This window comes from Temnothorax curvispinosus, unplaced genomic scaffold, assembly GCF_003070985.1.
Source record: "Temnothorax curvispinosus isolate PA1 unplaced genomic scaffold, ASM307098v1 QBEX01018224.1, whole genome shotgun sequence".
Taxonomy (NCBI): Eukaryota; Metazoa; Arthropoda; class Insecta; order Hymenoptera; family Formicidae; genus Temnothorax; species Temnothorax curvispinosus.
The window spans coordinates 497,528-569,616 of NW_020228004.1; the positions used below are offsets into that span (position 1 = coordinate 497,528).

At 35.8% G+C, this 72,089-nt stretch overlaps 6 protein-coding genes across 12 annotated transcripts; 4 read left to right on the forward strand and 2 right to left on the reverse strand.

Annotated features, from left to right (window-relative positions):
• Positions 1–988: 988 nt before the first annotated feature.
• Positions 989–3,012, forward strand: LOC112468206 (leucine-rich repeat-containing protein 7-like). The gene is made up of 5 exons (XM_025037294.1): positions 989–1,103; positions 1,446–1,764; positions 1,879–2,106; positions 2,220–2,506; positions 2,627–3,012. Exons 2-5 carry the CDS (start codon positions 1,471–1,473, stop codon positions 2,892–2,894), a joined length of 1,077 nt encoding a protein of 358 aa, XP_024893062.1. The 5' UTR covers positions 989–1,103; positions 1,446–1,470; the 3' UTR covers positions 2,895–3,012.
• Positions 3,013–10,846: 7,834 nt separating this feature from the next.
• Positions 10,847–17,415, forward strand: LOC112468210 (F-box/LRR-repeat protein 4-like). Its single transcript, XM_025037298.1, has 7 exons — positions 10,847–11,097; positions 12,403–12,529; positions 12,621–13,170; positions 13,254–13,413; positions 13,499–13,886; positions 13,974–14,301; positions 17,286–17,415. Exons 1-7 carry the CDS (start codon positions 10,882–10,884, stop codon positions 17,413–17,415), a joined length of 1,899 nt encoding a protein of 632 aa, XP_024893066.1. The 5' UTR covers positions 10,847–10,881.
• A 1,849-nt stretch (positions 17,416–19,264) lies between these two features.
• On the reverse strand, positions 19,265–22,351 carry LOC112468211 (leukotriene A-4 hydrolase-like). The gene is made up of 7 exons (XM_025037299.1): positions 22,300–22,351; positions 21,533–21,653; positions 21,339–21,450; positions 21,201–21,269; positions 19,981–20,092; positions 19,515–19,711; positions 19,265–19,419 (listed from the first exon to the last, which is right to left on the reverse strand). Exons 1-7 carry the CDS (start codon positions 22,349–22,351, stop codon positions 19,282–19,284), a joined length of 801 nt encoding a protein of 266 aa, XP_024893067.1. The 3' UTR covers positions 19,265–19,281.
• A 2,618-nt stretch (positions 22,352–24,969) lies between these two features.
• On the forward strand, positions 24,970–28,774 carry LOC112468201 (cyclin-dependent kinase 7). The gene is made up of 5 exons (XM_025037273.1): positions 24,970–25,182; positions 25,419–25,478; positions 25,561–25,669; positions 25,808–26,253; positions 26,337–28,774. The coding sequence occupies exons 1-5, from the start codon at positions 25,129–25,131 to the stop codon at positions 26,682–26,684; spliced, it is 1,017 nt and encodes a 338-aa protein (XP_024893041.1). The 5' UTR covers positions 24,970–25,128; the 3' UTR covers positions 26,685–28,774.
• Positions 28,775–31,203: 2,429 nt separating this feature from the next.
• LOC112468190 (phospholipid-transporting ATPase ID) lies at positions 31,204–56,870 on the reverse strand. Of its 7 annotated transcripts, none has more exons than XM_025037251.1 (16): positions 54,329–55,021; positions 44,460–45,039; positions 40,694–41,228; positions 39,365–39,423; positions 39,015–39,227; positions 38,615–38,820; positions 38,378–38,533; positions 37,545–38,187; positions 36,780–36,959; positions 35,427–36,168; positions 35,155–35,332; positions 33,968–34,116; positions 33,553–33,905; positions 32,926–33,151; positions 32,579–32,814; positions 31,204–32,493 (listed from the first exon to the last, which is right to left on the reverse strand). In XM_025037251.1, exons 2-16 carry the CDS (start codon positions 44,604–44,606, stop codon positions 32,074–32,076), a joined length of 4,443 nt encoding a protein of 1,480 aa, XP_024893019.1. In that variant the 5' UTR covers positions 44,607–45,039; positions 54,329–55,021; the 3' UTR covers positions 31,204–32,073. The 7 variants fall into 7 exon arrangements, with proteins under 7 accessions (XP_024893019.1, XP_024893018.1, XP_024893017.1 ...); XM_025037250.1 differs by having other exon boundaries at positions 33,968–34,119; XM_025037249.1 differs by having other exon boundaries at positions 35,140–35,332.
• On the forward strand, positions 47,353–50,755 carry LOC112468191. The gene is made up of 2 exons (XM_025037256.1): positions 47,353–47,997; positions 50,483–50,755. The coding sequence occupies exons 1-2, from the start codon at positions 47,836–47,838 to the stop codon at positions 50,702–50,704; spliced, it is 384 nt and encodes a 127-aa protein (XP_024893024.1). The 5' UTR covers positions 47,353–47,835; the 3' UTR covers positions 50,705–50,755.
• Positions 56,871–72,089: the final 15,219 nt, after the last annotated feature.

The window sequence follows — 72,089 nt, forward strand, 5'->3', positions numbered from 1 at the left end:
ACTCTAGTAGACAAATTATTTACATCCACATTTAATTATTAAAAATTAATAGTATTCATCTAAATTTAGAGTTATATTGCAATTTTATACAATAATGTATTACAAGTATTAATACAAAAATATTAGGATAAGACATTTTAAGATTTTAAATATTATATGATTAATTTTTATTACAATAATTACAACATCTTCCTTATTTATTCGTTCTTTATCAAGTATTGAGTTAAAATTTATAAATAAATTTCGTTACATATACTACCGCGTCTACGCTATATACTGATCACTTCTTCTGAGAAATCAAATCATATTACCTATACGGTATCTAATTATTTTATCTGCTACAGATATTATAGTTAAGAAGAGCGTACGTATCATTTATTAATCAATATATAGTTTGTATAGAAAAAGTCTAAATTTCAGCAAGGTCTCATCTATTATAATTATTTTCGGTAAAAACAGAGAACAGCCTATACATTAAAATAAGATAAGAATTGCGAATTTCGTCATATTATATGCATTTTGGATGGTTTTGTCCGCAACTTGCCATTAGCTAGGTATCGGAAATGTGTAAGTAATTTAGTTGTATAATGTATTTTTTTATGATTTCTGTACGTTACTTATATTATATTGTTTGACGCGTTAATTGTATGTTACATACAAATTGTACGATAAAAAAATTTCGAAAAGAAAAGGAAACAGATACATTTGAAGAAAAAAGGACCGCCGATTTTAATTGGCGGGGGTAGACCCGGTAGACGCGGGTAGTAGAGAGTCTCTACAGATTGGTTTGTTTTTATTGAATCAAACTTTAATTGATTTCTGAAATTAAAAATATACAGTTTGTATAGGAAAATTTTAAATTTAACCAAGGTTTCTATCGTAATTATATTCGGTCAAAAAAAAGGTATATTTTCAACTTTAAACGTTGACCTCGACATTGCTTTAGATTTGAATCTAACGTCAATATACGAAACAAGTAAACAGCAATGAAATTACACGTCAGTAAATGTCGAGACTCTAGTAAGGGAACACTACCTTCGGTAACTTCCGCATCAAAGAGAAAATAATTCACCCTTTTTCGCAAACGCGGTGGAGCAAGCAAGGTAATAAAACGCAGAATAATGCGCAACAGATTCTTTTTCTTCTTTTAATTATAATCTGTCAAGTTTAAGAAACAATTTGGCTGTAACATTTTGTGATAATTTCTATAGTCCTTGAAAAACTTCCAATTTTGCTTCCAATTATATAAAGAAACAATCAAATAAACGTCTTTTTCAGATCAATCACCATAAAACGAGAGAATTCACGAATTCACGAATTCACGAAACGTTTATTTCTTAATAATAACAAAATTACAATAAAATTTATGCGATCACATTGCGATAACCATAAGTGTATAAATCATCTAACGCTATTCATTTTAAGAACTTTCTAAATCCGGATAGCTCTTTTCCACGCTTGAATCAAACGATGTTTACGAAAATAAGGAAACGTTTACGAAAATTCTTCAGTCGGAACAATAATAACGCTCCATCCTCTCTTACCTTCGATGATCCTACAGTATGGTACCAGCTAACATACGTGAACTTATCAAACTGCAGTGGAATCACCACTTTGCCAAAAGAGTTGGGCGCCTCACCCCACCTTGAAAAGCTCGTTCTGTCGAACAATGGTTTTGGAGCGTCCGTCGAATTTAAATGGCACTGGCTGCAACAAACGGCCATTCAGAATAATCTACGTTTTCTAGACTTGAGCAAGAATTCAGTAAGTTGTATTTTATCTTTACACGGGAATAAATGGATCACGGATTCTGTCGTCGGAGAAATGAATTTAATTGACCATTGTCATTGGTAATCACAATTTTGTCATTGATTACAGTTGACCGAACTACCGGCGTGCATCGGGAAATTAAGTGCTTTGACAGAGCTGATAGTTTGCCATAACTCGCTCAGATTTTTGCCGCGGGATTTGGGCACCTTACCTCACCTTGAGAAGCTCGTTCTGTCGAACAATGGTTTTGGAGCGTCCCACGAATTTGAATGGCACTGGCTGCAACAAACGGCCATTCAGAATAATCTACGTTTTCTAGATCTGAGCAAGAATTCAGTAAGTTGTATTATATCTTTACACGGGAATAAATGGATCGCGGATTTTGTTGTCGGAGAAATAAATTTAATTGACCATTGTCATTGGTGATCACAATTTGTCATTGATTACAGTTGATGATTGTACTACCGGCGTGCATCGGGAAGTTAAGTGCTTTGACAGAGCTGATAGTTTGCCACAACTCGCTGAGATATTTGCCGCAGAGCATCGGAAATCTACGAAACTTGCAAGTTTTGAGATCATCGAATAACAAATTGTTCTATTTACCGGGAAGTATGATGAACATGCAACTGGAAACTTTGGACGTTTCGACGAATGACTTTCTTACACTTGATGGTACTCTTATTTTCAAGGAGTTGACGCTTCGTATCTTGGCAGCTAAAGTGGTCTTGAAGAACAGGTTTGTTGGCTTCACATCCATTCTTCTTTCTGCCCACGTTGTGGGCATGGCACACGCATGTCGCCGCTCGAAATAAGATACACGATTCGAGCCGAAATAATAGCTCTGACGTTTCTGTAGATCAACATACCGAAAAGAAAGAGACAACATACCACCTGAGTTGTTCAAGCAGTTCGAGTATCTTGAGACTGAAACGAATTATTGCCTTTATTGCAAAAGGCCTTGTTTAGACTCTTATATAACGGAGTTCATGAGGCTTAACCCGCTCTGTATTGCCAATACGACGATATTGGACACAGAAGAAAACGAAATCTTGTCTTTTCAATGTTACTTCTGTTCGCCCGATTGCCGTGAAAAATCGAGAATTTTAAATATTTGGTTGGAATAGAAGATAAACTTTGGAACTTGAACAGTTATATGCAAGTTTAAGAGTAATATTCAACATTTGATTCGTGATAAAATAACTCTGAGGTACGTCTTCTAATCTCTTAATATCACAATTAACATCCGGCCATTTAGAATAGTTTACAATAATTTTTATAATATTAATTTATAATAATAAGCTTCATTTGTGCGCAGTCGCAATGTATTGTATGTATAATACTTACATATAATACTTATATAATTTGTAAATTAACAAAAGAAAATGGGCTCACCGAAATCCTGACAATCTCGTTATGCAAGACTAAACATAATCAAAATGATTGCACAATTTTATCATATTTGCATATTTTTTTATTTTGACATTTACTTTATGTATCCTGCAGTAAGAAAAGTAGTTTGCATGCCAGCAGATTCGAGCAAAATATTATGCCACTTTGCCACAATGTTTTGCTCGAGCAAAATTGTGGCTGCTTAATTGGCCGATTGACAACTGCATCTGCATTAAGCTCATATTTTACCGCATAGCAGAATTTATCGAGGAATTCTCATAATAGATTTCTAGCAGAAACTGAGTAGATCATTTTGTAACAATTTAAATGGAATATTTTATTTAAATAATTACGAAATCGCAGAATCTCGTTTTTTGCTGGCAATTATGTATGTTCCGTTAATATAAATTCTGTTGCACTTATTTTGCTGATAAAATTTGTAGCAAACATTTCGTTAAATCTGTTTTATTTTTTATTTTTTAAATTTTAACTGTTTACGCTATTTTATTGTACTTACCATACATATTTCGCGATACAAATTTTATATAAATTTATATAAATTAATTTTAAGTATATATATACAAATCTACTATTATACCGATAAGACATTTTTTTTACATAAACTGATAATTAATACAATTGGTACAATCTTTTACTTTTGAGAGAAAATATTGTTATCTCTTTGATAATTTTATTATTGTATATTAACATAAATATATTTATATACAATTTATATAAAATTTGTAAACAATTAATATAAATATAATAAGATACAATAAATATATTGTATAAATATATTTGTATACAATTTGCATTATTAATATATTTTAATTGTACTTAATTATAGACGTAGGCCAAGTACAGATAAAAATAGTCTAAAGTTAGTAATCTAAAATAAATGCTCAATAATAAATTAAAAAATTTCCATTTCTTTAGAGATGACTAAAATAAAACTCTTCTTGCAGTAAATTAATTACTGTAGTAGACCACAAGACAAATTGTTTACATGCCAATTAACAACTAAAAATTGTTAGTATTTATCATCTGTATTTAGAGTCTGTATTTATCTGTATTACAATTTTACACAATGATGTATTAAAAAAGTATTGATAAAATATTAGGACAAAACATTAAGATATATTCTAAATATTATGTGATAAATTTTTATTATACAATAATTACAATAAATTCCTTATTTATTCGTTCTTTATCAAATATTAAGTTAAAATTCATAAGTAAATCTCGCTACCGTTACATAAATCAATCTTTTCTAAGAAATCAAATCATATTACCTACGGTATTTAATTATTTTATCTGTTGCAAATAGTTAAGAGTGTATCATTTACGAATCAATATTTTGTAAAGAAAAATTCCAAATCAAGGTCTCTATATATATTATAATTATTTTCGGTAAAAAACAAAATAGCCTACATTAAGTAAAAAAAATAAGAAATGCGAAATTTTATCACATTTATACATATATTCATATATTTAATGTTATTGTCCGCAATTTATCGTTATTAGATATCTGAAATGTGTAAGCAATTTAATTGTAATATATTTTATGACTTTTTTATATTTTAAATTGTAATGTACGTATATTTTTTAACGTAATATTATATTTTTTAAATTGTATATATAAAAATTGTACGATAAGAAACAAGAAATGAAAAAAAAAACATGCATTTGAAGAAAGCTAGGAAAACCGCTGATTTTAAAATTGAAGGAGGGTGATAGTAAAGAGCTCCTACAGATTGATTTGTTTTTCCTAAATTAATTTTTTAATTGATTTTTTCAATTAAAAATATATAGTTTGTATATAGGAAAATTCTAAACTGCAAAATCTCAAGGTTTCTATCGTAATTATATATTCGGTCAAAAAGGTATATATAGTCTAAACAATTATAACTGCTTGGTGCATTGTGCATCTTTTCGTCATGCATACATTATATGTTTAAGCAATGCCGTATATATTATATTTAATCTTCTCCATTTCGTTTTTTTATATTATATACATATGTTTTATATACTATAAAAAAATTAACAATATTAAAATAAAAAAATATACTTTTCTTATATTCTTAATGTCTTTTTTATGTTTAAATTATTCCAACTTTTATAGTTATTATTTTTATAATGTGTTGTGAATGCAGCACGCGGAGTAGAACCGAACAATCGTGTATGTAACAGAATCGTGATTATCATGAACATAGCATGTTACCCACCAGAAATATCCTACGTTACGTATAGTTCAATGACGTGTCGTTCAGTGACACGTGGAGGTGTCACTGGACAAGTTCCATCTAAAAAACGGAAGCACGTTCACTCTCAGACTTCTTTTTGATTCAATGATACTATATATCTATAAATCTATTGTATCAGAGAGAAGCCTGAGAGAGGCTATCCCGGCCTTTTTCGTGGGACCATCGAAAGCCCCTATTTTCGAAATTGGTACTACGTAGCCACGTTCATTTTCCCCGACACTGATTTCCGATAAAATATTATTTTGGTGCACGTCCGTGCTACATCTGCAAATGTACATATATACATTGCAGTTTGCAGTGTCGAAAAGAAAAAAAGTGAGAGAGGGAGAGAGGGCTATTACGTATATTTAACATATAATATAAAAATATAAAATAAGTTAATATTTATCGATACATGTAAGATATAAATATTAAACTGATTCTCAACCAATTACAATTGAGAATATTTATATCTTACATGTATCGATAAATATTAATTTATTTTATATATTTATATTATATGTTAAGTTAAATATCTAATAGCCCTCTTTCCCTCTCTCACTTTTTCTCTTCTTTCACTTTCACACTTCCCAGACAGCACAATGTCCAAAATCGGGACATAATAAGACGTACGCTTTTAGACCGCGTCTTAATTATGTTTTATTTTATCTGGGTTATTTTAAATAAAAGATATGTTATCGCTAGAAACCAGCGTCAAATGGGGTCACGTGACTTTTGGCGTCAAGAAAATGTAGTGGGGGAAAAAGTTCAGACCGTTCCAACTTTTTCAACGTGCTACGAAATTCAAATGCCCGTTCTAGACTGGAGGATGAGCCGACTCTCGGCTCATCCGAGTGAGTGGTGTAGACGGGTAAAAATCTATAGGTTATGTATAGTTTATGTCACGTACACTATAGAACAGGCCTGTCTAACCTGCGGCCCGCGGGCCACTCGTGGCTCTTTCCCCCGCCACGGAGCTCGAGCTCGACTCCCCCCACTCTTCCAGTTGGTTTCCTGACTCTTTCCATATTTGACACGTATTCCTAGTTCTAGCGGATATAGCATCTAGCATCTTAGCTTGCTTATGAGCTTACTGTTCTCACGTTACGACGTGTATGCACAGTACAACTTAAAGGCTTAAACCATATTATTAAAACTGAATAATATTTCAATAAGTTATTTATTGATCGGCCTGACTGGCAATAATTGATTAATGTTAAACGACGTTTTGATCTCTAATTTGGGTCTCCTTATCAAATTACATTTAATGCTGGAACAAAATAAATTGCCGGTAACAAATATAAAATGGAAACAATAATGCAAATTACATATTCAACTTACATGGATCATTATGCGTCAAAAGTTATAAATTACTATAGTCATCGTTAAAACTTGTGTAACGGGGCGATAGAACAAAGGAATGTAAACTCATACACTTTTTGTTTTATTCGTTGACTGCGCTTGACTAAAGGTCAATCCAGACAAACTTGCATAGCGCATAAACATAAGCATAAAAGAATTGATTGGTCCATACGCATGTGCATAAGGAAATAGACCAATCCGTTTCGTTATGCGCATGGTTATGCACCTATGCAAGTTTGTGTGGATATAGCTTTACAGAGTTTATTGTGGAATTTATTTTTAATTTACACTTTTTGTTTTACTCGTTGACTGCACCTATTTGGCTCATAGTTTTTATTTTCTATTTACACTTTTGGTTCACGCGTTACCTGCTCCGATTTGATTCATTTTTATGTATTATTGTCGTGAATTTAGACTGCGCCTGATTGAATTATGTAGATCAACTTCGTCGAATTTTATGTATTATCTTCGGGACCGTCATGTATTTTCTTTACGCTGAAGATGACACAAAAAAGTGTCGAAACGTCCGTTTTTATTATAATATATTTATTGTTACGATAATTTGATTGCGCATTAATTACCGCGTTTGGTTCCTATTGCCTCCTTATTTCCTTTACTTATTGATTTATTCAGGAAAGCCTACTTTTATTTAATTTATATTATATATTATATTCTGAAAAAGTCGCATATATATACCGAGATATCACCATCAATACCATACTCAGTTATATTGCTTTATGCGTAAATAAGAATATGACACGCACTTGTGCTCTGTATGCGTATTCTTAGTTACGCATAAAGCCATCGAATATAGCTATTCTACTTCTACTCATGCTGCGAGAAACCGCTGCCCCGATACTACTGGATGGTGGGGGAAGTCTGAAGTGGTAAGAGTGGGAGCAGTGGCTCCTTCGCTTCGAGCAGTTAGACAGGCCTGCTATAGAAGGCGGATGAGCCGAGAGTCGGCTCATCCTCCAGTCTAGAACGGGCAAAAGGTTTGACGTGTTTGAAGTTATACAATGGGTGACATCAACGAGAATGAAGTAAGTAATATATTAATATTATATGGTAGATATGGAATATTTTGATCATTCTTGTGGATAAATATGCTGCTTTTTAGGGTATTAAGGGGATGCTGGAGCCGTAGCCGAACTCGATCGACGTCGGTAAAGAAGACCGGCGAACTATATCTGTCCTTGTATAGACAAAGATATAGACAAGGATAGCACAAAGGTTCGGCCCCAGTGAAACGCATACTCCCTCGTCTTCGCCAACCGAAGGTTGGCAGCAGCCGGGAGAAAAAGTACCATTATCATATGAATAATCGTTCGAATATTTTGTTTAAAATAATTTTTGTATTACCTTCAGAAACGTTGGGAATGTTAATATTATTTTCATCATCCATGTTAAATGAAATATTCCTTGTATCTAAGTTGTCTAAAACTAAAAAAATATAAAATTCTTCTTTCACTGTTACTTCTCATCTTTGCTCAATATAGATAATAATAAGCATACTCTTCAAATTGTTATATTGTAATTCAGACATAAACATTTGATTAATAGTCAATTAATTTTTTGTTTCCAAGTTCAATTTCTGGAGCAATTTAAATTTTGCAATAATAATAATAAAAGAATAACACAGTAAAATTTTGCAATTTCTTTTTCTTTGATGCTCGTGCACGTGTGCTCTGCATGTCTTCTATTACGTGGTGGTAGAGGAACATTGAATACACGTGCTCGCGATCGCAGGTTTGCAAAGAAACATTTCTTTATTTAAAAAAATGTGAAAAACTGTTTTTTTTTTTTAATATTCAATTAGATAATAATGATATACTGTTAAAATTAAATTTTTATTTTAAAAAAGCACACAAAGCATGTGCTTGCGATATTTCATATTTGCAAAGAACTATTTTATTATTTTAAAAAATTTTGAGAAACTATTTTTTTATTTTAATTATTTTAATAATAATATATAATAATGCCGCGAAACGAGACTAACAGGAAAATTCCTGAATTCGAATAAAATATTACGAAAACTATTGTAGCTAATATGTAAAATATTTAATTAAGTCGAGAATTGCAACTACATGATCTTTCTTCAGTCGTTTATGCATAAGGCATAATTATCAAATAAAATATTAAACGAATATTATTTCTGTGACGCATGATCCATTTCTTCTCTCTAAATCAATTACGTACCTTTATTACGCTTCTTTCTAATTATTTCAATGATGCAAATGCCAATACGTTATTCTATTAAAATTTATAAATCACAATAATTTCATTTAATTCCCTGCTCATTACATTGTTTATAACGTATTGCAATCATTTTCAAAGTTTTAATTTGCTTCCTTTACTAATCTTACTTTTTTATTTTCAGGTATACGCTATCCTCACTCTGGATCTGGATCATCAGTGATGATCGGTCGAGTTGCAGTTTGCAGTTTACATCAAAAAAGAAAGTTTCCGTTGAGCGAAAAAGAGAGAGAGAGAGAGCTACATGATAGAAAGAGAAAGAAGATGGCAGATGTGCGTGGAGTGACCTGCGTTGACCTGCGTGACCGCCCAGGCGCTCGCTGCGTATGCTGGAAGGAGAAATCGGGAATGTTTGAATAGATCGAGAATAGTCGAGGTCTGTTCTCGCCTACCTGTCGAAGAGTGCGGACGTATGGTCGAGTGCGGTCTTCGAGTATTCTAGATAGCGTAAGTGTAGCGAACGTAAGCAATTTAAATTTTTTAATTTTTTTTTTTTTGGTGCGTGTAAACGTGTGTATACCGTTGTTCTTTTACCGTGTGAAACACAGACCACGTGGTAAAACATGTTATAACGTGTATCGGAAAATGAGATAAAAGATACATTCAGTAAGATAAAAAATACATTTCGGAAAATCTTAAATCCATATTCTGCCTCTCTTCTCCTTCTCTCTTTTACTTACTTTTATATTCACCCTTTGCCTTCACCTACTCCTTCTCTCCCTCTCTTCCAATCCTTTCCTTGCTCTCACGATGCTTCCCTTCAGCTTTTCCACGACGCGTCTCTCAAGTTCGCTCCTCGCCTTACTTCCCGCCACGTGCGTTTGCCATGCGCTCACCTCGCTCAATCGATCCGGGAAGTCAGGCTACGGGAGTTTAGGTGACGACCAAGACTTCTTGGACAAGGCACAAATTACTGGACCCTGTTTTGCGTGTCGCCCTAGGAGGTTCTGGATAGGTCTCTTTTCTTCGGGAGCAGCGGATCGGTTGCTGATCTCGAGTCGAAGTGTCTTCTTTCGCCGCGGCGCCGATTTTTATAAAGGGGATGATAGATTCGGCGAAGAGGCCGATCCTCGTGCGAGCCGCGCGGCGGTCGGAGCAGTGCAAAATTACGCGCGTTCGCACTCGGCGGAGATCGAATCCCGTCGGCGTTCGTCGTGGACCCGAAGGGATACCGGTGCCGCGAGCCGCAAACGCTCGCGCACACGATAATTTTGAGAGAATTAAAAAAAGGTGGGCGCACCGCGCACCGCGCACCGCGCACTATCCTCGCCCGACGGTCGGGCGGCATCCGGCGGGTGTTAGCCGGGAGACGATGCGTTGACAAGGGTGCATCGTTACAAAATAAATAAATACATATATCTATTTCATAAAAAAGAGTACATATGCGGATCAGTTGCTTGCGGATGTTACAATGCAGAATATTGAGATCAAAATTAAAATATATAAAATAATTATTTATTAACAATTTATTTATTATATATTCCATAATAATAGTACAATTTGTTAATAAAAAAGTAAAGAAATTATAATTTCAGTAAAAATTAATGTTTTTAAGAATAAATACTATAGATATACACTATTCCCTGTAGAACAAGATTTGCAATGTATTGTTAATTAAAATCTTTTTCTACAAGGGCTGCAATATATTCACAGCCAGTACTAAAAATCTATAGTTTACATTACGTAATACGCATGCAGACAATAGTGTGTCAGTATTAACAATGTGAATGGAAGGAAGATAAATTTAGATTATGTACATGCTATAATTGCAAATATATGATGTTATAATGCATTTTAGCATATGCTACAAAAGCAAGGATTATAATTCTCCATATTTTTGGTCTTTTTTCAGAGAGAAAATATGGCATCCAATTACCAATCTTTATATGGTGAGAGTTGTGGTCGATATCCTTATATCGGCAGAAAATCCGTAGGAGAAGAGGATATTAGCGTTGACTTCAGCTATCAATTTGTGAAGAAAAGACACGTTAAAATCCACTCTAATCTCAGTGTATTTTATACGGCCCCTGACATAATTGGACCACCCAAATTTTCAAACTATGGAGAACCATTTCAGGTAATTATCTAGAATGTTTAACCCTCAGAGTACGGACTGGGTTAGCGTAACCCGAGCGAATTTTGAAAGTAGCGCCATTTCAAAGGAAGTATCTTTGTGTCTTTGTGTGTATCTTTGTTTAAACAAATAATGTAATAAATCTATCAACGCCATTGTATTTTTGAGAAAATTTCCAATCCAAAAAAAAATTGTTTCAATTGACAAATTACAGCCCGATATACAGTCAATCAAAGTCGCCGGGTTAGGCTAACCCATGTCCGTACGGAACGTAACTTTTTTATAGTCCGTACCCTGAGGGTTAAATAGACGAATTTCCCTTCATGACTTTACCTTTGACATATGTTGCCAAGATCACTCTTCTGAGTAACATTCCAAAGATTTAGCCGTCGTTATTGATTATAAAGTTATTAACAAAATATATAAATAGAATATAGATTTCTTTAACACCGTATAGATAGATAGAACTATACCACTTTCGATTCTTTTTTACATGCAAACGTTCAATTCTCGTTTAGAGGTCTATCATGGTACATACAATGCGGGTTTTCACTTTCACACGAAAAGCGATGTCATCTCCACTCCACCCCTGCTCAATAGGCAAGACGAGATCTATCATTGAATAACGGTTTAACTTTCTAAGCGAGGCTTACCCCACTCTATCTCTGTTTACAGGACGAAACGAGGTTCACCCTAGGGTTCCTCTAGTAAGAATTACGACACCGTCCGTAATTAATAATTACTAGGGATATATAGCAAACGATCGAGAGAGACAGCCTTCCTACTCTCGTACTTTTCATTTGGATGTTAAAGTTTTGTCTCACTTGCACTAACTTCTTCCTTATTAATGGCGAACCAATCAGGAGTTATCACGCGGGGTCGTATAATTACTAGAGGAACTCTAGTCAATCCCTGCTAAAGGGAGAGGCTGAATCCCTCTGCCGCCCACATGTATACTGTCTATAAACACATATCAGCAAATTGACTTTCCTTAATTAGCACTATTATATTAATTCTCAAACTTTTTTATTAATAACGTTTTAATAAATAACGAACGACGGCTAAAACTTTTGGAAGGTTACTCAGGAGAGTGCTCAGTATAATATGTACATCAAGGTTAAGGTCGTAGAAGGTTGCTTCTCTAAACTAAATAATTATCCTATTTTATTCTTCGAGTTTCAATGGAGAAACATATTTCATAGTATGTGTATTATTCGTTATATTGTCCTGTACAAAGTAATCGTAATCTAAATTTATATATTACAAGATTTTTTCTACTATTTGATACATTTTGACTTTTCAAAACAGAAATTGAATGGATGGAATAGTGATATCAACATTTCAATAACTCCGTGGCAATACGAAGAATCCATGACAACTTATCATAGAATACTACTTCCGCCACGGGATCAACCGATCGGACATAATTACATTGGTATGTGATACCTGAATTCACAAGTAAGATATTGTTAAAGAAGATACGTTTTTGTTGAGAAAAGAGTATAATTATGTTTTCTTTTTTGAAGATATCGAATTTCATGAAGCTGTATATCCAATCAGAGTTTCTATATACGAAATGTCACGAAACAATCCTGGAGACGTAATTCAAATTTTGGCTCAAGATGATTCTAATAATAAGTGGTTTAAATTGTGGGGAACTGATTATAAGTCTGAGATTGATCTTCAACAACAATTGGCAACTGAAACTGATTATAAGTCTGAGATTGTACCTCCGACATCAAGATTATTTTCTCCACCCTTATCACACCCGCGTGACTTTAAAACAAAAATGCTAAGATTATTTTTTAAAGACAGATATACAGATTTCCATGAAATACCTCTTTACACAAAGCTAGATGCTGTGATGCTTATCGGTACATCAAAGTTGGTTCGTCCTAAAAATTATGACAAGAGTTTAACTAATCTGTTAAAGGAAATTAATTGCATGTACTTTTCACACCATGAGAATATTCATAATTTAACAGCAGATTTCAAAAATGCACATTTGGATATAGATTATTTGCAACGACATTTTTCTGAATATTGCATTATAATGGAATATTGTAAGAATGGAAGGTATTATTATCAACATTAAGTAATATTAAAATCTCTTTCTTCTGATAATAATAAAAATGAATTTGTTCCGATGTTATTTGCAGCTACATAAGAAGGGTTTCTAAGGGGAGTATTTTGAGAGAGAATTTGATGCACAAAAATGTATCTCTGGAGGTAATTCGTCATTCGAATTGTGCAAAACGTATAAAACTCTCTTCGGATGAATCCAAGGAGCTATCACGTTGCAATATATTTGACCTTCCTGTAAAGTATTCTAAGAAGCCTATTTTTTATAATATTTATTGCAATGTCATCTCGTGTATTAAAGTTTTATATTTTATTTTTGCAGGATGAAATACTACTAATAATATTAAAAAACTTGGATCTGATGACGTTATGCCGCTTGAATCGTGTAAATAAACGCTTCAATTATTTGATACGAGATCCTCGACTCTATACACGTTTGAATATACACTGTTCACCTTTCGCAAAGTATTCTGTGAATTTTCGGTTAGATATGGCAGAACGCGATATGAGCAATATATTTTGTTACTTTACATCTAGATGTAAATATTTGCAGCAGTTAGATCTTACAAAAAGCATATTTAGTGTTGAGGATTTTAATAACTTCCTTGATAATTGTGGCAGACGTTTGACGCACTTAAGATTAGGATACTGCCGTTCTATCAATAATCTTGCCCTACTCAAAATTTCAGAGATATGTGTAAATTTGAAAGGTACGTATATACATATAAAGTACATGAAACATGTGATTGTCGGGATTATTGATAAATTGTATATGCCTAACACATATTTCTTTTTAGAATTGAATCTAGATTATTGTCATCGCATAGACGACGAAGGATTTTCGTATCTAGAGAAATTAAATGGTTTGGAACATTTAAACCTTTGTAATGCACATGCCTTAAAAGCTGAATGCCTTTACAAAATACTGCAAAAAAATCAACGGATGCGTGAGGTCAATCTTGAAAATTCACTCTATATGAGAACTACACCTGCAACACAGCTGTATAAATTTATAAATTTGTGTCCTAACTTGGAAGTAATACGTTTAGAGGACCGTATTCTTACATCGCAGGATTATGACGTTCTCGTTGACTGTAAAAATTTACGAAAAGTGTACCTTCCCCGGTAAGTGGTGCTTTTCAATTTTTTTTTCTTAATACATTACTATATTCTTGATTGAAATTTGTGTTTGCTTCTCTTGCATTTCGAGGATCTTGAAAAAGTTACATTAATTTTCTTTGTGCTTCCTCATAGAGAAAGCTTTGTTTCTTGTGGAAAAATTTTTTCAGTTTTCTTTGCCAATGTGTTCTAAATATTCTAAAACGTTGAAATATCACATTTTTACAAAATGTCCGTACGCGCGCGCGTGTGTGATATCGGGTTAAATTTTGAATTTGGCGATGATTGTTAACGGAGTCCTTTAATTTTATATAAATTTTGAATGTTTTGAGAAATGTCCGCGGTAGCTCTAACTTCCGCAAATTTTGAGATATTGGACTATTTATAATACCATTATATTCTTCAGTCTTTTTTACCCCTATTTATATATAATTTTTTAAGATTTGGTTGATTATACCTAGCTTTATACGCGATCAAAGGTCCATATGCGGAGTCCGTATATAAACCGTATAGCCTGAACTCCCAAAGTCAACTTCGATTTGACATTGCGTCGATTGTAAAACTCCATTTGTGCTACTAAGCTGATTTATCAATTCATAAAAATGTTAAACTTAAAATTTAAATAAAAGTGTGCAAATTAGGAACTTGCTTCTTCATTATTTCAGATCAATCGCTACCATTGCTCCTATTTTATTTAGTTTATAAAGCTTTTCGCTATAAAGAAGCCAAACTAATAAATACTAATAATTATACATCAAGCAAAATACAAGCTTCCTTATAAGAGAATACTTTATGAGCGAAATAAAATGTTAAATTGCTCTGAATAGGAGCAATGGTAGCAATATGTAATGATGAGGAAACGATGTACAAATTTCTAATTTGTACACTTTTTGTAATTAGAATACTATATAATAGTCATATGATTTTTGTTACAGATTCTTTCGTCCAGACGCTGATAATTACTTGCACAAATTACTTTCTTCCTGGCAACGTTTGGAATTAGTTACTTTAGGCTCTATTGTTCTCAATGATCACAATTTGAAATTATTAACGCAGTGCAAAAACTTAAAACAGTTACAACTTCATCGGGTGGCACTTGTTACACCTGATAAGTGTTTTACTATTTTGGAACAATGTCCAAAACTGCAAGAGTTTCATCTCATATTTTGTAACATTCACGATTGTTTGGTTAACGTATGGAAGGAAAGATATCCGCATGTGTCCACCTATATATTTGATTGATAATTTGAAAAGTTTTGTTAACCCTTTTGAGATATATACATATATATATATATACATATATTATATATGTAGCAATTTACTTTTTAAAAATTATCTAGCGAACTAGATTGTAAAAGAAGTTAATGCCTAATAAAAACGAAATATCCACACTTATTTATAATTTATTTTCGAACAGTTTTATCTTCTTTTTTCTTTTTTGTAATTTGACCCTTTTGGCAGATAGTCATTTTTTTGCTTGAAATAGTTGTTTAGCGAAATATTAAGGCAAACTATATTAAGGTTCTTGGGCTCTTTCCGCTATCACGTAAGATTAATTGTGACGTCAGAAGCGAGAAATGACACGCTGAGAATTCTTGCGTGCCACTTCCAAATAAAAAGATATTTGCATAAAATAAGCACTTCATATCACTTCAGCACACTTCAAAAATATTCCGAGGTGCTCATGATCTTTACGTCTGCTATATTACTACCAATAATGCTACCAATTGACAATATTTTAGATTATATACATAATAATCGTGCAAACATTCCTGCACTCTTATTGCATTATTTTCTGAAATTGTATTACAGATCAAAAATTCTGGAAACATCGGAAACATTGATCGATAAGACCCTTAGGACCCACAATTTGGGTATAAAGTTGGTTAATAAGCAGTCTATCAAGTCGATATTTGCGGGATTTTTGATCTATAATACAATTTCAGAAAATAATGCAATAAGAATGCAGAAATGTGTGTACGATTACTATGCATATAATCTAAAATATTCAACATGGTTTCTATCGTGGCGAAACGAAACATATTCATACATGTCAATAAACTTGCTTTAGGCAAATATTTCAGTCCTATCATTAGGACGTCTTTTTTCTAGTGAGCCCACAGCAATAATCACCGTATAAGATATGGTACCGGTACTTTGAAGGAATGTATTATATACAGCTATCTCCGGACATTCGCATATACACTTTGTAAATGTGCTGACATAACAACATTTTTCGGTACTAAAATCTAAAAAAGTTAAATATGTCAATAAAAATTAACCTTTAGCCGGCACACTTCACCAGAATCACATAACTGGCACACTGGGGCCGTTTCAGACCCCACCACTAAAATATGCTTGCTGCGAGGAAGCTATTGATTTTTTTATTTAAACAATTCCACGATAGTCTTCGAATGTTGTTTTAACAAATGTCGTAGGTTATTTTGATAAAATGTAATGTTAAGTATGAAAAGAATTGGAGAACGTATAAGAAAACGAAAAAATGACTGTTACACTCAAAAGGTCATGACTCTTATATTTTAACTCTTCCATTTTTTACCACCATTTTCGTACTATAGGGGGGCTTAAATTAGAGGTGAACTAGAGTGGGGCATTTAATACCCCACACACAGTGCCAGCTAAAGTTAAATATATATTTTATTTTAGTTCAACTAAAGTAATTTCTAAGAAAATATTGTCACTTTATGTGTAAAAGTATTTCATTTCTCTTTCATTAACGTTCTATTTCTTTGTAAATTTTTATTAGTTTTATCACTAATATCAATAATAATCAATCGATTGTCATTGTTCTTATGTAAATAAATATATGCAAAATCCATACAAATAGTGTTTAAATTTTATCGTAGCAGATTATGCAAATTTGACAGATGAGATGTCTTGGCAAGGAAACCATGCTGTAGAACATATTAGCTGAAAAAAATTGGACTTTTATACATTCTACATTCATGTAGAAAAATATCATTGTTTAGCCAGTATACCTTGTTGTTGTTAGACAATAGGAAAGAATATAAACCGCATCAGCAGTTTGCGCAGGTGTTAGTCAGAATAGTGCAGGAGAGTTTGGTCTTGTTTCATATTCAATTTGAATTTTACATCTGAAAGTATCGTATTGTGGGTGTATTCAATTTTTACATCGACAACTTTGGATAGATGTTTCTCTAAAAATATCTTATAATTCTTATATTTACTCAGAGTTACATATATGTAATTGTTGTAACTAGGTGTAATCTTAATGCCATCTATCGTTTAGTTCGTTTCCACTAAACATTGTCAACCCCTTATGAAAAAATACACTCAACTTTGATGGTTAACACCCAAGTGTTAACACACAAATTTAGGGGCATAAGTTTAGTGTTTGCCATCAAAGTTAAGTGTCAATACTTAAATTTAAGTATAGATTAAGTATTGACCATTAAGGTTTAGGTAAGTTGTGGATTAAACTTTCAATGATGAGTATATATTGGGAGTTTATCCTCAATGATAAGTGTAGAAATGTATTGAAAAATATTTCTTGTATATAAACTGAAATGTTTTTTTATATCTTTTAGCAATATAATATAAATATTTATTATAAACATTTCGATCAATGTTAGATATATCTCTGCGACAAATATTGTAGTATTATTTTTGGAAATATTAAAAATACATTGGATAAATATCCCAAATAGCAAAGAAATAGTTTTTAAACGTTTTTAAAAACGTTTTTAGTAATAAAAAGATAATGTTTAAAAAAACATTTAAATTAATGGGATAGATCCTTTTTTCTTATTATTAAAAAATTTTTTAATTTAATATTGTAAAAAATATAAGGATGAACATAAGGAAACCAGATGCAATCACAACTGTGCAAAGTTATCAAGGGAAATACGTTTACGTCTTCGATATCAGCTCTCTGTTTCAAAACGAGATATTTTTCATATAATTATAATTCCCAAGAATTTCAGCATGATATACCATACAAACTGCTTTCAAGATCGCGGCTTAATTTTGATATCACATCTTCTAAGAAGTTATTTTACGTTTTGATTTAGTCACAAATTTTTACAATTTACCTGCGTATATACATTTTTTTATTACACAGTACCACAGCCAAAATAATTATTGAATTTCGCTGGTGGATTATGATAGGTGATGGGTGTTTCCATATAGCACACTGATACTAATCGTTCGTTTACATTGCATCAAAATTTTACTTTTTTTTTAATTTGATGGTTGGCCACATTGAGCTACTTTTAGAACCAAATTCGGTTTTATTTTAAAGCATAATTATAAAATAATGACATTTTAACAAAAATTTAACTTTCTGAACATTTTTATTTAAAAGTAATAAAATAAAATCAATTACATTTTCAAAAAAAAATTGAAGAAGGAATGGTTGTGTGAAAATTGTTTATATTTTTCTTAGCGGCAGTTTAAAAACGTCGTCCTCAAGGACCAACATATGTCAGCCAGAAAGAATCCAGTTTCTTTCCTTTTATATCGTATCTCTAGACTTGACTACTTGGTGAAATATCTCTCTCCATATTGTTTATTTGATTCTGTAGGTAATTGCCTTTCGAAATAATCTATAAACAAGGGAACTTCGCGAATCTGAAAATTCTGATTTTGATGAAACTTTATACTCACATGAACAGAGGGAAAAAGTAACATTTACATTTACTAATGACTTACCCATTAAAAAAAAATTAGGTTAATTGTTGCAAAAATAATTATAAATTTTGGTGTAAAATTTGGCCGATTCTCTCCCAAGTTTCATTCAACATATTTTCTTTATTTTTATGATACCTTTTGATCGTTCGTTTACGCATTTTTGGCCATTCGTACAAAGATTGCAATATAGGAACATGCATAATTTGTCAAACAATATTTAATGGCAAAATACAAAACTGACCTAACTTTCTCAGGCCATCCAACTTTAATGCATAATAGCAGCCAAAGAAGCCTGCAAAATACGTGCGTTACGTTTTACGTTAAGTAATTGCGAATCAATTTGTGTGAATGAGAATTTTTCTTCCCATAAAGACTTTTCCGACAATTCCGGTAGGACAGGTGTAGAAAAAGTGTCACCGAACCACAAGCGCCATTCAACGCACCATCTAACATCTGAAATCAACATAGAAATTATTATTTTTAATGCTAAATGTATAAATATATACTGATAAAACTATGTTTTTTTGTATGTATAAAAAGGATATTACCTCCTTATTGTTAGGAAATTTTTTATACAAGTAATTTAACCAATCTGCAGTATTAATGCTTTTAAATGCAAAATTATTAAAATAAGATTTAAGAAATGGTTCGAATAATGTGGGTCCTCCTAACATATTCCCTAGATGACATAAAAGAAAATATCCCCTTTCGCATGGCACATATTTAGTGACGTCAGGTGACGAATCTTCCAAATTAGGTAATAAGCATTATAGCAAAGCAACATTTGCGGGTTCTTGGACCTACAATACAATTTACAGTATTTACACAATACAATTTCAGAAAATAGTCCAGAAAGAATTCAGGAACTGGATGTGTGTTTATAATTCATACAATGTAAAATATTGTCAATTGATAACATTATATATTACTTTATTTCTTTATCTAATCAAAGTTAATATCTCACCAAACTATTCAGGTTCTTTAATCCCTCCCTTTGAAGAAAAACATCTATACCTTCATGATATAAAATTGTGCGCATGATTTTTCTCGAAATAAAAATGCTGAAACTCTTATTTAACCACAAATGTTCATAATTGCAACATGTAACTAAATTTCCTGCCCAAATCTGTGAGATGTTCCGAGCTAGTAAATAACCGACATAAAAACGATCTCCGTAAATTAGAAACGGTGAAATAAATATCATACATGGACATTCTATTTCGAAATGGGCGATACTTGGTGGAAGCAGGCATATATCGTATCTACCTGGAGATATATTATTTGAAATGTAATAACAAAAACCAATGGAAAGATTAAACTGCAAATCCGAGTGTTATTTTAACATCCAGAAATATCTAAAAATGACTCATTTAACTGACGCTTTTTTTACATGCTTCTTTATGTGTTAAATTACGTCATTTAACACGCATAAGCATAAAATTAAAAGTTAATACGTTCAATCGTGTTAAATGATGTGATTATAAACGGCAAGAAATGCGTAAGAAGGAGCTCCAACTAAAATAACACACTTGGGTTTGCAGAGTAATAAACAAAAAGAACAAAAATTTATTATACGTATAAATTTTAATAAACATATCAAAATAATTTAAAAAAAGTTACAAAAATTTAAATTTAATTCAATTCAAATAAATAATATTAAAAAATTTATGTACTTTACCCCACACGTAAGATCCACATAAACGTTCGGTAAACTGCAACATTTCTTTAATTATGGTGGAAGGAAAATCATTTATATATTTAGTCTTGAAAATGTATTCTTCGGCAAATATATTCATTTCTTCGTTAAGTTCTTTTTCCTTTAGTAAGCCCACAGCAATAATTACCGCATAAGATGGTACAGATATGACGGAATTTATATTTATCTAGTTCCGGATCCTTCCTGTCTACTTCAAGCGAAAGTGCAGACATTAGAACTCTATAATTTTTTGGTACTAAAATCTAAAAAATAAAACATACGAATAACAAAATTAAATTGATATATTTTATTTCAATTTAACTGAAGCAACTTCTAAGAAAATTTAGGCATTTAACTATATTTTAAACATCTAATTTTTATTTTACTAATGCAGTTTATCTCGTCGCAAATTTTTATTACTTTTATCAATAATGTCAGTAATAATTAATCAAATGTCATTGATTTTATGTAAACAAATAAATGTTGGCAAATACCACCTGCATGCAAATACCACCTGTGCCTGTGTTTAAATTCTTACCGTAGCAGAGTACGTAAATTTGACAGATGGAGTGTCTTGGCAAGGAAACCACGATCTAGCGTTAATTAGCTGAAAATAATAGAAACTTTTATATAATCTATGTTAATGTGAGAAAATGTCTTTGCTTAACCAATTTACCTTGTTGTTAGACAGTAGAAAGGGATGTTTACCATCGGCAGTTTGCTTTGGTGTTAGCCAATATAATGCACGAGAGTCTTCACGTGTTTCATATTCAATTTGTATTTTACATCTGAAAGTATTGTAGACGTATTCAATTCATACATTAATAAACTTTTAGTAAATATATTTCTTTAAAAATATTTTATATTTACTCAGGGTTATCAGTGCCAATAATTGATGGCAAATCTACGCGAATTGCATTTCCAAAGGCAGAATTAGTTTCATCAATATGACGATGTAAAAGTGTTCCATCAAGCGCGTTTGTGACATGTCCTATATCAAGTCCGAGGTTATCTAAAATCTAATTATTCGATATTACATATTAATAAAATCTGCAGTCAAAATTTTTACTCGATATGAAAGGAAACATCTATATACTCACTATCCGATTAATTGAAGGTTTTCTTTCTATTGTCAAAATCACTTTTCCTTTAAGAACTTTTTGATCAAAATCCACAGTCAATTTTAAATGAGTATGGGTTACACGTGCTTCGTCTAATTAATAATCATCAGAAAGATACAGAATAATAAAATATAAGTAATAAATAATGATATATAAATGTAATGAGCAATAAATATACGAAACAAATGACATATTGTAATTAAAATTATTATAGTAATTGCTTGTAATATTATTTGTAAAATGCAAACAATTTTCAAACCTTTAAGCTAGATGCAATATATTTCATGCATTTAAGAATGTTGCTAGTTAATAAAAACTGTAGATAATAATTTAATTTTGAAAACTATGCGTTATTATATAGAACTATATAAGTATATATATAGGTATGTGTAGCAGTTTCGATTTCGAGCATTTATAAATTCCGAAAAAATTTCTTATTTTATTGTATTTTTTTTAAGAAAAAAGTAAATAGTATTTTTATTGTGCTTATACAACAAATTAATAATTCAAATATACCTGGATTCGAAAAAGTGTGTGGATCTCTATTAGTAGCACTTAGAAAATCCATTTTACAAGAGTCACGTTGTAGCCTTTTCAAGCGACTTGCGATAATACAACTGTATGTCTAAACGCACAGAAGAAGCTAGGTGTTGCTTTTAACTTCTATCACTTTCTTTTGTTTGGCAACATATTCTATTTATTAGAACTAGACATCACAGACGCGCGCTTCGCGCGCGCTATTTAGCTCTAAAGGTGCTTTTTCATGGGCGTCAGTTGACGCTCGAAATCAATTAAATTAGTATAATGACGCCGATATTCTGACGCGCAATGAAAAAGGTTTTCATGCGTCAACAATTTTTGGAACTCGCGTCGAAATGCCAGTTGACGCTAGAAATTGGGAAATCTGAACTTCTCAGCGTCGACGCAGAAACAACATGACGTCACAAAATCGTCTTGACGCGCGACAACTGACGCCCATAAAATCGCACCTTAATATTACACACAACTGTCAAAATATGCTATGACAGCCGATCACGAAGTTAGCGCAGCAACAAAATCAATCAGCATCGCGGAAAAGAGCCAACAAAGCAATTCGAGACTTTCGAGAAGACTTCGAGAGATGCGAGTATCGATTTAACATGCCTTTTTTTAGAAAAACTAGCACACACGCGCGCTACGCGCGTGCTTCAAACTTTTTCCGTTCCATTCACCTTAAAACACTCATCCCACATCACCATTTTTCTCCGTTAAAATGTATTCCCTTTCTCATCCACTGTACCAATGTCTATTCGCCACCTCTCGTTTCTTTTTTTCTCTCCGCTCACTTCACATATCTGTCTCTCCCATATTTTGTTTTCTTCTTTCTTTTTACTTTTCGCATAAGACTTATCACACTTCGCTTCCTCGGCTCTTATTTTTTTCCTTACACTTAAGGAGGTTCTACAGATACTCTCTAGTCAGTTGAGAGATGAAGAGAAAATCTTCAAATTCATCGGTTCTAAGTATTCATAAAATATTTTCGTGAATTTTGATGACGTTAGAACTTATATCATACCCATATTAGTCGAAGCGAGGAATAATTAAAAATATCGTGTAAGTGCACCTTTGACTCTGGCGGCTTATAATGGAAGAAAATGTGGTAACGTCGCGAACTTGACAGTTCTGCTCATATGACCACGGTTATTTCACAATTTCACATAATTCTAGAGCGAGTATTCTCCGTAAGCGCTCGTAAACGTTAGGTGCTTAAGTTTGAGGTGCTGTCATACTGTGGTGCTGTACTGGCTGTACACTTTTCGCGCGGGTGCAGTTGCTGCGACATTGCCAAATCTCCCTTGTTATTCGAAGCACGCTACGTGAACTGTGATATGGCCTGTTTCAATAGCCAATATCACAAAATTTTACGCGATAACCCTTGTTTTTCTCGATATTTCTGAAAAGCTTAGATTAAGATCTATAAGAGCTCCGTTTTTTGAGCTTTGGTGGGTCGCCTTTATATAATTAATATCTCGTTTCCTGTCTCCAAGAGCCCCTCTGCCATATGTAGTTTATGTTAAAAACTGTGATTTCAAAATTCATTTTTGCAAATTTTTACACGGTAAACCGATGCTAAAATTTTTCGAGCACTTTTCTTGCATCTCAATTTACACGTCCATAAAGTTTTTTCCAATTTTTTAGATACATCCATTATCTGTAGAACCTCCTTAACTACTCCTTACACTGCACTAACGCGCGCGCCATCCATGTCCATATATTTCCCGTTATATTTATTCTAAAAAATTTATCCCATTCCACTATTTTTCTCCGTTAATTTATTCCTTTTTCTCCTCTACTGTACTAATATCTAATCGTCACCACCTCCCATTCCTCTTCCCTCTCCGCTTACTTCACGTACTTATCTCTCTCATATTTTATTTTTTTTTCTTTCTTTTTATTTCTCATATAAGACTTATTACACTCTAATTTTTTTATTCGGTACCTTTCTTTGTCCGTCAACAGCAACGCGAGGTTCAAGCTATTCATTAGCGTCTTCCCGCGCGATTCGAAAAGATCAAAACGGAGACATGAGGCTGGATTTTCACGGTCGGTTTCAGCGGCTCGTGAAAATCCAGCTTGAGACGTGAATTCCGAGTAGGTTATCGTTTCACTGCGACACGCGGAACAACGATTCCATTAAGATTCCGGATGTATCGCGCTTCGGGAGAGAAGAGGAATCACTTATTTCTCACATACGTACATATAATTTACTCACCATTCAATCACGACGCACTGCAGGAGACCCGCCAAATCATAGCCGGCAGGGTGATATGTACGGCGCGACGTCCAGCACGGCATTCGACGTTCATTTCGTCTAGCGACGGCATCTCACTCGTCTCAGCCGACACGAAGAAGGAACGGAATATTCGGCGTACGTTCAGCTTGCAACACCCCGTAACCGAATTTCTTTTCGTTCGCGAGAAAAGAATTGCACGACCGACGACGTCTCACACCGACGTTGAACGTGTCGCGACTCGCGTATTACTTGCGCCGCTTGGCGGGCGCCGTTGCCGCCGCGCAGTCGGGCGAGACGTCGAACGTGATTGGCTCGCGAGTCGAGCCCCCGAGTCCGGCCAATCACGTTCGGCCGCTCTCGCCGCCGGCGTGGCGGCTCGATGCGGGCAGTCTAGGCACTGCAGAAATCACAGATATTCTGCTTCTCCTTCTCGTGTGCTCCTTCTTTTCATGTCATGTGAACACGTGTCGTCCTATGTTATCCAAGAAAGTGGAGTATCGTACAAGACGTGTCGTGTAAAAATAGAATAATTAAGAAAAAGAAGCTGGTAGAAGAATAAACACTCACTGACAATGACGGAAAAAGTGCGGAGATATGAGAAAATCGATTTTCTGGGCGAAGGACAGGTTAGAACACCGTTTTGCCATTTCAGTGATTTAAGTACTGCATCGTATAATATTTATTTATTTTTAGAACGTTTTTTTATGCATTGTACGATGCCTGCTTGAGATAGCATCACACAATACGCAACTTATATTTAATGCATATTTATACATAGCAATTGCAATACATGATTCCATGATTTAAGTATAAAAATATTATAAATATAATTTGTAAATATACCGTATTGTGTATATTTCAGTTTGCCACGGTTTACAAGGCGAGAGACATAGAAACGAATAAAATTGTGGCTGTGAAAAAGGTTAGTTCCCACGTTATGCAAAATATATATTTCTACTTTTTGTACAATTTGTGTCATAAACTTTTTATATCTGTAAATATAGATTAAGGTCGGAAGTCGTGCAGAAGCTAGAGATGGCATAAACCGGACTGCTTTGCGAGAAATTAAACTGCTGCAAGAGTTAAAGCATGATAATATTATTGGCCTGTTAGGTACTTCATTTTAACATGGAAAAGTTTGATTAATACTCAATTGTTAAAACAAATAATAGGCAAACATGCAAAATTATATAATACAGCTTGTGTAGAAATACATTTTTATGATTATATGCGTATATATTGAAATTTCAGACGTTTTCGGCTATAAATCAAACGTATCGTTAGTATTTGACTTTGTGGATACCGATCTGGAAGTAATAATAAAAGATAGCAATATAGTTTTAACCGCAGCCAATATAAAGGCGTACATGATTCAAACCTTACAAGGCCTGGACTATCTTCATTTCAATTGGATACTTCATAGAGATTTGAAGCCGAATAACTTACTGGTGAACTCAGAAGGCGTTCTAAAAATAGGAGATTTTGGCCTGGCAAAATTTTTCGGATCACCTAACCGGATAAACACTCACCAAGTGGTCACAAGGTGGTACAGAGCGCCTGAATTACTTTACGGCGCTAGACTTTATGGAACTGCGATTGATATGTGGGCGGTGGGTTGTATATTAGCCGAGCTTCTGTTAAGAGTGCCATTTTTGCCTGGCGAATCTGATTTAGATCAACTCACTAGGATATTTCAGGTATTAATACGTCAATATAAAATATATCATTGTGAAATTATCTTATTTCTCTAATTTTGATGTTGTATCATTTCTCTGTTTAGACACTAGGTACTCCAACGGAAGAAACATGGCAAGGGATGACCGAATTACCGGACTTTATTCAATTCAAGCCCTTCCCTGGCACGCCTTTGAAGCATATATTCACTGCTGCTGGCGACGATCTCCTGGATTTAATTGCTAGTTTTCTGAACGTGAATCCTCTGGAAAGGTGTACGTGTGATCAAGCGCTGCAAATGCCATACTTTAGCAATAAACCCGCACCTACAGCTGGATCTAAACTGCCTCTACCCATGACCATTAAACGTCAACGTGAAGAAAGACCTAGTCTAAAAAGAAAACTGTTAGATTCGATGGAAGGAGCCTCTTTAGCTAAGAAATTGCAATTTTAATTGTGATTGATGCTAGAACAAATGGACGAGATAAGAAATTGCTCGCTAGATGCAACCAATGCCAATTTCGGAAGATTAGAGAGATCTCTAATTGTGATACTGTATGTCGAAGTATTGTGTCACGTTGTAGCAAATAATTTTATAAAAGTATTGCTCGAATTCTAATATCTTACACATATATAGTACATAAAAAAGCATGTGTGATTATATTTTAATAATCTAGAATTTTGTGGCAAGAAATTCTAATAACAATTTGTACGATAATATCATAAATCCCTTTTTCAATAAATCACTATATTTCCGGTAATTGATCGGTGAAAATGACAGAGGAGCGGGAGGATATATATATGGAAACAGGCAATAATAATACGCGTGTTGAAAAATACAATGTTACGCTGCGATATCTTTATTAACTTAAAGATTAAAAAACGAGATATTCAAACGATTTCGTAAACCACGAAACATCCAATCTGAAAGAATACGAAAAAAGTAACTAGCTAATCATAAAGCATTAATTTTCTTTCACACCAGGCCGATATTTACGATAAGTACGGACGAGTAACACGATATTCACGTAGCATGTTTCAGTTCGCTAATCTGTGATCGTATTATGGGTGGATTTGTTGGATTTCATGGAGAAACCGAGATAAGTTACAAAAGCTTGTAATTTATCTCGCACCTTACATTTCGCGTATTTCGATCAAAGAACATTTCACTAAATTTACGTCTTATGATTCTGCTAATGCACATTTTGTAGGTAATGCTCATAATTGTACTGCATTGAAATTGCTTCTCTCTTCAATGCACACGTCAAAACGTGCAAACTTTCTTCAATTATGTATGTACATATGTACATGAAGTTATAAATCAATACTGTTATGCAACAAAAATACAATTTAGTACAAGATTATTCTTAATTTATTATATTAATGCATACGTCGAAACGAACCGGCCGCATTCGGAACGGAAGAGATCTGTCCTCTGTCACTCTGCTTCCAGTATAAAACGCAAAGATCCTTAAATTTAACGACAAAGGCCGTGCGAAGATTTACCTTACGAAAGTATATCTTATATTACATATCTTCTTACATACGAGCGTAATTTAGGATGATAGACATTTTAATATTGAAGCAATGTATGTGTGATTTACACCTATGCGTGCCTTGTTCTTTAAATTGTTAAATTTGGTAAAACGGAACAAAAAATTCTTTGTAAAATAATAATACATAATTGTTTTGATGTAAGATGCGTTTGGAGATTAGGGCCGTCATTAATTTACATGTACAAATATACATGAGTTTGTAAGACTATTTCGATCTCTGTGGCAAAGCACATTTTATTTACACGTCTCTCCCTTGCATCGTCGACTATATTACAGTTATTACAAGTATATCTTCGTTTATCTTCTCGTCGATCAATATTGCAAACATCTTGAAAGCAAACGGATAAATTAGGAGTAATTTAATTAGAAAAGTAATCTTAAAAAGCACCACAAAATGTGCTATATAAATGATAAATTTATGTTAACACATATCGTACTCTGGTCCCTTTCGTTTGAATTGAAATATAAGAAATATCTATGTTTTCTAAATATTATTATCTCCATATGATTAGTAGCATAGTAACTGCTAAATGTGTATGTGTGTTTGTAATAATATTACTGAATATTGAAACTCTTAAAGGAAAGCAGCAGAGCTGAATCAATAAAAACTGTGTAGTAATCTGCATTAAATCAAAAATAGAACATCTGACGTGTTTATCTATGTATGCCACTACTCGGTATCATGATTAGTTTTCTATTTTTTTTTGTTTATGAATATTACAACATATACGTGTATGTATATATATAAAATTTTGCAATTGTATTAAACTTCGTTAATGCATACATACATTGTACAAGGAACATTTTAAACTTTAATATTTATTTGCATAAAGTACGTACGCCTTTGCATAGCTCTATCGTGAAATATTAATTTCAATGTTTATTACAACTAACAAATAGTTAAATTTAAAAAGACAAGTTACTATTAAAAATCCCTCTATGGTAAAAATGAAAAATACTGGACATAGTATCAGAAAGAAATAATACTGTTTTAGATATGTGATAACTAATTATATATATAGTAAGTAAAATTAAATTATTGAGTTTATTTCAAGAGAAAAATTATTTATTTTAGACAAGAAAGAAATATTAAAATAAATTATATTCAAAAATATCAATTATATTCAATTATATTCATATGATTGATTGTTTAGCAACCACATATAATGCATATCTGCCTTATATTTAATTAATTGTTCATATTATTGTCATATATTAACATTTTATTAAAAAACGTACAAATAAGAAAAATGTTTAGAAAAATGAACACAAACTGCTATGAAAAATACAAATTATATAATTGAAGTTTAGATAAATTACTATATTTCTCAGGTTTATACTATGTCCCAATAATTAATGTTTGATAATCAATAGAGCACATGCAGTAGACAAATACAGTTTACTTCCAAATTTGATTCGGCATTTGACTTATAACGTACATATAACAGTTTATGCAATCAACAATTTATGACTACGCGTTATAATTCTTACCCGTCTTACATTAAATAAGCACATCAATATTAATTATATCAAGAGTTTCAAATAATATCTATATATTTTCTCATTTTTTTTACATTTAATAAAACAAAATAACAATTTGGATATTAGCAAAAAAAATTGAGTCTCTTTAGCTTCTTTAAAATAAAAATCATTTAATACTTCGGAAACTTATACAGCACATATAACAAGATATTTCAGAATTTTAATATTTAATTTTGCAAGTAATTCGTAGGTGATAAAATTACATATATATCTTGTTAATATAACACAAAATGTTAGCAAAATGAATGCGCATATAAATCAGTTACATTCTACAAAGAATGTAACTTGTGCATGTGCACACCTAAATATGTATTTTTCCCACATGTAAAGAAGAAACACGTCCAATATTGTTTCAATATTGAATATTATACAATTCCATACAGTGTATCATTTTTAGTTTATATAAATATATCTTCCAAATTATTTTCTTAGAATTCATTTATACTGTTATTAATAAGTATTTCATCTTTACCGCGCAAAGATTTATTAATATCTTATTACTTGTAATGCTTGTAATTCAAATTCATTTTAGAAGCACACAAAATTTCTTCAGAATAAAAATCTGTTTTGTAACGAGTATACGAAACGTCATATAAAACTCAATTATCATTTAAATTGAGGACATTACGCTAGCATTTCACGGATTAATGGTGATTTACTTTCTTCCAGAATGTAATATTTGCCCAAAATTCGACGCTTCATGATAAGCAAAAGAAAAACTTCAGAAACTTATTTGAGAGAATCAACTTTTGTATTGCAAACTTTGGAGGAGCATATTATGTGATACAAAAAAGACTGCGGTATAAACTACTGAATGCCTGCGCCTGGAACTAGTAAGTTAAAGTAAATACACTTATTTCATAATTGTTTGTTATTGACATAGAAAAAAAAAAAACAAAGTGTACATCATATAAATCTAAACTAACGAAATATCACGGTAGCTCGAGAAACTCTGTGTAGTTTGACGATTAGGCACAATGTTTGAAAGCAACCAAAATTCTAATGTTTTCCGTTCAAATTATAGTTTGATTGTGGAGCATACTTTCCCCGTACAAACTATTTCTCTCTAAATTTTCATTGTAATATTAAAAGTAGAAATACATACTCTCTATTGTTTCGCTACTGTTTTTTTCGCTTTAATATATTATATATGTATTCAATAGTCAGTCCAAGGCAAACTTTATCCGCGATAGTGTAATATATAATATAGCTACTATTTTCATATTATTTTAAATCGATCTATCTATATATTACTTTCTTTTAAAAAATGTGTATACTTAACATTTAATATAATATATATATCTCTTTAAAATATGTACAGTCAATTCTATAATACAATATTTTAAATCATTTGTTATATTCATGTTTTATAAAGGCAATTATCAATGTAACTATTATTCTTATAATATATTGTGTAAACGCGTTTTTTTCTGTTTTTACAATAATAATGTTCATATTGGGATAATATATAATACAAGATAAGATATTACAAGATTTTGACACCTCTATGCAATACTTCTATTATATACAGTGCATGATAATGCAAATTATTTCATCCATCGTTTTACCGCATTGGTTTTTTTTTGTATTACGATTTTTAGTAAAATGGACTGAGAATTGTCCACAGGATTACAAATACGATTAAATGTTGAGAACATGTGTTTCCAATCCATATTAGAGTTTTTAATGAGAGAAAGGTTTTTTAAGACACGTGAATTATATTAAAAAATCGTCTCAACTTTCTGTAGTAAATTATAATTAAACATTTTATACATACCTACAGTATGTATAAATAAACTGTAATAAGATTCGTGTATTTAATTAATAAATTATTGAAAATTAATATTATAATTTCAGGTAAAATAAAAAAAAACATATATCTCTCTGTATTTTCTATTAATACTTGCTTTCAACGTTGTTTTATATTATTATATGGAATTAAGATAGTTATCATTTTTCATCGAACAAAATATCAAAAATTATTTACATGTTGATATTTAAGATTGTTTTCACATATATTAATACGAAATTTCATAACAACTAAAAACATATCGTAGTCTATATCGTAGCATAAGCTATTTTTCTATACAAGTATATAATTATCATAAAACATTATTTTTACGTACATAATCATTGTGTCAACAAAACGTTAAATCAAGTATGTATATTCCGTGCACTTACTTGGCAAAAGTGCAAAGATATAAATTTAAAAATATTGAACACGTAAATACATAACACTTAAGTCATAATTATAACAAATATATAAATGCTTAACAGTGAAGTATAGACATAAAATAGCATATGCTACTTCTATTGTAGTGTAACTCAATGTATCCCACTGGAATTCATTGCGTTAGATACATGCATTAATGAAATTACATACATTTGTATTTTAACATTATTATCGTTGTTTATAGGCATCCGTTATAAATCGTAATAGATTTTTTTAATTGATCAAAATTTTCCTCAAATAAATAAATGTAAATTAAATGTAACGTAATCACAGACATCGATGCTTCACGAGATCCTCTCGAATACTACGTACAATACATCACTTGCATCTCTCAATTAACATAAAAAGAAAAGAAAAAAGATATTGGGAACACGATTTCAATGGGATACACCAGAATCGATAAATTCGACGCATTTAATTTTGGCTTAATGTCCGTAACTAAGTATATTAAGAGAACCTCACTAGTCACCTGCACTTTAGTGTCCATTGAGTTGACTAAAACATTCGAACTATTATAAATTAATCGTGTCCAGCGTGTGTGAATTTCTAGATGCGCTGTTGTCCTTTGGTGATGTCGTAGCGGCGTTAACCTGCTTCGTAACATTGTTCGTAAACGGCATAGAAAACTTAAAATCACCACCATTTGGCAATTTGCGCATAATTTTCCCAGATGTGATGAGCCTGCCGAAGCCCTCTTGGTGGGCGAAGGCGTAGCCCGAGCGTAAGGATCGCCGTGTACGTCTCGTAGACGGGGTACGCAGTATGTCCTGGCTTTGACGGGAACGCAGTTGTGCCAGTCTCTGCTTCAGTCTGACTCTGTCGGACAGTGTCGGTCTGACGTCCATGAAGAAGAATCGCCACGACAGTACCGGTATCACGAGAATTATACAGGATATCACTGTAGTGAACCAAAAGGTCGCCTCCGACATAGCCTGCAGACATGAATTAAGTACCAATAAGTGTTGCATATACTGGCAACTACGGAGAGTACGGACAAGAATTTGCGACGATACGTACCATCGTGAGACTGCCGACGTAACTACCGCCTATGACAAAGTTGTAGAAATAATCTAAAATAAAATACCAGATGAGCGAGCCCCACACCATGATGTGGTTGAAAACTGTCCAGTACGACGTGTCGAGGGCTATTTGAACGGTCACGACTATAACTAATATAGTGGCTACTACACTGCCCAGCAGCATGTGATCAGAAAGTACGTAACCCTTAGGTGATACCCCGTCCTTGTATGTCCCTGTCAAAATACACAAGATATGTACGTTAGCATATAAATTTGCGTTGTTACAATTTCAAAATAAATATAATATAAACCAATCCCTTTAATAATTAGATGTAAAATATTTACCGTAAGGTACTAAAAATAATACACAACTAGCGTAAAATCCATGTAAAGCGCTCCAACAAAACTCTTTCTTGTTGAAGAGCAAATTTTGTAATCCTGGTGCGTATAGCTTCGGATACATTAAACTGTTCTTGTCGTTAACATCCTGATCAAAAATGCCAACCGCCAAGACTGGTAACGAGGTATAAAATAGATTGTAGACGGAAATGTACATAGGATCGAATACAGTCTGCAAGAAAATATATGCAAGAGATGAACATACAATTAACTTTAATTGCGCGCAATCTATGTACTATTTTCTACAACATGTCAGAAAAATATCTAAATTCATATTCAAAATCTCGACTTTGGAGCAAGCTCTTACAAAGGAGTTTTAAGCCTGTTCGTTTTCTCTGCACTTCTGAACTAATGCAATAAGTTACAATAAAACAAATATATGTTCTTTCATTTTAACTTATTGTACTAGTTCAGAAGTGCAGCGAAAACAAACAGCCCTAACAAGCTCTTACAAAGGAGCATCATGAATAATATTCGCCTTTAAATCATCATTCATTTCGTTATCTTTATCATTATCTTTATTATATCATCATTATTACCGTAAGTAGTTACCGTAGTTTTTAAAGATCTTACCTGTGCGCTGAATCCGCAGAAGAAAGCAAACCAGATGTGGCAGAGAGTAAACGCAAAATTCTTGTAAAAAAAATACCTAAGAAATTTACTCATTCTATAGTACGACCATCTGCCATGGACCAGAAGCAGCCTCTCCAAAAACCTAAATTGCCCTATCGAATAGTCGGAGGCTAATACCGCCTGCAATCCTTCCTGCCCGCTGATACCAACACCGATGTGAGCTGTTTTTATCATCGAGACGTCGTTGGCGCCGTCGCCAATTGCCAGAGTCACCGCGGACTTATTTTTCTTAATCAACTCGACGACCATCGCCTTTTGTAGTGGCGTCACCCGACAACATATTACAGCTTTACCTGCAAGAGATTCGAGCCATCAAAATTGTTTCTATAAACACGCGTGATCCACTTTAACTTACATTGGCTGGACACTTCTAGAAAAAGGTGTTCAAGTTGTGGATGTAACGCGTGAACCAAAGAATGTCCGTTGATAACTACCGCGAATCCTGTTGAATTCTCCATCTCGTGCTCGTCTTGCTCGTCCCTACTAGGATTGTATTCGGTATCACTGCTGTGCAGAGAAAATAGCTTTCAAACAAAAGATGATCTCTTCTCATACAAAAGCTGATCATCTGGTATTTACGAAATGAAATTCACTCTAAAATTTATTCACTTCACAATTAAAACAGACACAGTTATAACAGAAATTGGACCGGAGATAATAAATCGTGATCATTAACGAAATGAAAAGAAATTTTGAAACTTCTTGCTATTAGAAAATGATGCACGGTAATCGTAAACAATAGACAGTGCATTGTATTAATAAACTATAGATACAAGAACGTGACACAAACAACATACCAGTTGTGTTAATATTATCACTAAGATTAATTATTAAGCATACAGAAAGAGAAGGAGTGAGTATCAAGCATCATGGTAAATCTCAGTTATCTATAACTATATATATTACTAAATTGTAGGATATTCAGATATAACATATGCAGTATCTGGAAAATATCTGAAGTGATTTAAAAAGGCAGACCTAATCTATCATTCTAAATATAGCCATATTATTATATTATCAAAAAGAAGTAGCAAATGTTGATATCTTTCAGAAAAAATGGAAGATAATTTTGTAATGCTTTTTAAATACAGAGGATATGAATACTATCAGATATAGGCATGCAGATTGTAATTTCAAAGTCGGGCTTCGCGATGGACAAATAGAGAAGATGGGATATGTATAAACCAATGCACGTATGATGAATTAAGCTAGCAAAATACAAATTTGTCGCATCCTCGTATCATCCGGAAAACAAGTACCAAGTTTTTCATTCTTACAAAAATTTTAATTTAAACTGCATTGCGAGATCCGCTAGCTTGGGTATTAAGCATACGAGTTCTCTGCAGTTAAGTACGATAAATTTTTAGGCAAGACTGTATAGACATAGAAAGCATTACATGAAAAACATAGTGCCACATTCAGTGTGAGAGATAAGTTTTCTTTTCCTTTCTTAACAAGAATGCGTTAATTAGAATCAGCAATAGAAAAAATTGATAGGTTGTACTCCGTCTCTTTCATGTGCCTGACCTTTCCTTGTCCCACCTGAATGTGACAATGGAGAGTGTCGGCCGTTTCTGTTGGGTCGAGGCCGTCTTAATGGTATCCAAATATCGCATTAATTGCGTTTCCACGCCATCGTAAGTGGTGCCGTCTACTACGAAGACATCTGTGAGATCATCCGTCAATAACTGACATGAGTATCCGATGTTGATAGCCGTCTCTGTACGAAAAAAAGTTTGACGTAAAGATGTTATTCTACGAACACAAGCACAAGTTTTTTGTCCTTATAATACTTGTATGATCTTCAAGCTTACCCTGTTTGTCACCGGTCAATACCCAAAGTTTGATGCCAGCGAGGCTGAGATTGGCGATAGTCTGAGGTACACCATCTTGCAATTTATCCTCGATGGCAGTAGCACCCAATAATGACATATCTTTCTCTATTTCTTCATATATCGCGTCTAGCTTGTCGTCTCTATTTTCTTGGCTTAACGCGGCTTCTTGATGGCGTTGCTTCCAATTATTAAAAAAACTTTCGTCCAAATCCCTCACGGAAAGGCACAGTGTTCTTAAGCCTTCACCCGCAAATTTATTTAGATGATCCAATGTTTTTGCCATTATCTCGTCGCTGTCCTTTTTCAATCGCTCGTAAATAACGCTGTCCGCTCCTTTGCAGTATAATCGGAGGTGTCCGTCTTTTCTCAAAATCACGGACATTCTCTTTCGCACATTGTTAAAATCCAGAATGCAGAGAAGTTCGTATATCTCTTTCTTTCCCATTACTTCGATCGTTATACTGTTAGGCGATCTCTCCTTGAAGACAAAACCGAAGTTCCTAGCCGCGGATACTAAGGCAGCCTCATCGGGCGATTGTGCTTGATATTCGATCTTGCCGTGTTTGTCTTCCGGCATGACGGTATGACAAAGTGCTAATAGTCTGAAAAAACTGTGGACGTCCTGATTTTCCCGTCTCACAGCTTCGAGCAGCGCGGGATCATAGAATTTAAAGTCTGGTTCGTAGTCCTTGTTAAACGAGAAATCCAAGGGTGGCATTGTCTGCAAAATGTGTAATGAAATTTTTTTTTAAGAACTTTGCACTTTGTTTGTGTACCACGAGGTTAATGTAAAAGAAAGTTAATCTTATTGGCAGAGATCGGGAAATCCGCTGTTGTTAAAAAAGAAAGGAAAGAAAGCTAGACGGAAAGCTTTAGAAAGCATATTATCCAGAGTAAGGTACCTTGTTTCCATAAAAATAGGTTTGTTGGAAGACCTGGATTATATACCGTTAGTTGTATCATTGTATCAAAGTATATACATTACAAGAAAATAGCTACAAAAGAAATTAGCCTTAACCGTGCGTTTGTGTGATACAAGGAATAGGTACGACTTTTATTTATCTAGTTTATGGCACAGTGTAAAGTTCTAACGTGCACAAACACTACAGATACAGTTATTGAGCGTATAATAAAAACAATAGAAATGCTTCTGTTACTTATATGATATTATATGCAATAAGTTACTAGTGTAACGATAAACAGATGATATTGAATATGATACATACAATTAGGACGACAACGGGGTATACAGATAAAAGCGATAGCGTGTAAAGATTTCGTGTACAGATTTCGTGATCGTTGACAAGAGGTGCTAATTATCAACATGCGTACTGAAGACTTGTGTGGAATCTTTGGGCTGCCGTTGATCCCGGGTTCCGGTGTTGTATTAGACACCCTGTCTGCTTGTTCCAGAAGACGTACATTCGGACCACTTAATGGTGTATAAACTGGACGTACAAATTCCTGTCCGCTCTTCCACCGCATCGTCGACGTTGTAACAGCTCTGTCCGTCTACATGCAGCACACACATGCTAAGTATATGAAATTTCTTGCAAAGATATGACCACGAATTGATATCATATTCGCATGTAACTGAAGACAATTATCATGTATGAGTAAAAAAGGAATCACGATATAGACAATCAGGAATATTCAACAAATCACGTATGCATGTAATAGTGTGCAAGGACAATTTTTAATGCTAATTGCATTATTAATGTAAACATGTTTTAACGTGTTTTGCAAGAAGAAAAAAAAAGACGTTCTATAGCTTTTCGCATGATTATTTATAGGCTATAATTCACGATAAAATGTAGCACAGATTGTAATAAAAAGAATATAACATATATAACGTAACAATGCAGTATGTAACCCCTCTATAACAATAACAAAGAATTTTCAGCGAAAGCATATGATCAATGACGTTTTTTTTTCACGCAGCATTGGAAGCATAGCTAATATAATGCGGATAATGTATTTGTCTTATTTTAGATAATATGTATAATTTTGTAATAACATGAAAATTTATGTTGCAGCACGTACCCTGTCATTCAGCATCGAGTTAGGGATCTTCGCGTCAATAAAAGAACGACTCACCTCGCTCAAATCGATGACTTCGCCGGTAACTTCGTCAATGATGTCGCCGTAACACTTGCCTGCCACAGAACACTTGTTGAAAGTCATTATGTTCTGCGTCAACGTCCCGGTTTTGTCGGAGAATATGTATTCTATTTGGCCCAGCTCCTCGTTTAACGTGGTAGTCCTTGCTTTAGCGTGCGTTTTCGTGGGCGCGTAGTACATTTCCTCGTCCCAATTTATCAAAAATGATTGAACGAACCGAATAACTTCGACACTCACATACAAACTGATTGGCACCACCGTGTTCAGTACGATAGAGTACGAAAAGAACACGAGTAGGGCAATCACTGTGGCACCGGTAATGGGTTCGCTCGGCACTAACGAGTCCCATGGTAGGTACGCTTGGAAATAACGGCCCACAAGGCTTTCCCAAATACCACAGCCGACCATGCAGAACAAACATAAGGAAAGTAAAAAAAACACTATCCCGATGATGAGAAGATTCAGCAGTCTATCTATAGAGGTCCTTTTAAATTTGGTCTTCCCTGAGTTTTGCATCAGTTTGGTATCCTTGCCCGCAAAGATCACCATGCCATAGCACCACTGCGTGTTCCTAAGCACGCAGCCCCGTAAAATAATCTTGTCGTTATCCAATGCGTATCTGCAATTAATTGTGAAATATTAGTATCATATCGGTATCGCTGATAAACAGTAGTTAAGTAAACTTGACGCGAGCAAAGCAAGAATCAGATATCTTTATATATAATTTCTACAAGAAACTGTGGCCTTCTGTGGAATATTCCGTTTTATCTGGCTCTCGCTGTGCTCCATTTATATAACGTTCATCTTACTTTTTTCCTCTCCACGTTAGCGTTCCGTCGAATTTATTTAATAAATTATTAGGGGTTTCGCAAACGATCTCTCCATCGAACTGGCCGATTAATTCGTGATTTTCCATCATCTCGGCAGTTTCGGGCAGGCACTGACGACATTTCAAATTCGTCTCCCTACACAAAGTTCATAGAGATTATTACATCTTCATAGATACACAATTTTACATTTAATTGAACGATTTGCATAAACGGTACCCGTCCAATTCCGCTGTTTCGATGTAACAGAGGCCATTCGGCTCACTCGTCGTTAGCAGCAAAACGTCCGCTGCGACAAACTGATCGTTCTCCATTCTAATTACGTCGCCCACTTGAACCTGCGACCATTTCTCCTCACGAAGATTAGAACCCCGCAGCGTCCGGGATTTCCTATTATTTACTTGAGAGTCGTTGCTATGCCGTTGCTGGAAATTAAATTGTATTAAGTTTTCGCGGATCATACTCTACTCTTTGTATAAAGTCTACTTTATTTGAATACTTTTCTAAAAGATGTTTTCATAATTTTATGTATCTATTTTAATGATATATATATATTAGTATATTTTTTTCCACAAAATATAGCAAAAAATAGTAAAGACGTTGATTACGAAATACTTACAAAGTCGTCATAGGCATCTTTGACGGCAGTGAGTGTGAGTACCCCTATAAGCGGTATGGCTGTGGTGATAGGGGTTAAAGAGGATATGGCGGGGATCATCTGAAGCACCAACAGGCATAGGAAGTAAAAGTTAGCGAGCCGCTGAAATTGCTCGAACAAATTCAATGGTAGGAACGTCAGAACCGAATACTTGGACGTCTTGATGTAATTATTCTGCAAATCAATAGAAATATTCGTGTTCATATCCGTTACACATTAAATTCCTAAAAATACCTTTCATTTTTTTCTTTTTTTTTAATGTTTAAGATTTGATAACAGTTAGTAATGCAAGAAGATATGTTCCGTCTTACCGCATAATTAAACTGTGAGTTGTACTCGCGATTATTGGCGCGAATCCGCCTCTCTGTTTCTGTAAAAATAATACAATACAATAATACAATAAACGAAACATTTATCGCATGTGTCTGTATAACAGTAGCTGATATATATATACAACAATATTTATATACATCAATGATTCTCATTAGATCCTACAGTAGATTGTTATATACTTTCGTTGTCTATTTTTACCATATATAGATCGTGTTGAGAAAAAAAGAATGCGGATGTTGCAATAAACTTACCGATACTAAGGGAAATAAACGTTTCTTTACATAGCGATTAGGCAAACAAAATTATTTTAATCACGTATTATTTTCTAAGTTTCGCACCATACACCGGAACAAAACAAATAATAATTTTACAGCCTTTAAAATAGAAAATATAGTAGCTGCGCCGGATCTTTCTTTTTTTTCGCCGCTAATCGGTCTTATAGTCAAGTGCATTGCTTTACATTCGCTTGTAATATATCTACCGCGGCAGTTCCACATAACTGGATAAACTATTAATCGTTGGCTCGTCATGCGAAGTGTGGCAAAGTCCACTACTGCATGGCATTACCACGAAGAACGATCGAATCGATCCTTGCGTAGTAGGCACACCCCGCCGTCACGTGTTCATGAAAACTACGTGGGTGTTACATACTCCGTTTTCTTTATTTATGGAATTTAATAAATTATTCGAGTGTCCGAGGCGCGGAGCCTTGGATAGTTGTACAAAGTATATGTCGCTGAAACTTGCATTATACCTAAAATCAGTGGCATTGATCGCCGTCCATCCATTGCGTAACTTTGTGCATGCACTATTGTTTGCGATGGATTCTAGTCGAAATAAAAAAAAGTAACATAAACACAATTTAAATGCAGCGTGTCAGTTAAATGGAAACGCGGACGCGGTTGGTGCCAAATAGTGACTGTGTCAAGAAAGCTCGCGGTTTATTCTTCCCAATGATGTAAAATTCCGAGATATTAATATAAGATAGAATAGAAATGTACAAAATTAAGTAATAATTTATTATGTCAAGAAACTCTCTTCGTGAAACCTACAAGTTAAACGCGAAAATATATTTCCATATAAGATATATCATTTTATCTCATTTTGCTCTCTATCACATATCATCAAATCCTATCGCGAGACTACTTCATCAAAGAGAAATTGTCACGCATCGACACGTATGGTAACTGTTTATATCCGCCTTGGCAAGTATCAACTATAAATGCACGTCGTCCGGAACCTTGACTCGAGCCAGCGGTGCGACTCCCAGGGAAAACTAGCCGATGATCTCGTTCGTGGGAACTCACCGCTGGAGAAGAAGGACGTGCTACGACCGATGCACTCGGTGGCGGGTGGCGAACTCGGTGGCGCCAATGAGGAGGACGATGCGGTGGTGGCGGAACGGTACCTGGTGCCCTTCCAGATCACCAGCTTGCCCAGCACCGTCAGCAGGGACTCTCGCAGGGTGTTGTGCCGGCTGCCGCCGCCCAGGCTGCTGGACGAGTCCCTCTTCGAGCACTCGCCCATCGCCTCCACCTCGTCGGACGACGAGGCGAGGGTGAGTGTCGCGTGCGACCGCTGCTGACCACCGTCGGTTGTCAGCACCTCCAGCTGCGGCTGCTGCAGCTGCAGCTGCTTGCTCCGCTGCCCTTTCCGTCGCTTCTTCCGCTTCCTGCGACTGCTACCACCGCCACCGTCGTCGTCTTCCTCGGCCTCCTGCATCGAGCATCTGCGTTGCCCGCCTGCCTCGCTGCCGCTCCTGGACACCGCCGTCGTCGTCCTCGCGGCACCGCGACGCGTCGTCGCGTCCGCCGACTCGACCTCGCCGTCGCAGTCCTTCACCTTCATGGTCGGCGCGACATGTGAACGCTCACGTTACTTGACTCACGTTCAAGGACGGGTAGGAACGATCGGTCGAGGACACGCCCGTTTGGCACGACAAATGCGCTTTTTCGTTCTAACGTTCACGGTCATGGGCGAGGGTGAAAATTCCCGTTGCTCGCGACGCGCGTAGAAAAGATCGAACGGGGGAGTAAAGAGACGCAGGGTAGAGATAAAGTCGAGGATTGGCGTCGAAGATATGCAAAGGCTTCATTTCGTTGATATAGAATTGTCCGAAAAGTAGCCAAGAATTTGGTAGTAATAATTGTTCATGAATTTTTTGTTAACAACAGACGCGGCACCTGATGAAACACTCCGCCTATACAGTCAGACTATTAGCCAGGAGGCTTCTGTGATGACTATTAGATTTAATACTTTCCAAGCTTAAAATAGGATTAAAATAGGCGCCATTATTTGCTTCTGCAGATCTTGTTTGTCGACGCTTAAAAAGAAATCGGCCACTTTGAGAAGCCTCGCGAGACTTCAACGTCACCTCGCGATATTATATATTTTTATGAGGATTGCGGGATTGCGTAAAAGCGCGAGGGACGTTGTTCATAAAGGAGATCTAAACCGATTCAAACCAATTAATCTTGGCTAATCATGGATGATGAAGATGCAGAAAAAATACATTGTCTCTTCGTGACAAACGTAAAAATAAGGATGATTTAAGATTGATACAATAATTTCACATGCATACGTTAACTCGAAAAGGAGCCGTCGTTGCGATATATCTCTACTCTTCGTAAATATTGATTACACATTTCTGTGAAGCTAGCATGCCTTTTTCACAGATATAATCGATAAACTTTTGTTTTCAAAAAAGTTCTAAAAATAAAGTATAAAAAATCTAGGCGATCTACTTAAACTATCTTCGAATTGTATCAGAAACATTAGAATTCTAGAAAGAAGAGATCTTTATCAATTACAGTGAAATTCTGTGCAAATGGGGTATTGATTTCGTGAAGGACGATTGCACAGCGTGTGCTCCACTTTGCCGGCAGCAATTTGCCATTCGTGTGGACTGCGTAAAATAAATCCCGAAGATCGCGGGGTGCTCTAGAAAACGCGTGAAAAGCAGCGCGCGCGCGGCGCCATACGAATATAGATCGCGCGGCACGCGTGCGTGAAAACATGTCACGGACAAAGCGAATCGAGACTTGTTCCGGTACTCCGCGATAAAGCTTCAGCACGTCGATGAACGTAAAGTTGAACGTCTATAAGAGCTTTATTGGCCGTTATAAGCTGCGACCGTGCGCTGCCGCGTTTGATTTTTTTTTTCCTCCGCGGATGACGTACGCGCGTGAGAAAGTGTATGTCAAAGTCTACGCTGATAATCGGTACTACGATGTACGAGTCGCTCAGAAGCAAAATGCATATAATCATATATAAACAAACGCAAGACCGCGAAGACCATTTTGCGTAATATTTTTATAATCTTAAAAGATTAAGATTCTAATGTTAAAAAAGTAAAAGTCTAATCTCATTATTATCTTTTTATTAATATCTTTGATTATATGAAATGTTTTCGATTCTATCCTTTTAATATTCGCGTTTTGCATTTTGACCCTGCAAATGTTGAAATCTTCTGTAATGATTGAAAATGTGTACGGAGCTTGCTTGACCAAACTGTCTGAATATTTCGACCGACTGGCTCAAATGCTCCGATTTACTCTCGCAAGCTGGTTCTAAGCCACACGCGATGATAATTCCACGTGTAACAAGATTAAACTTGCGTTTGAGAAAGTGCAAGGGAATATCGATCAGTGAAATCAAAACACTTTACTACAACAAGATTAAATTTGAAAAATTATTTCATTAGAAAACATATAAACACGTATATGTATATGTATATATATATATATATATATATATATATTATTACATACGTACTGTACATATATAATTTCAATTTTATATTATATTTTTATACTCGCGTGTGAATTCGTGTGCACTTTACATAATTGAAATAAGTATTCACGAGAGTAGATATATCGCAGTGACAAGGCTATCAATTATATCTCTAAGCGCTGATCATTTTTCCTTATGTGGGCAGGCAGGTATGAATGTCCGGTATGAATAATATGTTATGGGGAATAAAAAACGAACAAGGATGGGAGTGCGTTCGTGTTAATCGAAAAAAACTTGACGGATCTACATGCTCCGCGATGATAGCTCATTCGCGCCGACAAAGTCTCGTCCAAAGCGCACATTACTTGTCAAACGGCACGCGGGCTAGCGAACGGAAGTCCATTGCATAATATCGAAAATTGCGTAACTCTACAGTCTCGCCGTTGTACAGTCAGGAAGTCAAATTGCTCTCCCAACGAGTATTGTTCTCGACTCGATACCGAACGAAATTAAAATCTTTCGCACGTTTCGTGCGTTGCATTAGTGTAAAAAAAAGGCCAAATTCTATATACACATATTATTATAACGTTATTGTAAAAAGAAAATATTATGTTCTATAAAAATAATTTTTTAAACGTTTTTAAAAAGTTCTAATTTAATGGAAATCGTGGTTAACTTCTTGCCATGGTGTTACGCAACAGGCAACATTGTAACTATGGTTAAAACTCCGTAGTACGTTATTATTGTCAGATACTTAAGTTACATAAGCACGAAAATAAACGTAAAATCCTGCTCGTTTAATATAAGCTTGCAAATTATATACAAGATAGTCCTTAAAGACTCTTCGTATCATCTATATTTAATAAAAACTTAGATAATAAAAAATAATATTGATTGATATGTTATCAATATCAAAATCATAAAATCCCAAAATAATATATTTAATAATATATTTAAAAAATGCTCTGCTCTTCCAAAAGTTTCTTCAACGAAAAGAAAAATCCCGGGAAATTTTCCTTCAATCGGAAGCGTCGAAAACAACAGCGAGACGTTAAGCAATTACTTCGTCCGGATTAAACACGCGGATTAAAATCTCGCCGGCGAGACCGCTCGATACAATCGTCGAGCATTCCGCATTTCCTCGAGTAACGATCTCCTCGTTAGCGTGGGCGAACGTGACCGCTTCTTTTTCCACGACGCGGGTGTGTTTCGCGCCGACTTCCGTTCGTCGCATCCTCGAGAGGGGCTGAGGACTCACCTCGAAGACCTCGAGTTCCAGCGTGTCGACCTCGACGCTCATCGTCTATCCTACGCAAACTATAAACCCTCTATAAGGCCAACCTCTTCTGCCACCTTCTGGCACCTGAGCCGCGCCGCCGCCGCCGGCGGCGAGACGATGACCTCGTCCCCCCCGCTTCGCGCTTCGCCTCTTACATAGTTCTTCCACCTGGGGCCCACCACCGCGGTCTTCTCGTCTCCGCCGATCATCGCGGGGCCGCATTAGTTCACCAGCTGGCACCTCGCGATCCAAATTCCGACGTACCTGGTCACCGCACCACCACCGTACCCACCACTCGACTGGCTCTCGTTCCGGTGACTCGATTGACTCGGTCGTCCAATCGACATTCTCCCGTAGGGTCCGAACACCCGACGCCCCCGTGCTCAATGTTGCGTACCACCTGCTGAGCGTACGCGTCTTTCACCCGTTAGAACGCAATTGTCCGCCGCCGCGAAAAGTGACCGCGAGGGAATTCCGTCCGAAACTTCTCTCGGTCTTCCAAAGTCACCGGAAATTTGGATTCACGAAAATTTTGCCTTTTAGACAAGACAAGAAAGTCGCGTTCTCCTTGCGACAAGGTCTCGAAACGTCAAAGTCTTCCTCTTCAATGCGATCGCCACGTCTTGTCTGTAGTAGTAACTTCTGCAAGAAAATCGGCGATCCTGTCATCGCGAGATCGTACACGGCAAAGGATCAAGAAAACAACGATGTGGAAAAAACCAAACTTGGATTATTCGCAATGGGATTGTTACGACGCTACTCGTTACATCGCTATTCGTCCCTTGTAGTCAGGTTTTTGGAAACTTTCCAAATGAAGACTGATCGTTGCGATACAGAGTGAATTCAGCATGAATCTCGTAGTAAAGTTTATCATTTATTTTCCCAGAATATATAACATTCTGGGAAAATTATCGTTATCGCTTGTATCGGAAAAACACGTTTTGGTATCGCAATCAATGTTAACTAACAGGTTATACTCTTTTAATTGTTTATACAACCTTGGAAATATAGGGCTAATTCGAGCTGGCAACGAGTTGCCACGTGTAGGGAAAAAAAGGAACGGCGTATTATTATTATCATCGTTGCTCTCCTTACATGCGGTAACGCGGTTTATTCATGGTTAGACGCGTTATCTAACACGCCTTCTCCTGATGAATTCTGTTATCAAGGAAGCAGGGAAACAATGGCATCTAACCAGTAGATTATTGTACTCACAATTAGCTCGTTTTGAATTAATTAATTTAATCCTCGTTCGCATATTAAAAATACTAAAAGCAATTTCTCCTTATCTTCTTCTAAAAGATTTGAAAAGATTTTTAAACGCATTCGTACAAAAATATCATTTTAAGTTATATTTTTAAGTCAACCATTGTAGTTGTAAGACAAAAAAATTTGCCAAATTGTACAGCAAGTAATCATTTCGCAAGATTGATGAATAAATAAATTTAAAAAATAGTTACTGCGTGCATAAATCGAATAGATACAGCGAGGAATATAGGCACTGAAACGTAGCCGCCTGTATCCGACACGCACACACTCGCCGGGCTATTCTCCAAGTTAAATAGACGTTTCCCATCCACGAAAACATGTCATAGAAAAAGATCGCAACGCACACTTATCTACCCACGTGTAGGCTAACTATCGCGTTTATGTGTCAGTAACCGGAGACGGCTCGCAATGGACGGTGTGCGGTATCCCGTTTTCCATCAGAGGCGGCCGTCCGTCTCTCGCTAATTCTAGCTCTGGGTACGCCTATGAAATCAACTACCCTTAGTATTTATGCATAAATACCTATTGACCGCTCGGAAAGCGGCGCATCCGTTCCGCTTCTAGACCAGAATGACCTTATCGGGCAGGTAACAAAACAACTGTGCATCGCAAAACGCGTCTGATGCACTTCCGCCTCGTCCCTAATGAGCTTATCGCGAATGCTGGAAGAACAAGGGACGAGCAATTCAAGATTGCTCTCTCTCTCTCTCTCTCTCTCTCTCTCTCTCTTTTTTAGAGAGAGCGACTTCTGATAATGATAATTTAAAACAAGCAAAGAATCGACAGCGATTGTCCATTAATTAAGGGCGCGTGAATTAAAAGCTGATCGTCGTCTTTCACGAAACCATTAAAAAAAATACGAAAGTATATATCGGCGTATATTTAATTAATAAACATAATGTGTGAGATAACGCTCCTCGAAAATTGCTATCGAGAGCAAGAACACCTCTCGCGTACTAAGTACACGTGCACTCGAGCGAACGCTTCAAGTAGATCCTTCCAGAGTAGCGTTCGGCACGCTCGCTCTTCGCCGTCCTTGATCCCGCATACTAGAGTGATGTCATCGTTCGCCGAAGCCGCCACCTCTGTTGCCGCGTCTAGCAACGAAAATATCCGGGCTTCCTCCCAAAATAATATAACCAGCAAGCCTTGCGGTGACCGCGCGCGTATCCGAGCCCGAGAGATTTCCAAGGATTTCCGCCGCCGAAACCTATCAGTCGATCGCGCCGGAGACGCGATATATAGAAGAGGGCTCTTATATAAGATATAATGGTGCCGAACCAGGAAATTGTTCCAGCATTCTAGACTGCCGAAATACCATCGATATAGAAATAGCGCTGTCTAACTTTTGCTCGCGATACTTACACGTATGTTTAACGTTCAGAAACATTTCAGAAAATGGAACAAGTAACAATATATTACTTTTGCATTTAATAATATTTAAAAAATAAAAAAAATTGAAAAAAGCTTTAAAAAGTATAAAATAATACTTTTAAGAATCATTAATTTGGCGCCAACTTCAAAAATTGAAAAGTATTATTCATTTTGCACCGAATTCAAAAAATTAAAAGGGATTCTTAAAAGTATTATTTTATCCTTTTTAAAGCTTTTTTCAATTTTTTTTATTTTTTAAAAACTTTTTAAAGCTTTTTTTGAAGTTGGTTCGATTTAAAAAAATTTTTTTTATTTTATACTTTCTTAGTGCTTCATTAAATTAATATGAATAATTATTATCGCATATTTTCTTACTGCTCCGTACCCTAATGTTCTAGCGCGATATTTATGTACTAAAACCTTCCTGGAGAATTGCTCTATAGGACAGTGAAAACCGCACTTGATTCCGTCCAGTAGTTTTAGAGAAAATAATGGACATACATACATACACGCCGAATATAGAACCTCCTTTTTTTGAAGTTGGTTAAAAAAGATAACAATTCGATAACTTTTACTTTTCTTACTGAGTTAATCATTTGTTTAATTATTTCCGAATAAAAAATAAATGTTTTTTTTACTTTCAATCTGAAGATGAAAGGCGGTTAAGATGAAGCTTAGATATCTGTTAGTGAAACCAACTGTCGGTTTCCTTTCTCGCTCAGAGAAATCATAAACAAATCACTCTATACTCGTGGGCGGCTAAGTATAGAACGATGGCTATATGCGAGTACGGATATGGATGGTACGTACGGCATAATTAACCCCGGATCTTCTAGAGTGACGCGCGGCCGGCAGTCTATAACAGGGGCTTTCGTGATCTCGTCTGGATTTCGTCTGGAAAAGCACCGCGCGGAGTTTTCGACAATAATGGAACCGCGCGGTACTCCACTTCCGTTAGTAAGTGCGTAGCGTGATGACTCTTTGCTGTTACAACGGGTTATTATAATAGTATAGTCTAAATTGTTATTGTGCGGTGAGACGTAAATTTTTATCCACAATTTGCATGGATAAACATTTGGTATTCGTTTATCGTATGAAACACGCGAGAGAGATCTTGCATATTTTTTCTAAATCGTAAAAATTGTAGAATAAGCGAGGGAAATTTTGCGTATTTTCTCTGAACCGTAGATCCCAGAAACTAAATAAAGAGTAGAGCAATTACGTCAATACGAAGGCAATATATTGCTCGGTTTGTGCAAGTGTGTATGCGAGACGCACTCTCTTGATAAAACATCAAAACTAATCAATTCTCTATCTCTTTCTAAAAACAAAAGTAGAAGACTTAGAAGCATTCCTATATATTGTACGCGCACAAAAACAAAAATTCGAACGGACCGAAAACGCGAGTGATGAAAAAAGGAAAGAGAAAGTTCGGAACACGTGTGCAATCTCGAGGTGTAGGTTTGCGACCGAAATACGCACATCCATTTATACTTCTCTTCGCGCACGCGTCACGTAAGATAAAAGTATCAATATACCAGGACAGAGTACATACGAAGAATTTTCTTACTAAAAGTTGAAGAACCATTCAATTTTTGATAAAGACATGGTAGAGTGTGAAAGCAGACTATATTTTATAAATGGAAAAGTAAATATTTGTTGGAAAATTGCTTTTGAACATCAAATTTTATTAAAATGTTAACCAGTTGAAATGACCCAATACGTGAACACTTGAAAAATTATAGTATAAGAGGATTATAATATCTTCTGTCTATCTCAACTTTGAAAATTGATACATATCAATAAGTCACGTTCGGTTAATATTTACACTGATAGTTATCTTAAAGAAAATTGTCGTTCTGCTTATGACTTATATTCTGTAACATTAATAAAATGTGATTCTCAGCTATGTCCTTAGAAAAAAATATTTTTTATTTTAACAAACGTTTATGCCAATATAATTTCTTTTTCATAATATTTTGTATATCTTATATTTTGCAAACCAATTTTCATTTTTGCATTTATAATTCAAAATTCTTAATATCGTAAATATATTACTAACTCTCCATCTATATCGGGACCTGTCTCGATATATTGATACTTTTACCTTATTTATTTTCCTCCTCAAAGAGAATTTTACCATAGACGCAAAATAAATTATTAAAATTAATTGTAGAATTAATTGTAAAATAACCGGAACAGGCGTCGATATATCTGCATCGGACTTCAATAGGAATCGTGTTACGCTCCATATACATTACCTACAAAGGTGCCGACGGTCTTCATAGTAACGATTGTAATTCGTGGTATTGATGACGAAACGGATATACCGTCGATGCGAGAGAACGTGAAATAAATGCAACGTGCGTTCTCTTATCGATCGCATTGGGTGCATCGTCGTCGTACGCGATCGTCTGCAGCATCCGAGATGCGTTGTGCAACTCGCTGATGCTATGCATGACAGACCATCTTTGTAACGCTGGGTTGTAAATGAAATGTCATTCACAATGCTTCCACGTCTCGATTTAGAAAAAAAAAATAGAAAAAAAAAATAATATTGTATAATAAAAAAAATTAACATTCCGTAAGAATATTCTATAGACATGTTTTTGATGATACCGCGATTTCGTCCATCTTACGTCATTTACGAGCTCCTCGAAAATATGAATTTGAATAGGCGAAACTAAAATCGAAATAAATCCGACGCGCCCGCGTACTCTTATCGTGTCAGCTGCATCATCACTTTTTGCAGCATCTCAGATCCGTTATGTAAGTCGTTGTATCGTTTTACGCGGGGCTACGATGAAGCACTTCAAGGAACACGAGCGATATATGGTGCTAACCGTGCCATAGAGCTTTTTTGCACCTTCAGCCGCGGTAACGGCGATGTGTATTCGATAATTGGCATTCGACCAGAACCTCCTGTCATTCGTTTCAATTATCTGGCTTTGTCGGTGACACAATCGGCTCTGCGACACCCAGACGAGCAATACTGATGAGCCGGGCGCCTTTTTTCCCTCCCTCGCCTTTATTCAACCCGGCTGTATGGTAATGAGAAACGCTGCGATTGTGCGATGTAACGTAAATCCATTTGGATTTAACGATTATTCCGGACTGCGCACGCAAGTTTCGACAGCAAATATTATCTTTGTAAGCGAAAGTATACATGCTATTTTCGTTTTGTTTCTCTATATGCCTTCCAAACTAAATAATTTCTTTAGATTGATATATTGATACGATTTCACAAACGTGGCTGGGATTCAGTTTAAATAAATTTGTGCAAATTGAAAATCCAGTTACCAAAAGCAATCATATTAAAACAATATTGAAAAATACTACGTATTTTTTTGTTTGACACAAAATGCCAGAATAATTGAGTAAAAGTATATAAATAAAAAGACAAAGAATAAATCATTTTCATAACCGTATTGCATTACAACAGGAACCGCTGGATGCCAAAAGTCGAAGGGTCACAAGTCCGGCCGGCCTCACTCTCGGATTATCGCATAATGAAACAATAATGAAACGACCCACGCGAAGTTACAATTTCCTAGGAAACATACGTAAAAGTGGGACGCCTAACATCGCTGTCGGAGGCAATGTTCGCATGACAACCGACGACATTTTATCACTTAGGTGCATGAGTTTATTAGAATTTGTATAATGGCTCCAAGTTTTTGAAAAAGAGCTCAATAATTTATTTTCTCAAAGTAATTAAACCATGAAATTTTAAATCTTAACTCAAATATTTTTTACGATTAAAAAGATTTAGCTTTTCTAAACTTGTTAGATATCTACATATATATATATATATATATATATATATATATATATATATATATTATATTATATATAGAGTATATAAATTTATCTGTTACGTGCTTGCCAGAGAATATACGGAAAGTAAACTTTAACGAAATTTATTTTAATATACGTAATCTAGAATCAGTAAATAAATCAAGATATCTCTGGGGTATCATCACGTAGGCAGCAATCTCGATATTCCGAAGATAAAGTATCTTTCGTTGATCGAAGAGTGAAAACAATTTTCAAACTATTTCGCATAAAGAGGAACGTAAGGAACGCGTAAAAAGAGTCTGTCTAAAACGTCGTGAAACTTTCTTAATAAATTTTTTCTTCCTTTTCTTTCCTTCACGTATATTTTATTCCGACCGGCCAATCGATACTATCGCCGGCTGGCTACTCTCGAATTAGTTCCATTTGTGCCTAATTCCGTCGACGGGTTGAAAAAACAGATTGACATAAACGACAGTACGACCATATATAGCATGTCATGGCATTTTACGATCCTAAATGTTGACACGTTGCTTATTATCTGATAGAAAGTTTTGTTGTGTTTTGAGAAGAGTGCTAACTTTGAGAAGATTCACAAGATCATCAAAATTAAAAATTGCTTAGAAACTAAATCCTAGTTGTATCAATTTCTTCAGAAAACTCCTGCATGCAATTCGAAAAATTCAGAGAATATTTTATTTAAAATAATTTTTCTAAAAAAAAAAAAGAATAATATAATATTATAATTAGAATTTAATTTACTTTTCCTTAGCTCTGGTCAGTATTCTGTCCATGGTATAGAGACTCTAAAAGAAATCTATAAAAGATTAATACGGAATCGATATACGAAGAATTTGTACCTTATCATCAAACGTAGATATTGGTGATATACACAACGTAGATATACGATATCTACAATATCGAACATATTTAATCATCGCAATGTGTATACACAAGCCAGCCGCGAGATATTAATAATAACTGAATTGCTCATTCCCTCTGAGTGTCGAGCATTATTAGGTTGCTCGTTGCTCCAGTTTAAGTTTTCCAGGCCAACAGGCAGTATCGTCTTGCGTAAATCAACGTCCCTATACAGAGTGTCTATTACCATTGCCGGATGTCCTTTCGATCGCAAATTCTTTAGATAGAATTGCAGAAAATCTATGCATGGAAAATTTGCGACTCAAAACACTTTTAATTTTCGACTAAAAAAATCTTGGCTCAAATTAAATTTCCCTTTAAGTAAACATTTAGGCTAACTGACGGAACTAATTTAAGCTCGACTGACGAAAAACAAGCTTTGATTATTCATTTATATTTTTGAAGCCCGGCCAAAAATCTCTAATCTCTGACGTTAAGTGTCACCGACGTTAATTAGATGTTCTATCAAATTATGCGAAAATCTATTTTAAAGTTATCAACGAATGTCAACAGTCATTATAGCTGATGAAGCGAGACACTTCATGTAATAGGGGTCCAGATTTCCATCGGCCGCGATGGAGCGAAGCAATTAAGCAATGGCGGATTAAAGTAAATTGCGTCATTACATCTATAAGTATCCGGGCGGTAAACTAGCTAGCAATAACTGATCTTAACCTCCTTCGACTTTACAGTGTACGTAACCTGCGCACGTAACGAGCAATTGAATCTCTTGCCATAAATTCAGGTTTTTAATTCTTTGCGCAATAATGAGAAACTTTAGTGATAGCGCGCGAACATGTTTACAAGTTCCATAAATAATTCGCAAAAACGCATCCGCTTGATTCCTCAGGTCAGTGCAGCTGAAGTTTATACACGCTTAGGATAAACGGAAGCTCGTTTTCAGTGCAAATTGATTTTATTGTTAGTTGGCCCTGGTACGGCTACAAAATTGACAATCTGTCTGCCCGCTGGTCCGACGACTTTACGACCAGCACTTTCGATCAAGATACTCCGCGAATATAATAGAATTCTCGATGAGCCACCTATTTACCTTTTACCTTGCAATAATTCAGCCACTAGTTGATTGTCCAGTCCATCTGCGTGTTTATTATTGATCCGCGCGTACGTTTGTAAAGCGACCGATAAAGATGATTAACAACACGTGGCATTGGCGACGCTCCCATTTATTCTGACAGCGCGCGACCGTACGAAAAAATTCCCCCGGGGGGTGGAGGGGCCCTCGTCATCAACGTAACGCTAACCGTAATTTCTCCCGGCGAATACATTTCCAAGGTCGGGTTATGCTCGAGCGAGCCGATAAACGTCTCGCCGTGAAATCGTGAAAGACAAGTTAAACGACGCGTTTCGCGACACGCTGGAAAAGACTTCTAATTAATTAAACTTCACCGAGCGTTCAAATGAAAACGTGAACCTCATCCTGTCCCGTCATTCTCTGCGGCTTTATCGATCGACAGGCACGCAAATGCAGCTGCAAAATCAACATCGAAAAAAAAAAAAGGTTGAGCAACCTACTTTTCATCCTGCGGCGAAAAGGAAATGCACTTTGCATTCGATAAACGCTAACGCGATATTGTCCTCCTCGCTTTGCGGCCTCTTTGCCCGTTCTAACAAAGCGAATTAATCGAAAAGGAGAACCCGGATAAGACACAAAAATCTTTTGCTCCTTTTAAACCGTCCCTTATCCTCTCCAGCAAAGTTACGTTGACGTCACGTTTTCCCCGAGATACGTTTAAATACAGTCTCGATGCAATTTGAAGATTTCCTCGGCCACAAGGGATGATCTGCCCCATTTCAATACCCCGGCATGGTGCTTTTCCACTCGTCATTACGTCGTTCTCGAGGGAGCGACTTCTTTACTCTCGTCGCGCTCGCAACAAAAGCACCCTCGCCGACGTCGTTTTAACGATCGTCACATCCATGTATAGAAGGAAGAAAAAAAGCAAATTCAAGACCGAAAGAGAAGAAAGAGAAATAAATAGGCTCCGCACATATAAAGATCCGACTGTTCCGATTTAAACATATAAAGAGAGACTTAATCGGCATTTCTCATTCAACTGTGTGGACTAAATTAATTTTTCCCGAAACCGACAGAATTCACCAATAATTACATCTCCACCGAAACAACAGGAGGGGAAACAACAGAAGGGAAAGTTCAATTGACGTTTTCTTGCGAAATAAACTAAATTAATTTTTCATCTCCGGAAATCAAACGATTGTTCGTGAATTAATTGATCTCCGCTGAAAAACAAGGTAAAAACACGGTAAAAATAAAGAGCTAATCGATGCTCCTTGCTCAACTGAAATAGATCAATTTTTCAGTTCTCAGTATCAAAGATCCTCATCCCTTGATTAAACAATAAATTCCACAACAATTTAATCATTTCTCGATAAATAAAAGCTTTTTCCAAACAATTTTCGCGACTAATGAATGCTCTCTCAATTGATTCGTTCGTATTCTCTTCTCGGTAAAAAAAAAACACACAAAATCTATATGATCTCGATTTCGTGGAAAGAGAAAAAGAGTATGAGTCAGAAAAGAGAGGAGCCTTACCGCGTAAGCGCGTGCAGCGACGACGAGGCGCGTACGAACGCCCGTGAGGCTTTTAAACGGCAATCGATCGCCGTCGCGATGAGGTCAACGTTGGTTATCCCGGAGCGTATACGCGGATCAACGCGGCGGAGATTCGCAGTTAGCAGACGTCGGTCTCAGGATCGTCGTGCATTCGTCATATATCAACGCCCTGACGAATCCCTCGATTGACCAGAAATCCGAACGGAGAGGTGGATGTAGGTGCGATGACGTCGGCATGCGTGATAGCGAATCCGTGTCATCATACCGTCCCGGTACTCGGTATCTCGTCGAGAATGTCCGCGATTACGTTACGTTTTACATGGCACGATCCCTCTGCGACTGAAACGCGGTCGAGACGACGATGACGACAGTAAGACGGACGTCCGAATGGTCACATCGTCGTTATCGTCGACGTCTAATGGGAGATTCACACGCGAGATCCTCTCTCTCCCCTGGGATATAAGTCGCGAGTCGCGAGTAGATCAGCCGGCGATTGGGCGGACACTGTCTCTCGTCTCGCGCAGCACCGGCACTAACATCATCATCATCATCTTCTCCATCATCGGCATCATCATCATTATTACCAACACCATCACCATCACCGTATCCGTCGTCGTTCACCGTCACCGTTATCGCCTCACGAGCGCACCAAGCGCGAATCGACGACGACGACGACGACGACGAGCCGGCGCGCGCGAAAGGACACCTGATTGACAACGAACCCGTGGACGGCACACGTATGCACGTACGTACGCACGCACGCACGCACAGCACCGCAAATCGCGAATCAACGGCACGCACCGAGGGTATGTCCGCGTTTCTCTCCCTCCGGCGGAGGAGTACGACGGCGCACTTTACCGCGACGTAACGAAACAGTCTCGCACGACACACACAAGGGCTGGCTGGCTGGCTGGCTGGTTGGCTGGCTCGAGTGTCGAGACGCGCGACCTCGAGGCGTCGTCCAGCGACGGCGCCACGCGACGCTCGGCGTCGCGACGCCAGGATTAACGGCGCGGCGAAAATTCGAGACGCCGAGACGACGCCGTGCGTCGACGGCCACGGGGGTAAAGAGGGTTGCTGCTGCACTGACGGTGGTGAACGCAGGTGCGGCACCGGGGTTTCGAACGTTTCGATCGATCCGCTGCTACGCAGCTGGTACGAACGACCAGAGAACTCGAGTACTCGAGCTATTTAACGGGGAACGGCGACACGAGTCGGTAAAAATTAAAAGTCTCGCTTTAAAGAGCGGGAGAGTTTTAAATATGATACGTAATTTTGATTGATAAGTTTCGAATTTTAACAAAAGTCATTGAACAATGTTTTATAAAAAGAAAAGCTGTACTACACTGTTGAATTCGTAATGTCAAATTATACTCAATTCGAGTCATTTTAAACCTATAAGTCATCACTACTCCTACTCAATATGTCGTTATTTAAAACAATGTTAATTGATCTAAACCAATAAAGTTAAAATAATACTATTTTCTATTAAAATAATAAATGTCAACACCTATAGTTAAAAATATCAAAATGTTATTTATTTCAAAGTATTAGTTTAAATTTCATACTTTAATGATTAACAGTGTGGTTTTCATTAAAGAAACTAGCTCTTTACAAAAATTATCTACAAAAATTACGACTGTAGAAGAAGTAAGAAGAATAGGATAGAATTATTAAACTTATGAAGTAACTCTGAATAATGTAAGAGAACTTTATATGCGCGATGATCAATATTATTTGCGTTTGTATCATCAGAAGATATATATCAGAAGATATGTCAGAACAAAAATAAACAAATTTCATAAAACTGAGCCAATTTAGGAATATTAGGAATTATTACAATTTTCATTTTTAAAAATAGGTCGTTTATCGAAATTAGGAGAACACGTGGCTATGACTGTTCTCTTTACAGAATATCTAGCGAGAAAATAACAGACCGATCACCGAGCAGTTGAATAGCGGGAGATTGCCGGAATAAACGCGTGGGTGGCGAAACTCCGTTTCGCACAACGTTTTCGTTGGAAGTATGGCCTCATCATTCGGGGAAGTTGAAAGCAAAAATGACGTAAGGCGTAAAGGCGTTCCGTTACTCAATTTAAAAAAACTTCGAAAGAAGTAAAATTAGAATTAACAGATCAATGAGCCATCAAAACTGATCGACATGCGTTTATTTCGAGTATTTCATATATTTAACGTTTTTTTTTTTTATAGTAGAGCTTCTTTCTTATCCATGATGCAACGTTGACGCGTGTATCATATTACGTCTATATCGTACATGTGCTATTTCTAATAAGAATCATTGATGTCTACAAATACTATTATAACGTAGCGCAAAAGGTAAGTGTAAGAAATGCAACGTGTATCGCGAGTCAATAAATAAATATTTGAGATCACTCACCTTGCATAGGCCGCGTGGCAGCGCTGCGCGACATTGTTCGCGTGGTTTAGTTTTAGGCTGTACTTTCGAGTTAGGCGCTTGTGGACGGAGTCTGTCGATATATCCGTCGACGCGGAAGATGACGGCCGTTAAACAGAGCGACCTTCCGGCGCGACGACGTTGGTCAGCTGTTGTAAAGTAGGCATCAAACGCGCGTTGACGTGGTGTAAAAACCCGATGCGTAAAAAACTCTCCCTCCGCCTGGCGAGCGATCGACGTCGTCGTCGTGTTCGGGCGCCACGTGGAACTATCCAGGCGATCCAGGGATAGGATCGTCTCACTGCCAGCAGCGACGGACGATCCTCGAGCGCGACGTCTCGTTTCCAGAATGTTGTAAAGACGACGTGAAATCGATGGCCCTTCCACCTCGGGACGCAGAAGACGAAGAGGATCGAGGCACGTAGGTGACGACGGGGATGACGTTCTTAATGGTTTCCTCGGCACGCGACGATCACCACCACCGAGGACGAGCAATGAAGGTGGCCTCCTGGTGGATATTCGGCGGCGTTGACGGCGACGTAAGGCACGGTGCGGTGACACCGCGACGACGCTTAAGTCGGATATTCCGCGGCGAGATAATGACGACAGGATATCCGGTGTGGGGGGTACGGGTGGTCCTTTGGGGGTGGCGTCCATGTGGGGTGGATAGTCACCTCCCGCCTTCCCTCCCGCCTGCGAACCGCCTCTTCCTCCTCCAGGACTTCCTCCTTGTCCTCGAGGTACCCCAGTATTCGGTGGTGCCCGCGGACACCACCCTCGCGCGCCGCCAAGTTTCACCGATCGACTCCCACGTTCTTAGGTTTCGTGGGTGCAGGCTGCAACAAAGAGAGACCGCGATCAAGTGTCGTTAACTCTTTTGCTCTATTGTTAGTTTAATTAACAAGCTAATGTCAATGAATTTTCCTGACATCTTATACCCAAATTTTAGTCTCCCTTTGAGATCTACTTCTATAAAATAATAAAATAACATATATAATTTATATACATATAATAAAATTTATATTATATATACGATCAATATCCATCCGGAGTAATTTTGAAAAAAACGCAATTTTAAGTTTTATAAGACATCAAATAAGTTTACGTTACAACTGTTCTTGATCAGAACAGATAAGAATTATAAAAGTTCTTTGAAAATGCCACAAGATAGTATGATCAGATCAACTTCAACAAAAAGTGGACTTTGATCGTTTTTTTCCTGTACCCTTCATATATGTAGGTATATATATTTAAAAGTAATAACTCGAGTAATAATTAAAAGTAAATTTTCAAATATATATAATTTTTTTTTAAATAAAAATAAACTACTTTTAAATAAACATCTTTTCCACGATGAGACAGATATATTTCGATATATTGATCTGCTTACAAAAGATTGTTCTGTTCAATAAAAAAGAGCGGTCGAATACTCGGCAGTAAAATGAAGGAAAATGCGATGGAAAGCTCTGACGAGATGGAGAGTCCGGCCTATCGATAAGGGTCTGTTCATATAAAGGTATTCAATATTTGATGTATATAACATCAAATATGCTGACGTCTCTTCTGAAAGAACGCCATGCGACCAAAGAAGCTAGATGACATGTTTGACAAATGTGCGAACTTCTGAATAATCAAATATCACAGTACCATGATGAAACAATAGGCACTATTATAAATTATCACGAAACAAAGTTCGCAAATTAGTATAATCAACTTTAAATTAAGAGAGTGATTTTCGTTTGTACAATCTTCGTTAAAATAGATATTTTACAAGTCAACAGTAATTTACATATCTAAATATTTCATTTAAATGCACACAATTTAAAACACGCAGTGATACAAATAATTCATAATTTCGATTAACCTGTGTGAAAATGTTACGGTTAAAGCTCTTATCTCAGATATCATGTACGTGAATCGGCAAATAATTATCAAGAATAATATTTGTTTTTCTTTTCGGGAATAAAGACTGATAGATCATCATGACGTAAATCGTATAGTCGTTAATTTATATATTTTATTGATTAAAAATCCAGGTGCTTCTTTATCTTCATAAATAAACTGACATATGATATATTGTGGAAATAATTTGTATACCAGATATTGGTGTTTATACGTATCTGTGATGGAAATATATACACGTTAATATCTAGCAATCATATCGATTATCATTTACGCATTCATTAGTTATTTATTAAATACTTCTATTTGCGTATATCTATATATCATTTGCAGTAACAAGATATACACGTAGGCTCTACTGTTTCTAAACACTTTCACCGTCGATCAACATTGAACGCAGTATTAGATTACACTATTACAGTTGACTTTAAAAGTATTCCGTTACGATAATAAACAGTTCTGTTACGATAAACAGTTCTACTGTGTTGGACAAGTAATCACTAAACAAATAAACTAATTAATCATACACTGTATGATCCCCTTGCAAGCTAGAACTCAAGGAAAGAAGTAGCTATAACACTTCTAAATTTTTATAACGTCTGATTCGAACATTTATTAATTATTAAAACGTTAGCCCCGTAAAATTAACGATTTAAACAAATTAACACGATATAAAATTAACAACGCAATCAAATTGTATATCGGACACTTAACGAATACGTATTGTATTTAATGGCGGTCGGTCACGAGAATAGGGCAAGCTGACGAACGTGGAATATGGAACGCATGAAATCCAGTTCTCAATCGCGTATCTCAAGGACACATCGGCATAAGCCGACACACCGCTACACCGCCGGCCGGGCGACCGTACGACGGATCAACGATACACACAGGCCGATGGTCAATCGAAGCTGAGTCGCGCCAGCTTACCACCCTCGTTACGTATTCACGTATCCTTGATTCACAGCAAAGTTTTGTCACGTCTGACGTGTCCACGAAGGAATCGTTTATTCGCAAATTGTAAGTTCCTTTTCGGGGAACATGAGTTAAGGGTTCGCGTTGTGGCCTTGCACAGACGGTTTAGGCCTCGCGTGCGTACCGTGGATTCTTTCGGGGGGGTCACGTGCGCGTTTGTGATCGGAGATTGCGATGGAGGCTAAGAGATGTATGGCCCGAAGATTGTCACGAGAATTTTTCTGTTTTAACTCTCTCTCTGTCGCTTTACACTAGGTTCTTTTTTTTTATTCTAACATCAGACATCTGTTGACTCGTGTTTCACTTTTCGCAATAAAAAAAAAATGATTTAAATATATTAATTAAAAATTATATAATCCGCTTGTAAGCGACACGTTCCTCGTTGAAAGGTAACTGTGTTTCTAGAGAGTTAACAATTTTTAAGACCTCATACGCGTCAGAAACGTTTCGCGAATAACCGCGTAGCTTCTCGTGCCACGGGGTAGGTAGCCGTGACGTCGTTTGAAGGTTTCAGCTGTCGGCATGAATGAGGCCTTAACGTATGCTTTATCGTCCGTACGATGATAATTGAGTTAACGCCGTGTGCGGCGTGTGTGGAATGAAATCCAACCCAAGGCGGTATCGGGCATCAACTTACGCGAGCTCGCTTAGCTCGTACTCGGAATTAAATCATCGTAATGAATTAACGGTTAACGTAACTCTCGCACACCAACGCCGAGCCTCGCCGGCGCGACATCACTGACTTGATAATAAAGATCGGATAACGCGGATAAAGCTATATCTCTCCGACCGCACGAGTTTCTGCAGCTCCCATAAATCATGCGGTAGAGTGAATGAATATATACATATATATGTATATTATCGATCTTTTCACCGAGGGTATTTCACAGGTCGTGTATCAATCATTTATAAAGAAAATGATATAAGTCCTCTAACTTTATTTTAGTTTATAATGAAACTTGTGAATTTAATATACGTTGCATAAGGACAGATTTATTCACGCGTTTCGCCAAGGCTTTCAAAATTAAAATTTTGGCACTGGCAAGATACGCGTCTATTAATCTTAATTAGTTTTAATTTTGACAAATGTATAATTCTTTCTTGGACGAATTTACTATGGCAGTTAAGCGAATTTATTAATAGCAAAATCCATTTTCAACTCGCAAACTGTAAAGTATAATGGCAGCACGTGTAACTAGGTACAGCTCGCCTCGGATCAATACTTGGAATATTTCTTTACTCAAGTGGCCGAATATTTAGAGGTTCTCGTCGATCAATATTGTAATGGGAAAATAATAGTAATGTCATACAAAAAGTTGAATAAATAACTTATATTTATCAGCTTATGTGAAAGCAAGCAGCGGAAAAGTAGTGAAAAATGAATATAATCGCAGCAGATTATCTGCTATAATTACTAATGGGTATTTAAGTTCTGTAGCTAATGCGAACAGTATAATGTCCTTTTGCTAAGACTGTTGGTTGTGCGTACAAGACGATAGAAAAGCTAATCTTAAAGCAAAATTTTCCAAGATAATATCTACAATATTCCATTTTGAGAATACTAAATAAACAATCAAAATACGCGTAATTCTTTTCAGCAGCCTTATCAAATTCCAACATTCTCGTCGCGTATACATATTTTTTATATTTTTATATTCATATTTTTCAAATAACTCATATTTTCCATATTTTTTCAAATTAATTTAAAGATTATTTAAATTTTTTTTTAAAGTATATTCATACGTAAGATATACATGTTGAGATAAAAAAAACATTAATAGATTCTCTCGTGAGAATCATTAGACGTCAAATTGCGTTCTTCGACGTGAAAGCAGGACTTGTTGGGACCGTAAACATTTATATCCTCCGAAAGCGTTTGCACATCGATACGTCGAGACGTATAGTAAATGTTGCACGACGATAACGATACGTATCTCCCTACGTCGCGTATATCATAACACAAAGTATAGCACTGGTCGTAAAGCAATCGAGATAACAAAATCAATGTGCTAACGTCCTAATCATCGCTCGTCCTTTCGATGAGTGACTTTTTAACGGTTCAGAGCGTAGGCGAGGAAAAGATACCGGAAAACGAGAACGTAGACTTCTACATAAATATGATATAATCATGAATATGAAATGAGTAATCGAGTTTAAATATAAATAAGTTTGATATGATTATGCTGAAATGCGCATAAGTATAATAGCATGGATTATTATCTCCTCTTGTTATATACCATGAGTAACTAAAATATAAAACACACGCTTATTCATCGTTTTGTTTCACATTAAAAGTCCACATCACGCAACTGAGAAAGAAAGAGAGAATACGCACAAAAATATTAAATTTTATATATTTTCAATAATTATATTGCAAAAATATCCTGACAATTTCACCCGAAGATTTTGGTATCAAAATATCAGCAATCTTCAATTATTATTATTATTATTATACAAACGTGCGTTTCCCACTTATCGCTAGTCATTTTTTCCGATGCTGCTAGTTTTGTCAACTCAAAAAATTATAAATATTTTTATTTAAAATTAATGTTGTTTGCTAATATCAAAAAATGTTTTGCAATTAAATTATTACGTATTAATTATTAAAAGATATCAGACCTAAAAATGTATCCACGAGAAATCACAAAACATATAAATCATCGAAAAGAGAATGGATTAATTCGCATTTTCATTTCTCATTAGTTATCTCAAGAAGCGATGAATGTATGATAAAGTAACTCGTGTATGAACTGCCTATATTGTTACTAAAGACTCGAGAGTCTCATGCAGGAGTGCATGCATATTGCAATGCATGTACCACCTGTTTGCGCGCGCCTATATCGCGACGATGCATGTGCGCACTCCGAATCTTTTATTACGTTATTTTGTCATCGTAATTACGTATTACAATTTTATGTGAATACTTCGCATACTTTCTTTATATAATATCGAAACATAAATATCATTTTAACGCGACAGGTAGTTACACGCACACACGTGGCATTCCTTATATATATTTCTCAGTTTGGCTAAGATCCGAGTTCTATCAGGTCCTAATTGACCACATTCTTCTCTACTACTCCTATATCCAGAAACCCTCCAATGTCCATTATCAAATGCAGTTGAATTTTTATATAAAAGTTAATCATCAGTTTATATTAAATAGCGTAATTTAAATATCAAGCGCATTTTACATATCAATTGCGATAAAGTTTTTATTTCCACTTCTTTTCTATGTTCTTTTTCATACAAATTTAAAAAAATTAATAAGAATTTTTTCTTCACGTACAAACTTTTCTCCGTAAGAACATATGTCGCAAGGAAAAAACTTTTAGCGATTATTCGTAAACTTTCGTAAATAATTATAACGATTGCAACGGCCATGAGATACCAGCTTAAGATTAGACGTTCAATTACACAACTATTGACCAAAAATAGTTCACAGTTGTGGGAGTAGGAATATTGGAGAAGGGCATCGGTGTCAAACATCGTAAAAACATTGTTTGAGTTGTCATTTTCACGGCTCATCGACGTGTGCACTGTTGCACATCGTTAAACTAAAGCAGACGCCCGTTGAAAGACGCAATATTATTACGCAGCCTGCTCTGACCATATATATTTAGGAAAACTCAACTTCGTCATGTCGAGTGCCGCGACATGCAATCGGCACGTTCGTAAGGCGAAAAGTCGAGTGCACGCAGTCTGAAATCTGAGTCGGGTCTTAGAAATTGCCAGTCGCAGAACCGGTAGTAAATCATACTTCCCCGAGCAAACAACGAAGAAACATACTAGACATTCAAATTCACGAGAAAATCGTTTTTTTATGCGTAGAATATAATGAATTTTTTGTACGTAATTTTAATATTATCGTTTGCTAGCATATCATTTAATAGCATCTAGTTTACGTAACTCATAAGACGTAACGCCTACATACAAAAAATTCTTATTGCGTAAAAATTATAATTTAAGATTTAAAGAAGAACCTGTAAATTCGCTCTTGTTATAAAACTCACTCGAGAGCGAAGTTTCTGAAATCGTCATTTCGGAAATATGCGGAAAGTGCCAAGAATATGAACAAAGTACGTGGAGGAGATTACAATGCTTCTTTTTTCATGAAACGAAAACATCTCGCGCGAATAACGAAAAGCTCGTTGAGAAGATAAGCGATCCGGTGCACGCACATTGGTGAAATCACGACTGGCGTTCGGCCAGAATCGCTGTTGACTTTTCCACGGATTGATTGCTATTCCCCAAATATCCAAGCTCCGATCATGACCTTTGCAGAAGAGATCAAACTTTTGCAGGCTGTTCCCGAAGTTGACGGAGTGCGTAATTATGCGTCTCAAAATATGGAGCAATTTTCCATTTTGAAAATGTCACGGTCATTCTCTCAATTCTCTACGCGTCTATCAATAAATCAATTTTCATTTATAAGTTGTGTAACGCGTAATCGTATAGCTGGGATCGGTATTACGTAGCAATATCTATAGCCTCCGAGAAAAAGAGAACGAATAGCATAATATAGAGTAAGAGAATACGAAGTTCCGCTTATTATTCAATGTAATAATTAAGAGACAATTATATATACGGCCAGACTACAGTAGTGAATCTTATGCGACGATCTGCGGTCTCCGCTCGCGTTCCTTACGTAAACTCACGCCTCTCGTACGTATATCTAACTGTCCATAGAAGAAACGTGCATGAGCATCCAAGAAAGAGTAATGTATCGCGCAATACAAACGACATTGTAACGTCATCTTCATTGATCGTTCAGTGGCCACGAGCAACATCGTGCAACTCGTCGTCCTCGGAACATGGCGAGAATAAATCGTTTTAATTCACGAGTAAATTCGATTTTTTTTTTTATACAAACCCATTTTTACAAAACACGAGCAAATTTAGCTACTTCGCACAAATTCATCTTCACTTTTAAAATACAAGTACGAGAAATTAACCGAATGTTTCTAAGGCGTGGAATATTCGGTAATAGGCGCGTGTAATTAATAAAGGGAGATGTATTCCTTGTTAAAAACTAAACTCATCTTTCCATCAATTCGGAGCAACATAATTGTCTTCAGTTTTCAAACTCTTCAAGTTAAATATTATAATAGCTACATTATACAAAAAGTTCCTGTTAAAAGAAAATTAATCTAATTATACACATTAAAAAAAATTTATCAATCTTAAAAAATATTTAGTCCAATACGAGCAACTCAACATGTTAATTAGTTAACTAAACATTAGTTGTTTCAACAATTATTAAATTGCACTAAAGAATTAAGGTATAGTGCATCCATTTATGTCAATCTTTAAAATTTTTTAATCAAGAATTAATTAATTCAACTAATGTTTAGTTAAACTAACTAAAATGTTTAGTTGCTCGTATCGGACTAAATATTTTTTGAGATTAACAAATTTTTTTTCTCAGTGTAGAAATATAGTTTTTTGTCATTTTTTATTATAATATTCCAAAGCTGCCATTTAACTTGTAAGAAAAAAATCGTTTTAATTCCTCGAGTAGATCGAATATACATCAAAATACGTTTGTTTACTAATCATTCCTTATATACCGTAAAAATTAAATAGTTAGTAAAAATCCTACACTGGAACTAAAAAGAAGATTAGAAATTGAGTTTTTTTTATGTATTGCAATAATAAATGCAAATCCATTCTTATAACATTTCTCCTTTTGCGTCAGGTGTTCCGCACGAAAGCGATAGGCGAGATCACGAACACGCTCACCTTGCAGACGGCTCCTCGTCGTCATATCTTGGCATAGTAAGACTTTCATTTAGCGCGTTCGCTCTTCGTGACCGTCGGAAGAAAACTTCGCCCTTCGCGCACACGCTCCTCCTCGCTTCACCCACACACGATAGACAGCAAACCGCGGCGCGAACCCCGAGTCTCAATCAATCAGTGACTTTCTCCGATCACTGCTCTCGTCTACGTAATCGCCGCGGCATCGCGCCATGGTGGAATTCCCAGCGGAAACTTTACGCTCGCGGTTGAACGTCCTCGGCGCGGCCGCCGTCGTTGCCGACTCGTCCTCGCCTCACACCATTCTCTCCTCAATACGCGATATTTATCGATACTCCACGTGAGGACTTGGCTCGCGACGATCGATTGAACTACCCCCGCGGGGTCAAGGTCGCGGGAAGATCTTCAATCGAGCGATCAACGTCGAGGATGAGCTCGCTCGAAAGCTTGAGAAATCTTTCGCGTCGCGAGAAAAGGAATCATTCGTTGTCGAACCTGTTTCTCGCACAGCGCGAAAATATAAAGGATACGACGAGAAACGGAGCGAAGAAAACGGCACCCCGATTATCGTTGTAAAACGGTTTGCCGATATCACCAGACACACGCCACTCGAAAAAGTGACCTTGCTCGCGCCGATTAGAAAAGCACCGCAAGCTTTGAGCGGTCAGTCGAGAGAAGACCCGGTCGGTGCTCTTCTCGTTTCTCCTCTATCGTCCCAAGTATAAAAATCCCCGGCAGAGCGGTATACGATAGCGTTCCTCGATATTTGCAGCGTAAATCCCAGCGAGGTTATCAGTCGCTTCGCGAATCCCGCGGCGTTTGTTCGTCGGCGAATCTGCCTGTGAAATCCCAGTCGTTTTCTTTCGGCTAAAATTGACAATGACGCGGTTCACGGAACGGGAAAAGCACTTGGACTTATCGTTCGTCACTGCTCCTCGCATCCGGTCACGTACGTTAGGCGCGGCGGAGTGTCGATCGCGTGTCACGACGGCTCGTGCCGAGAGCGACGGAGTGACTCCGCTCTTCGACGCCGTATATACACGCGATAGGCCAGACCGTTCGGAGGCGCGCGCCGTACTCGACTGACGGGGCACTGACGGGACGGGCGATTGAAGGCGGCCGAGCAAGGCTGGAATCGCGGCACCGCGCGTCGCGACATCGGCCTCCACGACGGTGGAAACCGCCGCGAGCCTCTTACAACAGGACAGTTATCAGAGAACCAGTTAACGGAACACACACGATGCAATTGACGTATTAAATAATATCGATTATTCTAACCGCATTGTTGCAAAATAAGAAGTAATTAGGAAGTAATTATCTAAACAAAATATAAGAAAAAAATGAGACAAAGCTCTAATTAACATAATTCGATATGACTATAAATAATATTTTAAATACAGTTAAATGGAGAAAAATTATAGGTTTATTTCTTTTTTGCAACAAGACATGCACCTTTCATCTTTTGCCATAGTCATCGTGCGATAATAGTATCGAGAAATAAACTCCTTTTTGGCAGAAAATTATCTGATAAAAGTCAAACCAATTAACGGATACAATGGAACGATACAATTAACATATTAAATAATCGATTATTCTAAACGCATTGTTGAAGATAGGAAGTAATTATTTAAATAAAAATATATAAGAGAAAATGAGACAAAGCTTTAATTAACATGATCCGCATTCGATGTGACGATATTTTAAATGAAGTTAAGTAAAGACGAATTGTTAGGTGTATCTCTTGTTTGCAGCAGACATTAAACCTTTTATTTTTTGTCATAGTCGTCATGCGATAATAGTATCGAGAAATAAATAAACTCCTTTAGCAGAAAAAAAATTATCTCAAAATCCAATTAACACATAAAGTCAAGTATATAAAATAATTTTATATATTTTATAAGATTTGGTAAATCGTGCGAAACTAAAAAAAGACAATTACTCATAATTACAGTTCTCTCATTCAAATTTGGCATATTTTCCATGTAGAAAAATGCTGCGAAAAAATAAATGTAATATTTCAGTAGGTGCGGATGGAACATTTGAAAAGATTAAGCGATAAACAAGGTTACTGTGATACACAAAAGCATCTCGGACAAAAAAATCGAAGCTAGGTCACTGAGAGTAACAAAGTGCTGAAATACCATTCTAACCATGCTAATGCATGACACGATTGACATTTTAAAAATGCCAATCCGCGACATTTTGCCCGGCATTGTCCCAAATATTATGGCACGTCCAATATTGAAGCAGTATACATATATTTTTTTTTATTCTCACGGGTGCTATAACGCATTGGTAACATTGATGAAAGAATATTGAAATTCGTTATAACTTATAACTATATATAAATAGACGCAAAAATTCAATTGAGGAATACCAAAAATAAAGAAAAAAACCAAAGAAGGAACTTCATCTCCCAACGTTAAAAAAAATGATTAATTTTAATCAACTTTCGTAATTTATCGTATAATGTCACCTTATTTTACATATATTTATATATGTAGGTCCGGAAGTATGTTCTGGGACTTTTATTTTTAATATCGGTATATTCCGGGACATTTGGCAGTTTCCAGGACTGTCCTGGAAAAAATTCATGTCCTACGACAATTTTCGGGATAGTTTTTTGAATCTGATTACATATGTTCCAGCGTTATATTCCAGGACTGTACATTTCAAAAAACGTAAACAGTCCCGGAACATACCTCTGGACCTACATATATATATATATATATATATATATATATATGCGTGCTGATGGCACATTAATTTCACTAATTGGGATTAGATACTCCACGTATCGTGACACCGAGTTCGTCCCACTTGTGCGAGTTGATAATTAAGTTCTCCGGAAATGTCCGCGAACACCACAGTTGTATTATTCAGCGAGCTGATATATAATATTTACGAGCAATTCGGTAGAGATAGAGAAATTGGAAGTCGCGTAATAAAAAAGGCTGAAAATCTCGACGATGTCAGAGGTTTCTTGGTCACACGTGTTTCGGGTATTATATCAGGAAAGGTGCGTCGGGCACAACGAAGATGATACATCATCGCCACGACAGTTTCATTTGTCTGACAAAGAACGGAGCCATTTCAATTAAGCCAAGTGTCGTCGGACTTGAGAATCGCAATCATGTATTCTTTCAAAAAAAAAAGTGATTTATGATGTAACAAAAACAGGTGAAAATAAGCACGCGATCTACACAAAAAGGCCGGGATTAGCCTCGTGCAAGCTTGTTACACATCGTCAATTTTATTAATTTGTAAGTGTGACTCTTTCAGTCGTGACCTTTCCAACGTGCAATTAGTTGCGTAAGGTACTAGTTATATAAATAATTAGAGCAAATGTTACGGAAAAGTTATTCAACAAAAGCGCGTATCGGTCTTTACCGTTATTATAAAGTAAAGATAATAAAGTAAACGATTAAATGAAACATCGTTAACAACACACGGCGAAAGTTAAATATGCGGAAAACCATGTATGTTCCTAGCGTATCGATCCGCTTTTTAATCACACGTATGGCTTAAATAACGGGAAGATGATAATCGATAATTTACAGTTCTTTTACTTGACAGAGCATGCATAAAAAACAAACGTTTTTAGCCTATAATAGTGTCTAAAATATTATATCTCGCAGGATTTTCAGAATCACAGTGGATATTCATGTGTCGATAAATACTATACCCTCTCATACGTAATAGCAGCTAGGTCAATCGATGCAATATATGTATACAAAAGTATAGCGAGTAGATCAACTAGCTCTCGCTCTTATATATATGGTCTATGCACACGTATTCAATATGACGATAGAGCGTTATTACATAATATAATAATATTTACACCGATCTCTCGCACGCGATAATGTCTGCAGTATATATTAACCCTCCCTCTATAATAATGTCATAATGTGAGATGTGCAAATATCAGAATATATAGGTACATATTATACATAGTATTTAAATGGTATATTGCTGCAGTAACATAGTCGATGTTCGGAATATCAAAATAATAATATAATTAATGTGATATAAGTATGGTTAATTAGTGGTATTGGTTAATTAAATTACACCGACCAATTACACTAACTTAAATAAATTTTTTAATATATGTTTTAACAAATAAATTTTTGTATAATACTAAAATTACATCCATATTATTTACACACACGCACACACACACACACATACAGTTAAATTCGTAGTGTCAAATTATATTCAATTTGAATCGTTTTTAACCATTCCTATAGGTCGCCGCACTGCTCCTACTCAATATGTCGTTAATTTAACTAAATCAATAAAGTTAAAATAATACTGTTTTGTGTTAAAATAATAAATTTTGACATACATAGTAGTTAACAGTAACAAAATGTTATTTAATTCAACGTATTGATTTAAATTTTATTCGTTAATATTTAACAATGTAGCACGTGTTATAAAAGGCACGCTCGCGAACTAGCAAGAGCGATTTTGCGAGGGGTAATTTGTCCTCAAAATTAGTGGAATCTACGATCGGCGCGAATAAAATGTCGATAACATAATGTCGAACGATTAATGAAACTAATGCACAGTTAAATATCTGTTGTGCAAGCGTATAACGAAGGCGTGCCTCCAACGTCTCTCACGCGTTCATAATACATCGCGACCATCGCGACCTTGCAACGTGTCAGCGCCTCCGCCCTGATATTTTGCGCGAGATAACGTGATAGTCCAGCTGCTTTACGACGAGAGAATGGAGACTTGCCACCGAATTGCTTCATTTGCATAGTAAATAGCACCTCGGCGCGTCGGCGAGGAAAAGTTGGCAGTCTATCCATCCCTATAATTGCACGATTTATAGACAGCGGGTCGATCATCCGTCGCGACGGCGCGTAAGTCTATATCTTGATGTATACGCGAAGCCTACAATACGGTTTGTAAAGTAAGCCGTCGATGCGTCACAGGAATAGATCAATCGCGATTTAATAATTGCGAATCGCTCGTCTACGACTACTCTGAAAATCGCGCTTTTGTAGTTACAGTGCGTTTACTTGCTTCCAAAACACATTTTAATTATTAGAACTGTATTATTATTAATTTTGATTTACTATTTGATTGATTTATTACAACGCGCGATTAACATTAATTATTATTAATTTATTTTATTCAAATAAATTCATATTAGTTCCAAAATCCACCAATCGACTTGCAGCAATCCCTTTTAAATACGAGTAATTACACCGCTATTGTACGTTCGGGTTTTAATTTTAATCTAAAGAGTTAACTTCGATGTAGTATATTAATTCGTGTAAGCTTATAGATTTTATACAACAAAAACATTTTATACATAGATGTCCAAATGCTGTGGTATCTATATCGCACGTAATCAAAAAGTCTCAAATTGCCATCCGTGACTGTGGTCAATAAAGATCCTGCGGTAATGCAGGAATATTAGCTCCTAGAAAGCGGCGATTTTCAAAGTAACCGGGACAACCCCCTGTGTGATGACCGAAAGGGTAGGGCCGGAGATAGGAAGGGTGCGGCAGCCAATGATAGGTATTGTCCCATTTAGCTTAACTCACGTTTATTCAAGTTAAATGCGACCTAACCTGCGGTTTCTTTATTACACGATAACGAAAGATTAGCATCAGAAGAATAAGGCAACCGCAAAAGATACACAGCAAATTTATATACTAACAATCTTAACAGAGCAGTCAGATAAACATTACTTATCAACGGAAAATAACTTTAATCAAAAAACTGTTTAAAATTTAATAATATTTGTCACATGTATACAAACACTTGGAAGAGAAAAAATAAAAAAATAAAATTCTGTCGAAATCACGTCAACAGTTTTGTGACCACAAGTTGATTCGTCATCGAGTTCAGAACATTATCAACAAAACGTCTAAAAATAGCCATAAATTTGGTTGTAAAAAGTCACAATATCCAGCGTTGTTACCATCGATATGTTTAAAGTCCAACGCGATACGTCGGATTTAAATCGGGATTTACTACTGCGCGTAAATTAATTTTATACCAGCGACTTTTTAACGTGCAGTTAATGCGAATAAAAAATCATCTGAATGCTTTCTTTTTTTTTCCTCTCATATAGCAACAATAATATCGATAATAAAAATAAAGTAGATTAGGTTCTTTGCAGTACAAAGAGAACATATGTAAAGCATATCCATTCCACCATTTCGATATATGCTTGTTTAAAGATAGCACGAAGGTTGAAGTTATTTAGTCATATTGATATTGTATTTTGGTCATTTTAAATATATTAGATGCTTATAATAACAAATATTAAGCATAATGGATTTTAAGTAGACAATATTTTAAAAATAATTCGCTATTGTTTCGAATGTTAAAGGGATTCTCGCAGAGGCAAGTTTCTGCAAGTGCTATTAATTTAGTCACGAATGAAGATTGAACATGAGATTTCACTGACATGATAATTTTTAATGTCCTTTTATCGCAATAAAAACTTCATCGATAATTTGCAAAATGCTAATGCTGCAATGCAATTAAGAATTATGTATCTTAATAAAAATTAGCTTGCATAAAATATTATACAATCAGATTAATGTCTAATTAATGTCTAATCAGATAATAATGTTTTATTTTTTTAAATTCAATTTTCTTAATGCAAAATGCATTATATATGTTATATTTATATTAATAATATTTTAATGAGCTCTGCTCGCACAC

What these genes read in the sequence shown, in the direction of transcription:
- LOC112468206 (XM_025037294.1), top strand. Translation starts at nt 1,471, where the DNA reads ATGTTTACGAAAATAAGGAAACGTTTACGAAAATTCTTCAGTCGGAAC. An exon ending in TAGATCTGAGCAAGAATTCA is followed by an intron (nt 2,107 to 2,219) that starts GTAAGTTGTATT and finishes CATTGATTACAG; the next exon opens with TTGATGATTGTACTACCGGC. An exon ending in AAAGTGGTCTTGAAGAACAG is followed by an intron (nt 2,507 to 2,626) that starts GTTTGTTGGCTT and finishes ACGTTTCTGTAG; the next exon opens with ATCAACATACCGAAAAGAAA.
- LOC112468211 (XM_025037299.1), bottom strand. Translation starts at nt 22,351, where the DNA reads ATGGATTTTCTAAGTGCTACTAATAGAGATCCACACACTTTTTCGAAT. An exon ending in ACACACTTTTTCGAATCCAG is followed by an intron (nt 21,654 to 22,299) that starts GTATATTTGAAT and finishes GACTTGATATAG; the next exon opens with GACATGTCACAAACGCGCTT. An exon ending in ATTGGCACTGATAACCCTGA is followed by an intron (nt 21,451 to 21,532) that starts GTAAATATAAAA and finishes CAATACTTTCAG; the next exon opens with ATGTAAAATACAAATTGAAT.
- LOC112468191 (XM_025037256.1), top strand. Translation starts at nt 47,836, where the DNA reads ATGGATGGTACGTACGGCATAATTAACCCCGGATCTTCTAGAGTGACG. An exon ending in GCGGTACTCCACTTCCGTTA is followed by an intron (nt 47,998 to 50,482) that starts GTAAGTGCGTAG and finishes GCATTACAACAG; the next exon opens with GAACCGCTGGATGCCAAAAG.
- LOC112468201 (XM_025037273.1), top strand. Translation starts at nt 25,129, where the DNA reads ATGACGGAAAAAGTGCGGAGATATGAGAAAATCGATTTTCTGGGCGAA. An exon ending in TAATATTATTGGCCTGTTAG is followed by an intron (nt 25,670 to 25,807) that starts GTACTTCATTTT and finishes TTGAAATTTCAG; the next exon opens with ACGTTTTCGGCTATAAATCA. An exon ending in AACTCACTAGGATATTTCAG is followed by an intron (nt 26,254 to 26,336) that starts GTATTAATACGT and finishes TTCTCTGTTTAG; the next exon opens with ACACTAGGTACTCCAACGGA.
- LOC112468210 (XM_025037298.1), top strand. Translation starts at nt 10,882, where the DNA reads ATGGCATCCAATTACCAATCTTTATATGGTGAGAGTTGTGGTCGATAT. An exon ending in GATATGTGTAAATTTGAAAG is followed by an intron (nt 13,887 to 13,973) that starts GTACGTATATAC and finishes ATTTCTTTTTAG; the next exon opens with AATTGAATCTAGATTATTGT. An exon ending in CGAAAAGTGTACCTTCCCCG is followed by an intron (nt 14,302 to 17,285) that starts GTAAGTGGTGCT and finishes ATCATTGTTTAG; the next exon opens with CCAGTATACCTTGTTGTTGT.
- LOC112468190 (XM_025037248.1), bottom strand. Translation starts at nt 44,606, where the DNA reads ATGATCGGCGGAGACGAGAAGACCGCGGTGGTGGGCCCCAGGTGGAAG. An exon ending in AAGATGCCTATGACGACTTT is followed by an intron (nt 38,821 to 39,014) that starts GTAAGTATTTCG and finishes TTTAATTTCCAG; the next exon opens with CAACGGCATAGCAACGACTC. An exon ending in GAAACAGCGGAATTGGACGG is followed by an intron (nt 38,534 to 38,614) that starts GTACCGTTTATG and finishes AACTTTGTGTAG; the next exon opens with GGAGACGAATTTGAAATGTC.